Source organism: Bos indicus, chromosome 6 (assembly GCF_029378745.1).
Source record: "Bos indicus isolate NIAB-ARS_2022 breed Sahiwal x Tharparkar chromosome 6, NIAB-ARS_B.indTharparkar_mat_pri_1.0, whole genome shotgun sequence".
NCBI classification, from domain to species: domain Eukaryota; kingdom Metazoa; phylum Chordata; class Mammalia; order Artiodactyla; family Bovidae; genus Bos; species Bos indicus.
In genome coordinates, this window is record NC_091765.1 from 45508187 (window position 1) to 45569134 (window position 60948).

The 60948-nt window shown below is 38.9% G+C and overlaps 1 protein-coding gene across 1 annotated transcript; it reads left to right on the plus strand.

Moving 5' to 3' along the window:
• Positions 1-21570: 21570 nt before the first annotated feature.
• On the plus strand, positions 21571-57745 carry PI4K2B (phosphatidylinositol 4-kinase type 2 beta). Its single transcript, XM_070790734.1, has 11 exons — positions 21571-22156; positions 27467-27603; positions 37369-37505; positions 39239-39439; positions 40803-40934; positions 43109-43344; positions 45072-45156; positions 49374-49473; positions 52801-52934; positions 53495-53554; positions 55301-57745. Exons 1-11 carry the CDS (start codon positions 21741-21743, stop codon positions 55472-55474), a joined length of 1812 nt encoding a protein of 603 aa, XP_070646835.1. The 5' UTR covers positions 21571-21740; the 3' UTR covers positions 55475-57745.
• Positions 57746-60948: the final 3203 nt, after the last annotated feature.

The following is a 60948-nucleotide window of genomic DNA, read 5'->3' on the forward strand; positions in this document are numbered from 1 at the left end:
ATAAAAAATTATGCAGCCATTAAAAATTATGCCCAAGAAAGCTTATGATATAATGTTTAATGGGGTAAAACGGAATAGAAATTGCATTTACTTTAAGAATACAGCCATGAAAAACCAAAAAATTTAAACTTATGTCTGTAGAGGAAAAAGCCTGAGAGTGTTTGCATGTAAAAGAACACTAACAACGTCTGCCTCTAAAGAATGATTTGGCAAGGTGGTGGTAGGAGTTGGGGTGGGTGAGGGGTTAGGGAGAGGACAGCAACTTTCATTTTTTGCTTTACAAACCCTGTATTTTATTTTTATGATGAAGATGCATTTTATGACGAGATTTTAATTCATTAAAAACAACCAGAAGGGAATTTGTAAAATATTAACAATGGGTTGTCTTTGGATAATGGGATTTGGGAGATTTTGTTAAAGTCTTCTTTCACCTTTCTGTACTTTTTTAAGATTTCTATGATGAGCATATGTTCCTTTACACCAGAAAAAAAGATAAACATTTCAATGAGATGATGCATTTGAAAGCACTCTGTAATCTGTGAAGCAATTCAATTATAGAAGTGCTTTCATTACTACTGTAAAACATATTAAATGCTGTACATGCCATTTGTAAAGTCAGAGGGCAGATCCGCTAACCAGCTGCCCAAGCACTTAAGTCTGTGCAGCTGCCACCTTCCAGAGGTGGGAGGGAGGCTGGGCAAACCACCACTGCCCACTCAGAACAATTATAACGCTTTAGAGTTTCTCTGGCAAAACCGCAGGTGTTAAATTAGAAAAGCATTTCTTGGGGCTGTGGTTCTCAGCCCAGGAGGCACATTAGAATCACCTGAGTGAATTTTTTAATGCCCACCCCCAGAGATAAGAAATCTATTTTTTAGGGTGAGGCCCAGGTGTAGGTACTTTTAAGATGTTTCCCAGTTAATGCTAATAAGCAGAGAGAAGAGTGATGCCTTTGGGAGATACTGTAGATAAATTCTCCATGCAAGTGCTAGAATGGCTTTCTTGGTGTTTCAGGTAGTAAAGAATCTGCCTGCTATGCAGGGTTTTATCCCTGGGTCTGGACGTTTCCCCTGGAGAAGGGAATGGCTACCCACTCCAGTATTCTTTCTTGGAGAATTTTATGGACAGAGGAGCCTTGCAGGCTCCAGTCCATGGGATCACAAAGAGTCAGACACAACTGAGCAACTAACACACAACACACAAGTGCTGGAAAGAGTTCTAAAGCCACTCTGGGAATGATTAACTCTCTCACCAAAACACTAGAAAAATTTTGCTTTCTTCAAGCCAACCTGAGGTGTTTTATTTTTTTAAGTTAGAATTTTAATTACTATTTCTGTCTTTACAATTTACAAGGGTCATCATGGAAATAATCTTATTTGATAATCTCATTGAATTATGATAATACATATAAAGTACTAACAGGTGTAACTGAGACTGTTCTGGGAAGTAAGTGAGGCAAAAAAACATTGTTTACATTTTACCTGGGAGGGAATTGAGAGAGTTCAGAAATTTCCCAAGATCAATTAACAGCAGAGTTGAACCCAGGTACCTTTCCCAACTACAACATGTTGGTTTCAAGAATTGGCTCCTATCTTTAAGTTTCCAGTGAAATTTGTTGTTGTTTAGTCTGTTTAGTTGCTAAGTCATGTCAGACTCTTTGTGACCCATGGACTGTAGCCTGCCAGGCTCCTCTGTCCATGGGATATCCCAGGCAAGAATACTGGAGTGGGTTGCCATTTCCTTTTCCAGCTGATCTTCCAAATGCAGGGATCAAACTAGCATCTCCTGCATTGGCAGGCTGATTCTTTACCACTGAACCACCAGGGAAACCAGCCAATGACATGACACTAGAGTGTTCCTCCTTTCCCATTGCATCCCCAGGACCCGGAAAGCAAAGTAAAAATACAGCTGACTCTTGGTATCCTTGGGAGACTGGTTCCAAGACTCACACAGATACCAAAATCCAAGAATGCTCGAGTCCTTTTTATAAAATGATGCAATATTTGTTTTTAACCTAAGCATATCCTCCCAAATACTTTAGATCATCTCTAGATTACTTATAATGCCTAATACAATGTAAATGCTATATAAATAGTTGCCTTTGAGCAGCAAATTCAAATGTTTAGGGGAACTTCCTGGATTTCCCCCCCAAGCATTTTCAATCCACAGTTGGTTGAATCTAAGGATTCAAAGCCCACAAATTCAAAGGGTCACCTGTGTTATGTGAACATATTTTACATGAAATTGTGACACCAATAGCACTGCTGAGAGCAGGGCCTGGACACATGAGTAAGTGTGTGTTGAATGAAAGAATGAATGACTATATCCTCCAAGATAACATTGTCCCCATTTGTCTTAGTCCTTTCAGGCTGCTATAATAAAATGCCATAGACTGGCTGGCTTATAAACAACACGCATTTATTTCTCAGAGTTCTGGAGGCTGGGAGGTCTAAGATTAAGGCACTGATATATTCAGAGACTGGTGAAGTCTCCCTTTGTGGTTCGTAGATGGCAGTGTTCTCGATGTAACCTCACATGGCAGACAAGGTGAGGGGGCTCTTAGGGGTATCATTTGTAAGGGCACTGTTCCCATTTGTGAGGGCTCTACCCTCATGACCTAATCACCTTCCAAAGGCCCCACCTCCTAATTCTGTCATCTTGGTGGTTAAGATTTAACATATGTATGAAGGGAAGGTCATAAACATTCATGTATAGATAGAACCATTTTACAAAGGAGGTAACCAAGACTCCAAGAGAGAAGATAACATGCCTGAAGAAAGAGAATTATGCCAGACAGAACTGAAAGGAAAGAGAAATCAGAACAGCCAACCTTCTATTTTTACCCATGATACTAAACTACCGACTTTTATAGCATTTAGAGACCAAGCCCCAAGGATAAGTCCTTAGAGATAATTTATGTAGCAACTCTTCTCCAGATATTAAACAAAGATACTATAATAGGATGAATATTGAATAGGAGTTGGCAGCAGTGATTTGCTATTATAGTGTTTCATTGAAAACAATTCATTTTACTTAAGACTTACTTCCAAAATCCTTAGTCTGATTAATGACAACCTTCTGAAATGATTTAAAAAAAAATAAAAAAGATTTTGCTTCCTGAAAAATTCACATAATATAGTGTGTGACAGATCACCATAGTCATATATTTAGATCCACAATTACTAGGCACAAATAAAAGAGAGCTGGAGAGAAGACATCATACATGGTTTTAATCAGGAAAGACAAAGAGCTCTCCAATCAATGTCTTGCAAAATCATTAACCAAAGTCCTAAACTGAAGCTCAAATAATTGAAAAATGAAAATGATCCATCTACTCATGACAGGGAGATTGCAGTCTAATAAAAGAGTTGGATGCATATATGGATGAAAAGGATTGACACTACCATTTGGTAATTGGCTAAATAACCATCATAAATAAATGGAAGAAATAACCAAGTTAAAAGCAAAAGTCAGAATCTTCCCCATCATCTTTAAGAGGTCACAACACATTGATCTGGAATTTTGATGCTCAAATCATTGGTTATATGTAATGGAACTGACAATGGTAAAAGGCTTTACAGTTCATCCATCCATTATCATTCCTCCATCCATCATCTATCTGTCCATTCATTCATCCAGTCATCCATCCACTCATCGATCCATCCACTATGTTTAACAAACATGAAATTACCATTATTTGATCATTTTGACTTCAGAGAAAGGCAGCTTCATGTGGCTCAATAAAAAATATTCAGTGAATACTTATTTGAACATGCTAACCATGTTCAAGTCTTGGGGAGTAAGAGTTGGATAAGAAATACTCCCCATCACTTCTCGGCCTTTTGGCTAAGATCAAGAAATACTCCCCATCTCTGCAAATCTTCACTGGGAGAAACACACACCAGCTACCATTTACAAGAGAGTTGCAAAGTGCTATGGGATTATATTGATGACTGAATATGCATAGAAAGAACATACCACAAACTGTCAGTGGTTGGTGGGAATTTATAAAATTCTTTTTCCTTTTGTTTAGTTCTACATTAAAACTTTTCATTCAGTGAACATGCATTATTTTCATAATTAAAAGTTTGTTGAAAATGTACCATAAAAGTTGCAGAATTAATGGATATTAATAGGTATGTGTAAGGTAAAAGATTTAAAACTTAAAATAGGTTAAGTAACTTAGGGAAAATAATAAGTGAGAGATTGAATATACAAACAGAATTGTCAGACCATGTATAAAAACAGAGCTCTGACCCACAAACTGTAGAAAGCAGCCTGGGAAACCAATCTATTGATATTATTTATAGTAAGCAGACTGGAAAGCCAATCTTCTGTGTAAATCAGACCACTATCTCTATCAAATGGCCTAGGAAGCTACATTGATGCTTTTGAACTGTGGTGTTGGAGAAGACTCTTGAGAGTCCCTTGGACTGCAAGGAGATCCAACCAGTCCATCCTAAAGGAAATCAGTCCTGAATATGCATTGGAAGGACTGATGCTGAAGTCGAAACTCCAATACTTTGGCTACCTGATACAAAGAGCTGACTTATTTGACAAGACCCTGATGCTGGGAAAGATTGAGGGCAGGAGGAGAAGGGGACAACAGAGGATGAGATGGTTGGATGGCAAAGCATCACCGACACAATGGCCATGGGTTTGGGTGGACTCCAGGAGTTGGTGATGGACAAGGAGGCCTGGCTTGCTGCGATTCATGGGGTCGCAAAGAGTTGGACATGACTGAGTGACTGAACAGAAGCAGTTGCCCCCAGATCAGGCCAGGACTTGATTAACTGAACTTCCCTAATATTTGTCCTCACTTTGAACTTGGGACCAATCAGACACAGCCCGATATACACCCTTACCAATATACACCCTTACACCATATAGGATGTTGTATTTCTAGTTAGCCCACCTCCAGGCTTCTCCAAGCCCAACAGACTCCAATCAGCCCATACCTGAAGCTTTCTCCATGTTTTACTATAAAACTTTCCCACTCCTTTGCCTGCGGTTCAGTCTCTGCCAAAAGGCAAGTAATGGTGGGTTATTCCTTTGCTATACGAAACTCTAAATAAAAACATCTTGCCTGTTCTCATTTGGTTAGTCTTCATTTATTTCCACAGGAGACAAAGAGAAATGAACTTGGGAATGAGCACAGCACACAGAATGCAAATGACAAAGGCATATACATGTATGAGAAATAAGCATTATAGCAACTCTCCATACCCCACTGATCACAGTGTCTAGCTGGATTCTGATTAAGCTCCAAGAAGATGAAGTTGTTTTACTTCTTTGGTTTTCCTTCTCCACTCCCTCATTCAGCATGCTTTATCCCTAACTACTTAACCTGAAAAGGAAACTCTAGAGCCACCATATGCCTCTGCTTCTGTTTGACCTTTGAAGAAACAGTTCAAATCAGGAAGACCTTAGGAACCAGATTTTATCACATAGAATATCAACTCCATGAGGGAAGGAAATGTGTGTTCAGCCCATCTCCATGTGTCCAGCTAAATAACTGAAATAAACACGTGGATCCATCCAGGGTATAAACACAACTCAAATGACCAAGATCATGTTGAAGACCTGTTTTAGTTCCCTGAAGTTCTTAAACCAAAGCACACTCAGGTTCTATGGTCCAACATACCACATGTGGTCCAAATAGCCTAGTCACCCAGGAGCCGAAGATTGGGGTCATCACTCCCTGTAATGTGTCCTGTGTTGCTGAGTGCTTAGTTGGTTACAGCTGCATTTCTAACTCCGTCTTTGTTTTGTGTTCACTGGATAGTAAACATGAATCGCTATTAATAATAATTTTCCACTGCACGTCCAGAACAATCCATCCAGAGAAAATTGGAACTTCTTCTTTGCTGAGGTCCAGTCCCATCAATTTGATGCTCATTTTATAGAAAGGCCATTGAGCAAAATTAATGTACCCAAACAGATAGAGTTTGTCCTTGTAACGGATTCCGAGTATGACAGGAAACAAAAGGGCTGCCTTAATGGCCTCCTCTGGGAAATTTATTTTCAGAACATTGAGTTATTTTCTTCTACTTGACCAGATTAGATTAAAATCTTTATAAAAAAAAAAAAAAGGAAGGAAGAAAAATAAAACTTAGCTGTCTGTTTTCATAGAAATCACTTTGAGATCTAGCTTCATTTAAATTCACTTGTTATTGTCCAAGTCAAATAATGTTATAATCTTAGGGTTATTTTACTTTTTTCCATTTGACACTTTTTTTTCCCATTTTTTTTTTCATACTGTCCCCAGTATGTTTTACTCCCAGCCCCAATGTGAAAAAGAAAGTCTAGAGCCACCATATGCCAGAAATGAGGGAGACAGAGCCTCTTTAAAATACCACTATGCCTTGCCAGGAGATAACACTGTGGACTATTATCCAAAAACTCTGGTCATCCTTTTTCTCCTGTATTGGACGGATCAGTTTGGATACCTGCCTTTCGGTCACTGTGGGAAAAGAAGGCCTCCACCACAGCCTCTGAAATGTTCTTTTCCATGTGATCTGCCTGCCTCCTCATCTTCTCCATCACAAACCAATTAGACCAGTTGGAAAGCTCTACCCAAACAGGAAGGATAGTAAGAAAAGAAGCCAACCAGGGTACCTTGGTTAGAAATTAGATCTAGAAAATACGAAGAAAGAATCTGCTAGGTTCAAGAAGAGACTCTGAAAACATGCAAAAGAAAAGGCATGAGTAACCGCATGTTATTCACAAACAGCTGCCACAAGATCAGGAAGGCATGAAAAGATGGAAAGGTGTTAGTGGCTGATAGCAAGAGAAGAGCAAAAGAAACTCTTGCTGCTGAGGGGCAAGGGAAGAACCTAGTTCCTGATCAAGTTTCCTTCAAATTCAGCTGGACAGCATTATAACCCCAGATCACATTTTGGTTTATATTCTAAGTATCATGGGAGGCTACTGAATCTTTAAGCAGAAGAGGAACATAATTGGAAATGCAAGTTGGGAAGATCACGCTGGCTGCTCTACAGAAGGGATTTAGGGTAGAAGACCTGGAAAGAAAGGTATTGGGTTGCTTGCCTTTCTGTGGCTATGTCTGGTATGAAAGCTGCTGACAACAGCTGCAATCATCGTTGACTCATGAGAGTGGCAGCCTGAAAGTGAAGCCAACAAGCTAAGCATGAACGAGCTAAAGGATGGAAAGAACCTGGGTCTCTGGTGACAATGATGAGCCCCTGAGTGAACAAGTTCCCAAACACGCCCTCTTGTTGGCCTTCCTCCAAAGCACGATAATGAATTTCTTTTAAACCAGTTTGAGTAGAAGTAGAATCAATAGAGTGAGGAGTGGATGAATAAAAGGATGGATAGATTAAATCATTAGAAAAGTTCCATGCCGTACAGCTTCCCAGGTGGTTCAGTAGGTAAAGAATCTGCCTGCAATGCAGGAGACTTCCTGTAATGTGGAAGACCCGGGTTCTATCCCTAGGTCTGGAAAATCCCGTGGAGAAGGAAATGGCAACCCAGTGCAGTATTCTTGCTGGGAAATCCAATGGACAGAGGAGCCTGGTGGGTACAGTCCATGGGATTGCAAAGAGTTGGACACAACTGAGTGACTTAAACCACTGCCCCTGCCATGCCATACACCATGTTGACAATGAGTCTCTTAGTCTATTTGGGCTGCTATAAAAGAAATACCATATACTGGTGGCTTACAAACAATAGAACTTGACTGGAGGCTGGGATGTCCAAGACTGTGCCGCCAGCAGATTTAATTTCTGATGAAGGTCTGCTTCCTGATTAATAGATGCCCATCTTTTCACTATGTCCTCACTTGGTAGAAGTGGACAAGAATGCTCTTTGGGGTCAGGGTACTAAATCCATTCATGGGAGTTCAACTCTTACGACCTAATCTCCTCCAAAATACCATTATATTGGGGGTTAGATTTGATTGATGAATTTTGAGGGAACACAGTCTATGGAAGTTACTTAATAGCTTAATATGCCATTTGAAAATGTCTTGTGGACCAGGAATGATTGCAACTGTACTTTTGAGGTTCTTTTGCATCTCATTCATTTACCAACAGTACCAACTTGGTGATAGAAGTTAAAAATAGTATCAGCATGTAAGTTAGTTTGTTCACTTGTTTTTTAACCTATGTCAGTGTCCATAAGTCTAATTCTGGAAGCAGAATTGACTGAGCAGCCACTCTCCAGTGTTTCCTCAAAGCCAGAGGTTCCTTAAGCAAATAAAGGTTTCCCTCAGAGAAGCAGTCTTCAGAAGGGAGTGGCCAGAGGTTATTTTAGCATAGCTGGAGCGTCTTTGTGGGTGGCTCAGACAGGTCTGGATATGTTTACAAGCTTGTGCATCCTGTCCTCTGAATGTACCTGGATCCTTGCAGATGGGCCTGTCACACACCCTGTGATGAGGGGACCCTGTGAGGAAGATCAGAGCACATTCAAGATGCCCCAGAGAGTTAATGCAACCACATTCACCATATGGTGTCTCATAAGCAGATTTCCTTCAACAAGAGCTTTCATTGTGAGCTTTGAAATCATGGGCTTTTCATCCATGGAATAACATTAAGTCTGGTCACACATAGGAAGCAATTTTCCTTATCTTTTTTGTGACGTCCTCTTAGGTTTTCTCAGTGGCTTCCTTTTTTGATAGTCACAGATTCCAGGCAAGCTATACTAATAGGCACACTGAGGTTTTGGTGGGGGACCTCTCATCTGACAATGACAAGTGCAAATTACTGTGATGAGGTTTTAGTGTGGGTTGAATAGTGTCCCCTTTTTATAAAAAGAAAAAAATCCTACGTCCATTCAAAACCTCAAAATGTGACCTTATTTGGAGATACGGTCATTGCAAATGTAATTAGTTAAGAGCACGTCATACTGGATTAAGGTACTCCCTTAAATCTAATGACTGGTGTCCTTATAAAAAGAGAAGAGAACAAACAGAGATACATAGAGAGGAGCAGGCTACGTGACATTGGAGCAGAGATTAGAGTGATGTGTCCACAAGGCCAGGGGTTTCCAGGAGCTACCAGAAGCTGGGAGAAATAAGGATGATTTTCCCCAAGAGCCTTTGGAGAGAGCATGGCTGTGCCAACATCTTGATTTCAAACTTCTTGCCTCCTGAACTGTGAGAGAATAAATTCTGTTGTTTCACAGCACCCAGTTTTTGATGGTTTGTTAGGGAAGTTCTAGGAAACTAATACAGGTTTCAAAGATTGAGCCCCACTTGCAGGCCCACACTTGCTCGCCCTAGTTCTTCCTCTTTCCTAGGGGCTTAAGGATTGGACCAGTTTTCCTTTTCTTTCAACAACATCACCATCTGCTTATCTCCCCTCACCCAGACCCAGCAGCAGCGTGGTACCCGATTTCCCAGCTCCTCATTTTCTTGCTGACAAGCTAACAGTCCTTTCTCTGCTTTCACTGATTTTTCAGTAAGTACTGTGGACAGGCAACCACACAAGTAAGAATACCAGGGAAATTACAAGGTATATAAAACTTGTTAAAACCACAGTTCCTGAAGTCTGTCTTGTCCCTGGATTTATCTAGTGTCTGCAATTAGATTGGCACTTGGCTAGTTTTGCTTTCTGTCTATTGAAATAAAAATAAGACAAAAAATTGAATTATATACTTCTATACCTCTGCCAACAACACAAGAGAAGACTCTACACATGGATATCACCAGATGGTCAACACCAAAATCAGATTGATCATATTCTTTACAGCAAAGATGGAGAAGCTCTATACAGTCCACAAAAATAAGACCAGGAGCTGATTGTGGCTCAGATCATGAACTCCTTATTGCCAAATTCAGACTTAAATTGAAGAAAGTAGGGAAAACCACTAGACCAATCAGGTATGACCTAAATCAAATCCCTTATGATTATACAGTGGAAGTGAGAAATGGATTTAAGGGACTAGATCTGATAGATAGAGTGCCTGATGAACTATGGACAGAGGTTCATGACATTGTACAGGAGACAGGGATCAAGACCATCCCCATGGAAAAGAAATGCAAAAAAGCAAAATGGCTGTCTGAGGAGGCCTTACAAATAGCTGTGAAAAGAAGAGAAGCGAAAAGCAAAGGAGAAAAGGAAAGAAAGTGATCAATGCAAAGAAATAGAGGAAAACAATATGGGATAGAGATCCCTTTGAGAAAATTAGAGATACCAAGGGAATATTTCATGCAAAGATGGGCACAATAAATGACAGAAATAGTATGGACCTAACAGAAGCAGAAGATATTAAGAAGAGGTGGCAGGAATACACAGAAAAACTGTACCAAAAAGATCTTCACGACCAAGATAATCACTATGGTGTGATCACTCATCTAGAGCCAGACATCCTGGAATGTGAAGTCAAGTGGGCCTTAGAAAGTATCACTACGAACAAAGCTAGTGGAGGTGATGGAATTCCAGTTGAATTTCAAATCCTGAAAGATGATGCTGTGAAAGTGCTGCACTCAATGTGCCAACAAATTTGGAAAACTCAGCAGTGGCCACAGGACTGGAAAAGGTCAGTTTTCATTCCAATCCCAAAGAAAGGCAATACCAAAGAATGCTCAAACTACCACACAATTGCACTCATCTCACACGCTAGTAAAGTAATGCTCAAAATTCTCCAAGCCAGGCTTCAGCAATACGTGAACCGTGAACTTCCTGATGTTCAAGCTGGTTTTAGAAAAGGCAGAGGAACCAGAGATCAAATTGCCAACATCCGCTGGATCATGGAAAAAGCAAGAGAGTTCCAGAAAAACATCTATTTCTGCTTTATTGACTATGCCAAAGCCTTTGACTGTGTGGATCACAATAAACTGTGGAAAATTCTTCAAGAGATGGGACTACCAGACCACCTGACCTGCCTCTTGAGAAACCTATATGCAGGTCAGGAGGTAACAGTTAGAACTGGACATGGAACAACAGACTGGTTCCAAACAGGAAAAGGAGTATGTCAAGGCTGTATATTGTCACCCTGCTTATTTAATTTCTATGCAGAGTACATCATGAGAAACGCTGGGCTGGAAGAAGCACACGCTGGAATCAAGATTGCCGGGAGAAATATCAATAACCTCAGATATGCAGATGACACCATCCTTATGGCAGAAAGTAAAGAGGAACTAAAAAGCCTCTTGATGAAAGTGAAAGAGGAAAGTGAAAAAGTTGGCTTAAAGCTCAACATTCAGAAGACGAAGATCGTGGTATCTGGTCCCATCACTTCATGGGAAATAGATGGGGAAACAGTGGAAACAGTGTCAGACTTTATTTTTCTGGGCTCCAAAATCACTGCAGATGGTGACTGCAGCCATGAAATTAAAAGACAGTTTCTCCTTGGAAGAAAAGTTATGACCAACCTAGATAGCATATTGAAAAGCACAGACATTACTTTGCCAACAAAGGTCCGTCTAGTCAAGGCTATGGTTTTTCCAGTGGTCATGTATGGATGTGAGAGTTGGACTGTGAAGAAAACTGAGCACCGAAGAATTGATGCTTTTGAACTGTGGTATTGGAGAAGACTCTTGAGAGTCCCTTGGACTGCAAGGAGATCCAACCAGTCCATTCTCAAGGAGATCAGCCCTGGGATTTCTTTGGAGGGAATGATGCTAAAGCTGAAACTCCAGTAGTTTGCCCACCTCATGCGAAGAGTTGACTCATTGGAAAAGACTCTGATGCTGGGAGGGATTGGGGGCAGGAGGAGAAGGGGACGACAGAGGATGAGATGGCTGGATGGCATCACTGACTCGAAGGACATGAGTCTGAGTGAACTCCAGGAGTTGGTGATGGACAGGGAGGCCTGGTGTGCTGCGATTCATTGGGTCACAAAGAGTCAGATGTGACTCAGCGACTGAACTGAACTGATACAGTTATAAAAAATTTAAATATTTCGTAAAAATTATATTAAACTGCACAAACTGGCAGTACCAGTGTATTTTCATCAAGTGCCTATATTTGTAACCACTATCACAGTTTTGTACACCATGAACCCATTGCCATTCCCAACCAGGATTTTGAAAAAGAAAATCTGGCAATTCTTTGCTTAACTCTCTTCTGAGATGGCCTCTGAGGAACTGGGCTTCTGTCCTTCATCTCATTCTGGAGAATGGGGCTAACCAGCCCTTTTCCTCTTTTCTTGCTGAGGTGTTATTCTTTCCTTTGAGAGCTCTTTTTCTCATTTGGCAAGTGTTATTGTTGCATGGCCCTTGACTGACATCTGGGATTCTCACTGACAACCTGGTTTCCCACCATTCCTGATAAGAGTAACTCACTGTGCCTGAAATGTTTTTGCAAACATTATGGTTTACGCTGAACACATGCATTGTTTCTAGGGATCTGGAATTTTGATTGATGCTAGGCAGAGGATGCCTGCATGACCAGCCCCAATAAAAACCTCCAACACTGAGTCTCTGAGCTTTGCTGGTAGACAGCATTTCACACTTGTTGTCATAACTTGTAGTCTAGGGAGGTAAGAGTGTCCTGTGTGCGTCCACTGGGAGATGGCTCTTGGAAGTGAGTGCCTGGTTTCCTCTCAACTTCATCTCAGGTGCCTTTTCCCTTTGCTAATTCTGCTTTGTATCTTTTCACTATAATAAGTCATAGATATAAATATGACCACACGCTGAGTCCTGTGAGTCCTCCCACTGAATCATCAAACCTGGGATGCTCTTGGGGACCTCTCAACACAGGCTTTCTTGGTGATATTTGGGAAGCAAATATCAATATTATCAAAGAAAAGTTGAGGATTAATGGCTTTCATTACAGAATTTATTTACAGACTCCTTTAAATATAATTTTACTGATTAGTTCATTTGTTCATGAATTTATAAAACCTTTGTCAAGCACACATTATGTTCTAGTCACTTTCCTAGGAACTGGAGGAAGTGAGAGAGAAATACAGAGAGAACATCACCTCCTTTACTGCAGGGGACTTGCACTTTCACAGCACCTTTGAATAGAGAAATGATGAAACTTTAGTGGGAGGGGTGCCACTGGAGGAAGTCAGAGCAAGGATTTAGGGAGAATATAGGATAGAGACATGATGATCCCTATTTAGGGAAGTGGGGTTTTAGAGGTGAGGTAGATGATGGCTACGTGGAGAAGATGGTAGAGATACCCTGTCAGCAAGATTAAAGACAGGGTCAGGGAAGCCCGGTGTGCTACAGTCCATGGGGTCACAAAGAGTCAGACACAACTGAGCGACTAAACTGAAGATTAAAGACACAGAGACATGAAATAACTGGTCCTAGAAATAGGAAATCATTCAGGATGGCTGCAGCTGGGGTTGATATGAAGGGTTAGAGCCCAGTTGGGGAGGAATTACATGCCATGGTAAATTTTTAGGTTTGCTTCTGTTTTCATTTTTAAGTGAGCAATGAGGATGGCATTAGAAGCTAGTGACTGTCTTTAAACAAATGAATGGATAAAGGAGATGTGAGATATATATATAATGGAGTATTCAGCAACAAAAAAGAATGAAATAATGCCATTTGCAGCAACATGAATGGACCTAGAATTTATTATCTTAAGTGAAGTAAGTCAGAGAGGACAAATATCATATGATATCACTTATATATGGCATCTAAAAAAATGATGAAAATGAACTTATTTAAAAAACAGACTCACAGATACAGAAAACAAACTTATGGTTACCAAAGGGGGAAGGGAGAGGAGGGATAAATTAGGAGTTTGGGATTAACATACACACACCACTACATTTAAATAGATTATCAACAGGACCTACTGTATAGCACAAGGAATGATATTCAATATCTTATAATAACCTATAATGAAAAAGAATCTGAAAAAGAATATATATATATATGTATTGTATACTGAATAGGGTTTCCCTGGTGGCTTAGTGTAGAAAATCTGCCTGCCAATGCAGGAGATGCAGGTTCGATCCCTGGGTCGGGAAGTTCCCTTGGAGGAGAAAATGACAACCCACTCCAGTATTTTTGCTTGGGAAATCCCATGGACACAGGAGCCTGGAGAGCTACAGTCCAGGGGGTCACAGAGTCAGACACAACTGAATGACTAAACAGCAATAACAATATAAATGAATCACTTTGCTATACATCTGAAACTAACACAACATTGTAAATCAACTATACTTCATTAAAAGAAAAAAAAGATCTCCTGAAGAAAAAAAGAAGTTAGTGACAACGATCAGAACCGTGATTTAGAAAGAAACTTCTTTTGGTTTCCTAAGCCAAGAGAGGCTGTAGAATGGAATGACTGAAAGGGTGGAGCCAGACCATTAACTCTTCCACTTACATCTGGGTGACCTGGGACAAATCACTTTCACCTGTATATGCCTTAGTTTCCCCGTGTGTAAAGGGGATAATAAGAACCCTGCCACAATGGGTTGTTGTGAGGGTATATATGCTAATTAACTCAAAGCACGTGGAACAGCATCTGGCTCTCAATAAACTGTAGCTTTCATTATCACCGCATTAAAGCAGCATTTGTTTCAGAAGCATTTTATCTGCATGTAAGTTTTTGGGAACAGATTCTGCTTAAAGCAGCATCCAATATTAGTATGAGATAAATTTGGGAAATGACAGAAAACTGGGATTATGTTTTTCTTTCATATGTCTGTATTCAAATCACAACATATACATATAAATATTGAAGTGGAGCCGAATACAAAGATTGGAGGGCTCATCTAGAGGATCTTTGTGTTTCTTCAAGGCAATAATAGATTCCCCATGAAGTAAAAGTCCACTGCAGCTAGCTGAACAAAGCCAATATAGATGATCAAGCAGCTATTATCAGATTTACTCAAAGGCTAGTAGTGTTCTGTTTTCTGGGGTTACACATAGCATGTCAATTGAATCATAACCTTAAAATCAACCTAGTCTAATTAATACATTCACCTAGAACCAGTAGTCTGTTTTTTTTCCCTTATTGCTGTAAAAACCTTCTAGTGCACTAAAATCATTGTAATGTAACTTTTTAATTAAAAAACACACAAAAATTAGAACAGAGCCAGAAAATACACAGAAGAAGCTCCAGAATTTTCATATAGACAGGATTTAGAAGTAACTATTTGGAGCACTCATCTCAGATAGCCTAATAGCTATCATATCATAGTCCATTCTGTCTTTGAGTGTTTGACTATTGTATTATTTTCTTGTTACTGTTGGCATTTCTTGGATTCTTTGGCTTGTGGCCACATCTGTGTCTCATCTTCACATTTGCCTCTATGTGTGTCTTTTCCTCTTTTGTCTTAAACTTCCCTCTGCCTTTCTTTTATAAGGACATTTGTCATTAGATTTAGTGTCATCTGGGATGATACAATCCCCCAGTCCTTAACTTAGTTACATCTTCAAAAAATTTTTCCAAATAATATTTACAGGTTCCAGGGATTTGACATGGAAATATCTTTTGGGGAAAATCACCAACCAAACCATTACAACCACCTTTTATGCAGTAGCACCACTTGTTTATACTACTGTCCTTCTGTACTCTTCACCCTGCATTATTCTTTTTCATAACATTTGTCATCATTTCACATTGTAACTTTCTATTGGCTACTTTTTATTATTTGTCTCCCTCATGAGAATGGAAGCCTCATGAGAACAGAGGTGTGTTCTCTTTTCTTTCCCCAGCACTAGAATAGCACGTGATACAATTTATTTGTTAAGGGAATGGAGGAATAGAAACTTTCTTCAGTCTGTGTTTGCTTAGTAAGGATAGTTTTCTACTTAGGGGTGAAAATAAAGATCATTTGGGGCACCTGGGAGAGAGGAGGGTTGTTGATGGAGCCCAACCAATACCACTAGCAAAAAACAACAGCTAGATTGCTGAAAAACATGATCAGAAATTTCAGGTGGGATTTTACTCCAGCCAAGTCTCCTCCCTACCCCTGTATTCTTTTTCTTAGCCCTCTTTCCTGATTGGTCTTCCTCATATACTCTCATAGCAGCCTGTACTTCCTCCACAAAGCTCTTAGGATACTGTATTGCAACTGCCTATTTGTCTGTAAGTTCATCATAATTTCCATTAAGGCAGAAACCTTCAGATCTTTGCTGAGTTCTGTGACTTGTTCTAGCAAATTACAGAACCTAAGGAGGTGATGGGCCCCCCAAATATACAGCCAGTTGGTTATAACTGGAGGTGGCCTGAGGACCCCTGAAGGGTAGCTGACATCTGAAGTAAGGATGGTCTCATGGAGGACTGACCCTTTAACTTATAAGATCTGTGCTAACTCTGTGTGGTTAGTGGTAGAACTGAATTCCAGTTGGTGCTGGAAAAACGTATCCGGAATCTTTCAGTGGCTCCTTGTGCTGGGGTATAAAAAACCTGAGGCTCACAACAAAGATTGGATTTTGAAATACAGATGTTGGTAAAGCCTTGATTAATGAATGCCCCATGAAGTAGCAACTGTGCTTCATGTCTTCTCTTATTAAGGGAGCATTAAAGGTGATGGTGACATTGGACATGGTACATTTAGTCCTGTGTTAGGATGTTCTGAATACATGGGTATTGCACAGTTAGATTGCAAGAATGATGCCAAGTTTCATTTAAAGATCTTGCATCTTCAAAACACCAATACAGTATATTAACGCATATATATGGAATTTAGAAAGATGGTAATGCTGACCCTCTATGTGAGATAGCAAAAGAGACACAGATATAAAGAACAGACTTTTGGATTCTGTGGGAGAAAGCAAGGGTGGGATGATTTGAGAGAATAGCATTGAAACATGTATATTATCATATGTGAATATCATATGTGAAATAGATCGCCAGTCCAGATTCAATGCATGAGACAGGATGCTCAGGGCTAGTACACTAGGGTGACCCTGAGGGATGGCATGGGGAGGGAAGTGGGAGGGAGGGTCAGGATGGGGAACATATGTACACCCATGTGTACTGATTCATGTGAATGCATGGCAAAAACCACCACAGTATTGTAAAGTAATTAGCCTCCAATTAAAATTAAAAAATAAATAAAGATCTTGCATCTTCTAAACCGTGACTACTATCAAAGAATGGACTCCTAAGGAAATGTTTTGTGAGAACAAAGTTAAGAAATATCTGTGAGAAATACTAGAGGCAGCAGAGCCTCAGAATTTTAAAACTGAGATGCTGATAAAACAGGGATATACTTTACCATGTTTGTGTGCTTGTGCTAAGTTGCTTCAGTCATGTTTGACTCTTTGCAATCCTATGGGCTGTAGCCTGCCAGGCTCCTCTGTTCATGGGATTCTCCTGCAAGAATACTGGAGTGGGTTGCCATGCCCTCCTCCAGGGTCTACCATATTTGTTGTTGTTGTGAAAGTCACTCAGTCGTGTCTGACTCTTTTCAACCCCAAGGACTATACAGTCCATGGAATTCTCCAGGGCAGAATACTAGAGTGGGTAGCATTTCCCTTCCCAGGGGATCTTCTCAACCCAGGGATCAAACCCAGGGCTCCCGCATTGCAGGCGGATTCTTTACCAGCTGAGCCACAAGGGAAGACCAAGAATACTGGAGTGGGTAGCCTGTCCCTTCTCTAGTGGATCTTCCCCAACCAGGAATCGAACCAGGGTATCCTGCATTGCAGGCAGATTCTTTACCAACTGAGCTATCATGAATTGAAAAAATACTTGCTCTGGCTGACTGATTTGATAGTGGATATTGGCTTTACCAATTAACTTTTAAGTTAGACTTTTTTTTTTTTTAACATACATTGAATGAACCAAATCTGTAGTCCTAAAGTTTTGGCAAAAATATACTTAAAACTCATGATAAGATAAAAGCATTTTAACAAGTAATATTGTATTGCCAAAATTCTATAGATATGTTAATATTTTTATTTTCTCAACTCAGTTAAAAAAATAGCGTCTTGAAAGGGTTACAGAACAATTACTAATAACTGATAAGTCTTTTAAAAGCCTTTTTGGTATACTTGCCAGAAATTGAATAACCAAAAGAGTGAATTCAGTTCAGTTCAGTCGCTCAGTCGTGTCCAACTCTTTGCGTGAAAGAAAGTGAATAACTCAAACAAAAGAGGACCTAAATGAATTGCCTGATGATAGATAATAAAAAATTATTTTTGATGATAGAGCGCTATATGACTTTTAGCATATATCTTGAAAGATCAAAAATTTGAGTGACATTGCTATTTCAAAGCATTCACCATAATCATCTATTTATTTGAACATATTTTCTCAGTGTTCATATCTACAAATAGAATTGATGCTGAATCCTGTCTTATCTAGCAGTAACTAGTATTCCTCTACTAACATGTGCATGTGAGTTCAGTCACTTCAGTTGTGTCTGACTCTTTGTGACCCCATGGACTATAGCCTGCCAGGCTCCTTTGTCCATGGGATTATCTCGGTGGCAAGAATACTGGAGTGGGTTGCCATTTCCTCCTCTAGAGGATCTTTGCAACCCGGGGATTGAACGTGGGTCTCCTGAATTGTAGGCAGATTCTTTACCATCTGAGCCACCAGGAAAGCCCACTAACGTGAACTACAGACCAAAAAAAATAAATAGCACCAGCACCATTCACCTCACTAAAAGATACATTTCTGTAAAAATATGCCATAGGAAATTATATCAGAGTAAGCCTTTTATAGATAAAGTCATAAACTTTGGATAAAATATAAAAGCAATTATTTGAAGATGCTGAAAAGTAACCCAAAGCAGGCAGGTGGAATTTTAAGGGATGGCTACTGTTCAAAGAATTGAAATATAATGAGTGTGATTTTATGCTCATACATCTTTTTTATCTGAGGGCATTGCTCAGTCTGCATTGTGAAAAGCAGCTGAACTCAGAAAACTACAATATTAATGGCTTAAGGAATTAGAGAATGGAGCCTGGGGCTTCCAGAGCAACTGGAAATTGAAGATGAAATTCCTGAAAAGGAAAGAGTAGTAGAGGAAAAGAACTCCAAAGCTGACACACATACTCAGCCAAAATCCTTGGTTGACTCCTAAACTCTATGTACATAGGGTAAAAAATTAACTGCCTACTAGAATACATCAACATTTATCAGAGGAAGGATAGCAGCATCTAGAGGCTCTACAATATGCATATATATACATCTATAATATCTAGTACACAATAAAAAAATTAGCAAATATATAAGAAACAGGAAAGTTTGACTCATAGTTTAGAGAGAAGGTAGTCAATAGAAACTGACTCCAAGATGACTCAGATGTAAGAATTAGCAAAGACTTTTTAAAAATTATAGTTGGTTTACAAAGTTGTGTTATTTAGGTTCACAGCAAAGTGATTACATACATAAATATATATATATATATCCTTTTCAGATTATTTTCCATTATAGATTCTTATAAGGTATTGAATGTAACTCCCTGTCTTATACAGTAAGTCCTTATTACTTATTTTCTATTTAGTAGTTGTATATGTTAAACTCCCAATTTATCCCTCCCTCACATTTTCCCTTTGGCAACCATAAGCTTGTTTTCTATTTCTGTTCAGTTCAGTTCAGTCACTCAGTCGTGTCCAACTCTTTGCAACCCCATGAATTGCAGCACGCCAGGCCTCCCTGTCCATCACCAACTCCCGGAGTTCACTCAAACTCACGTCCATCGAGTCGGTGATGCCATCCAGCCATCTCATCCTCTGTCGTCCCCTTCTCCTCCTGCCCCCAATCCCTCCCAGCATCAGAGTCTTTTCCAATGAGTCAACTCTTCCCATGAGGTGGCCAAAGTACTAGAGTTTCAGCTTTAGCATCATTCCTTCCAAAGAACACCCAGGACCAATCTCCATTAGAATGGACTGGTTGGATCTCCTTGCAGTCCAAGGGACTCTCAAGAGTCTTCTCCAACACTACAGTTCAAAAGCATCAATTCTTTGGTGCTCAGCTTTCTTCACAGTCCAACTCTCACATCTGGTTTTATTCAGTTCAGTTCAGTTGCTCAGTCGTGTCCGACTCTTTGCGACCCCATGAATCGCAGTACGCCAGGCCTCCCTGTCCATCACCAACTCCCAGAGTTCACTCAGACTCATGTCCATCAAGTCAGTGATGCCATCCAGCCATCTCATCCTCTGTCATCTATTTCTATTTAATAAATAAGTTATTTGTATTATTTTTTTGATTCCACATATAAATGATATCATATGATAGTTCTCTTTCTCTGTCTGACTTACTCCACCTAGGATGATAAATTCTAGGTCCATCTATGGTGCTGTAAATGGCATTATTTCATTCTTTTTTATGGCTGAATAATACTCCACTCTGTGTGTGTGTGTGTGTGTGTGTGTGTATCTTCTTTAACCATTTCATCTGTCAGTGGACATTTAGGTTGCTTTCATGTTTTGGCTATTGTAAATAGTGCTGCTATGAACTTTAGGGTCCATGTATCTTTTTGAATTAGAGTGTTCTGTGGATACATGCCCTCTGTGGATACATGCCCAAGAGTGGGATTGCTAGATCATACTGAAACTCTATTTTTAGTTTCTTAAGGAATCTCTATATCGTTCTCCATGATGGCTAGCAAAGAGTTTTAAACAGTTATACATTAGGCGGGAGAAGAAGGGGACAACAGAGGGAAAGATGGTTGGATGGCATCACCGACTCAATGGACATGAGTTTGAACAAGCTCCAGGAGTTGGTGATGGACAGGGAAGCCTGGTGTGCTTCAGTCCATGGGATTGCAAAGAGTCGGAGACGACTGAGCAACTGAACTGAACTGATACACTGTACAAGGACATGAAAAAGTATATGGTCATAATAATGAGTTAGCAGAAAAACTCAGCAGAGATACAGAAACTCTAAAAAGAGAAGGGGGGAATGGAAATTCTAGAACTGAAAAGTAAAAATTTTGAAATAAAAAATTCACTGGGTGGGTCCAACAGCTAATTAGAAATGGCTGAAGGATTGGCAAACTTAAAAACAGATTAAGAGAAATTATTCCAGCTGAAAAACAGAGATAAAAACTATTGGAGAAAATGGACAGAGCTATACTAATCTTTAAGACGATACTGAAGAGCTTAAAGTACCTGTAATAAGAATCACAGAAAGGGAAGAGAGTGGAGTAGAAAATTTTTTGAAAAAATAATGGCTGAGATTTCCCCAAATTTGGTAGACTTACAAATCTGGTAAACTTACAAATTAAGAAACCGAACAAAACCCAAACAAGGTACATATATTAAAAAAAGAAAAAGGAAGAAAATTATTAAAAAGTCAATGAACTAGAGAACAGATAATCAATGGACCCATAAATGGCTTTTTGCAAAAAGCTAAAAATTTATATAAACTTCTAGCTAGATTAACCAGTGTTTAAAAAGAGAAAAATGCAAACTACAATATCAGGAATGTTTGGAAAAAATGACGAGGCCCTGGCTCTCCGGGACTTCTAGTGGGGGAAACATGTTAGTCATACAAAGAAATACACAGGTATACATTGTGGGAAACATGAGAGAATTCTGCAGGGGAGGGAGAGGCCGATTTGGGTTAGAGAGGGGCACCTCTGCAAAGGTAGATTAACATCCACCCCCGCGCTCCACAAGCAGTAACTTCAGCCCCGCCGGGCGTCTTCCCCAGTTTAGGGAGACAGGTGGCGGCCGGGCCCCGCATAACGCCCCCGCACTTCCGCGCAGGCGCGGGGGAGGCGCGAGGTGGGGCTCGGCCGGCGGGCGGGCGGGGCAACCGCCTGGCGGGCACAGAGCTGGACAGTGCACTGGCTAGGTTTCTTCCGTCTGACCCAGAGGCTCCGGTTCCCCGCGATGCCGAGACCAGACCCGAACGCCTCGCCTCTCTGAGTCGGTCTCAGCGCGGAAGGCACAGAGGGAAGCCATGGCGGAGGCCTCCGAGCCCGGGAGGCCAGAGTCCGCCGGCAGCGGGAGCCTGGAGGAGGACGAAGAGGACGAGGAGCGGGAGCCGCTGCTGCCGCGGATCGCCTGGGCCCAGCGGCGGAAGGTCGCTCCGGGGGGCGCTGTGAGGCTGGAGACTGCTGCCGGGGAGGAAGGTGCGGCCTCCCCTAGCCAGGCCAGCGACCGGGAACTGCCGCTTCTGCCCCGGGATGCGTCTTTCTCCTCCTCCCCGGGCTTGGGGCGCCAGCGGAGCTCGCCCACCAATCTGGACCGGAACCGCCCCGTGGGTTCAGGTGCGACCCGGCTCTTCCCTACTCCCGCGCCCTGCCAGAGTGCCCCTCTCCGCCGCGCTCAGCATTCAAGCCCCTCCTCGGGTCCCTGCCCCCGGCTTCTTTCTCGGTCGCCCGCTAGCCCTTGCCTAGTAGGAAAAACTGTTCTCCAGGGATCTCGTCCTGAGTACCGGCCGAGGGTTCAGCTATGTCACCTCGCCTTTTTCTCCCCCATCCCCGGTCCCCCGTTTACTCTCACCTTCTCCAGGGGCTATATAGGCTGCTTCTCCTGACACCCGAGGTGGTCATTAAACTCCGATCCTTGGGGCCGCCCCTAAGAGTGATCCTAAACTTTTGGAATCAGACAGGAAGTCTTAACACTGTAAAATGACCTAAGTTGTTTGCTCAAGTTTGGCTTTAAAGTTTTGGCTTAAGAACCCTGAACTACCAAGAAAGTTCGTGAATTTGCAAGGTGGATGACAGTCAAGAGATAGCAAGAATATCCGGTTGCCACTGGGACACGTTTCAAAAACTTTTAAAATATTGTTATTGTGACATTAGCCAGAGGGGGCAGAAGCAGTTGAACTTCTGTACCTGCTTTCTCTCTTGCAAAGTTTTCTTTCTCGAGACTTTCTTATTTTTATACAGAAAAAGGAAAAACCGTTTCACTATTAAGCAGACTGACAGCCTCAGATGAAAGAGAGGGTAATTGAAATGTTGAAAGGTAGTAAAATTTAGGCACGAAGCTGCAGGCATGGGTATTTGTTGGTAAATGGAACTTTTTGGCATAGATGGGTTGAATTAGACTAATTTAAAAAATAGAATAGACTTGTAAGCGTCCTAGGTAGCACTGGGACAGGCTTGTTTTGTAAAATGAGCCTGATAACACTTGATCGGTGGTGGTAAGGACGGTTTAAATGAGGTAATGTTTGCATTCTGCCTGGAATATTGCTCTGTACATGACAGCTTAAAGAAAAGACACAGAAAATGTAGTTTGCATTATGTTGCTGAAGTTTTTGTAGAGTAGGTAGATTTTACATATTCTGCTACTGGTACATTAATGGGGCTTCTGCACTTGATAGAGTAGGTTACTCTAGTTGTAATTATGGTCAAATGGTAGAGTAAATGAATCAAAGAGGCCCGAGGGAAGCAGACTTTAATGAAGAAAGCTTTAACAGACTGGTCTGACTTACAGGTCAGCTAGCTACCATTATAATGTTAACTTTTGGATGCATCGACAGTACAACATTTAACAGAACAATCAAACATGGATTTGGAACCAGATCACAAATGGATCCACATTCACCCAGCTACATTGATCATAATGCTATATATTACCTAGAAACCTGTCTGTGAAGTCACTGAGATTTGTGTGGCAAACTTGCCTTTTTCTACCCAAAGTTACTGTGTAGCTAGATTTTAAAAGATACTAAAACCTTGAAAATGTGTTTGTTCTATGAAGGTAAGGTTTTGCAAACAAGTGATATTAAAGCTGCTGCTGCTGTTAAGTCGCTTCAGTCATGTCCGACTCTGTATGACCCCATAGGCAGCAGCCTATCAGGCTCCCCTGTCCCTGGGATTCTCCAAGCAAGAACACTGGAGTGGGTTGCCATTTCCTTCTCCAAGGCATGAAAGTGAAAAGTAAAAGTGAAGTCGCTCAGTCATGTCCGACTCTTAGCGACCTCATGGACTGCAGCCTACCAGGCTCCTCTGTCTATGGAATTTTCCAGGCAAGAATGGGGTGCCATTGCCTTCTCCTGATATTAAAGCTAGAAAAAGTAAAAGCGAGGATAGAGTACAATATTGGAATACAAATGGATCATTAAAGAGAATTTTAACCTTTTTAAATGGCAATAACATTTATATCTCAATTGATGTTTTTCTGAGATCTTCAAGGCTTCCCTGGTGGCTCAGATGGTAAAGAATCTGCCTGCAATGCAGGAGACCTGGTTTCGATCCCTGGGTCAGGAAGATCCCCTGGAAAAGGGAATGGCTACCCACTCCAGTATTCTTGCCTGGAGAATTCCATGGACAGAGGAGCTTGGGGACTACAGTCCATGGGGTTGCAAAGAGTTGGACACGACTGAGCAGCTATCACTTTTTTTTTAATATTTCATTAATTCTTAGAATAGCACAGCAAGTTAGCTGGGTTAAGTCATCCTGGGTATGACTTATGATGGGAAATGAATGAAAACTTCAATGACTAGTAGTTGATAGAACTTCAGCTGTAACCCAAAGTCAAGGTCCAGAAAGTGGAAAAGCCAGACTGAACCTAGTTCTTTGCTATAGATCCCCAACTGTTATAAAATAATTGTTACCTTTATTTACTTATTACCAAGGTCTTATTTTTAATGGATTTTAAAATAGTTTTGAACTACAAAAGCTATTTTTAAAATTTCAAACCATTCTCCTAAAAAGTTTGATTAATTTAACTGATAAGTCATTATTTTTTGAATTCATTCATTTCCTTTGTTCTTTACCATCCAATTTCCATGAAGCCACCTCTCTAGTTCCAAGATATTCTTGTCTTTAGATTGATATTAGCATCATTTATCAAGCTTAACTATTCTGTGTATGTAAATAGGAGCTTTATGTACTTTAACCAGTGGAAGACTGGCCTAGCTCTGTTATCTTTACTTGAACAAGGCGTGTGGCAAAGTCTAGAACCAGCGTAAACATCAGGTTGTTGGAGCAGTGTCAAAGTAGAAGAATTAGTGGTATTCCTTTGCTAGTTGTCATTTTAATCAATGAGTTAGAGAGTAGTAAAGATAATAATAGTTAATACCCACAAAACAATACGTGCAGGGCAAGTGCATGTGTTTCATATAATTTATAACCAACCCTATGATATTAGCACTTTTTAAAAATTCTCATTTTAAAGAAGCACAGAGGTGAATCGAAGGTTCCAGTTGATATAAACCAGAAGCACTTAGCAGTTTTTGTTGGAGAGCCTAGTGATTAGAGAATGGTGTTAGAATTTACAAGCTACCAAAGTAAAAGAAAGTGAGTGTTTATAAGCCATTTAATGATTCATGGTGGCTTATAAATGTATGAACATAATAAAGTCATTTAAAAGTAGGGAAAATTATGAGAATGGGAAGTAAGAGTAATGAAATAAGATGGAGGCCAGAACAAGACTACACAAAATTAACATCACTTGATGCAGGCAGTGCATGAATTTGATTTTTAAGATTACTGACCTGGCAGCCTGAGAGAAACACAATCACTGTGCCCATAAAGTTAAAACAGACTAGTTATTTGAAACAAGACAAAACTGGCAAAGGATAAACTGTTAGGTATTCTCTTGGAGAAGAGACTATATGCTGAGTAATACCTTGGTAATAAAAGTGATGACTTTCATAAGAGTGTTTCATACAACTTCCCTGAAGTTCATTTCAGTGGAAGTAATTCTAGTGGGTGATGTTATCGGTATTGCTGGATCTAGATTCCAGATGCTGATAGTCTGGCTTAATTTAGAGGACGGTATTAGAAGAATAGATAATCTCATGGGTCTTGACAATCTTCCAAAACTGAGCTTTTGAAAAGTAGTGAGCATCAGTGTGTTGGAGAGTTTTCCTCAAACCACTAATTAGAATGCACTTGTTGCAGAGATCCAGCATTCAGTCAGCAAATGTTTCAGTGCCTTCGGGTGCCAGTGGAAATCCAGCCCTTAGGGAAACAGTGGTGACCAGATACCAAATGGATGTCCAGTCACCAGCCCTGTCCTCTTGGAACCTTATAACTTAATGGAGGAAACAGTCAATTAAAACAGACAGTTCTAACAGGATATATGTGCTTCATGGGGAAAGCTGACAGTTCCTTGGAGCCCTGCCCTGGGTATAGGGGCCAGGGAAGACTTCACAGAGGAAATAGCGTCCAGTTTGAGACTTGAATAACACTGGCACCCCCGAGGGTTCCAGTTTAGTTTGGATCATCAAACTTGTGAACCAGCTACTTTACATTTTAGAAGATATTCTGGCCAGTGGGTAAGATATATTCCCAGCCCTTAGGTGAGGAAGAGTTCATCTTGATTTACTTATTTAAAATGAGAACTTGATAAGTTGCTATGCATACCTATATAAAAGTAATTGTTAACAGGTTATGCAATGGGTTCTCTTAATCCATTTTCATTTCTACTTACCAAAGGATCACTTGTAGCCCTTAAGTGTGGTTAAGGGTTTGTTGATAAATACTTACATTATTGAAGGTCTGCCGTGTGTCAGGCACAGGTTTAAGCACTTGGTGTATATCACAGAACAGAACAAAGATTTCTGCCCTCCTGGGACCAAGATCATTTTGTTATAGCATTACAAGTAGTCAGATGGAGCTGAAGGATGGATAAAAATTAGCCATAGGAAAGAAACTTGGCATGTACATCAAAACAGCATGTGTGAAAGTTCAGAGGGTGGGCTGGACACCTTGTGAAAAGTGAGGAATTTGAATAGGACTGGAGCTTGTGAGTCCCAACGGGAGTATACAGAGGTAGAACTGACAGTCTCCTCAGAAAATCTGAATATTTTCTAATACAGAGACAAATCAAAGTTTCACAGTTTATTCCTTAGAAGGAGTAAAAGTAATATTAACTGAACAAAATTTAAAGAAAATATAGCTATTTAAGCCCCTCAGCTATTAACAATCAAACCAAACAATGACAGCAAACCTTCAAACCAAATATCCATAGCACATATATCTTGAAGTGGTATAACTTAAGAGTGTATTCTCCAAGTTAAACTCACGGCTAAATATACATTTAAGTAACTGAAAGTTGTAGGATGTAATTGTGAATTATGAAACAGAAAAATCTACTGAAAAATAATTATTTTGATTTTTAGAAAAGTTGTTATGTAATCATGTTGCTTTTTTCTCTTTTCTGGTAGTAATTAGACAGGACCAGTTGTCTTCCAAGTGCCTTTCTGGACTGTGATGGTATATCCAGACCATCTTCAAATAACGCCAGTTTTCATGTAGGGAGAGTTTCGTTTATCCAAAAGAATTGCTCAGGGAAGGGACAAGCTAAAGAGAAAGGGATTGAAAACCTGCTGGCTGACTGTATAGGAATGGTTCAGGTTTGGATTGAAGCTGAATTATTAAGTGTCCGGAGTTTGATCCTGGGCTCCATGAGAGTCACAAAGGCAGGTTCTATGATGAACTCATAAAGCTTAACCCATAAAGCAACCTGAAACCTGTAATAGTAATGTCAAAGTCTGCACATAGTTTCCAAAAGAACTGCTTTAGTACAGGATGGGAGAGACCAAAAGTGGTCCAAGAGTTTAGCCAGTTCAACGTGAATTAGTATGACAGGACTCCTAAACAACGATTGTAATACTAGAGTACTTCTTATTTTGGTATAGTGTCAAGACTGAGAGCTGTCTCTGTTCTCCGCAATGGGTTGCTCGATTCTGGAGACCATATTTTTAAAAGGCACATTGGAAAACTGAAGCATGAAGTCGGAGGGCAACTCGGATGCTGAAAAACCTGAGAACACTTCCATGTGGAAGGAGGCAGAGAATAGAGGAATCTTAGGGGAGCATGAAATGGTCTGCAGCTATGTGAAGGCCTCTCCCTGGGAAGAGAGGAGTAAGTAGACTTTTGTTTTGCTCCAGGTGGCAAGTCTAGTACCTTGGGTGAAGCTACAAGGAGACCTGTTTCTGAAAAAGAAAAGTTTTATATTTAGAAAAAAAAACAACACAAAAACTATCAACAACAAAAAAATGAGTATCTCTTTTTGGAAGTGTTTAAACATTGGCCCAGAGACCACCTGCTGGAGGTGTATTATAGAAAATATACCAGTACTGGGAGCAAAATTGAGATAAATAACTTTCCGACTTCTTTCTTGTTAAAAGCCTTGACCTAGAAGAAGTATCATTTGATTAATGTAGTAATTATTAGCATATTCTGCCATATAAGTAATACTTTATTCATTTAAGTGTTTATTAAGAACCCACTAAATGCTGATCCTTCTTCCAAGTGCTAGGACACACAGTGAATGAGAAAGACAAAGTTTCTCCCTTCATTCTTTTTTTTTAATATAAATTTATTTATTTTAATTGGAGGCTAATTACAATATTGTATTCGTTTTGCCATACATTGACATGAATCCACCATGGGTCTACATGTGTTCCCCATCCTGAACCCCCTTCCCACTTCCCTCCCCATACCATCCCTCTGGGTCATCCCAGTGCACTAGCCCCGAGCATCCTGTATCATGCATCGAATCTGGACTGGTGATTTATTTCACATATGATAATTTACATGTTTCAATGCCATTCTCCCAAATCATCCCACCCTCTCCCTCTCCCACAGAGTCCAAAAGACTCTTCTATACATCTGTGTCTCTTTTGTGTCTCATAAACAGGGTTATTGTTACCATCTTTCTAAATTCCATATATATGCATTAGTATACTGTATTGATGTTTTTCTTACTGGCTTACTTTACTCTGTATAATAGGCTCCAGTTTCATCCACCTCATTAGAACTGATTCAAATGTATTCTTTTTAATGGCTGAGTAATAATCCATTGTGTATATGTACCACAGCTTTCTTATCCCTTCAAATACTGATGGACATCTAGGTTGCTTCCATGTCCTGGCTATTATAAACAGTGCTGCGATGAACCTTGGGGTACACGTGTCTCTTTCAATTCTGGTTTCCTCACTGTGTATGCCCAGCTGTGGGATTGCTGGGTCATATGGCAGTTCTATTTCCAGATTTTTAAGGAATCGCCAGACTGTTCTCCATAGTGGCTGTACTAGTTTGCATTCCCACCAACAGTGTAAGAGGGTTCCCTTTTCTCCACACCCTCTTCAGCATTTATTGCTTGTAGACTTTTGGATAGCAGCCATTCTGACTGGCATGAAATGGTACCTCATTGTGGTTTTGATTTGTGTTTCTCTGATAATGAGTGATGTTGAGCATCTTCTCATGTGTTTGTTAGCCATCTGTATGTCTTCTCTGGAGAAATGTCTGTTTAGTTCTTTGGCCCATTTTTTGATTGGGTCATTTATTTTTCTGGAATTGAGCTGCAGGAGTTGCTTGTTTATTTTTGAGATTAATTCTTTGTCAGTTGCTTCATTTGCTATTATTTTCTCCCATTCTGAAGGCTGTCTTTTCACCTTGCTTATAGTTTCCTTTGTTGTGCAGAAGCTTTTAAGGTTAATTAGGTCCCATTTGTTTATTTTTGCTTTTATTTCCAATATTCTGGGAGGTGGGTCATAGAGGATCTTGCTGTGATTTATGTCAGAGTGTGTTTTGCCTATGTTCTTCTCTAGGAGTTTTATAGTTTCTGGCCTTACATTTAGATCTTTAATCCATTTTGAGTTTATTTTTGTGTATGGTGTTAGAAAGTGTTCTAGTTTCATTCTTTTACAAATGATTGACAGGTTTTCCCAGCACCACTTGTTAAAGAGATTGTCTTTTCTCCATTGTATATTCTTGCCTCCTTTGTCAAAGATAAGGTGTCCATAGGGCATGGATTTATCTCTGGGATTTCTATTTTGTTCCATTGATCTATATTTCTGTCTTTGTGCCAGTACCATACTGTCTTGATGACTGTGGGTTTGTAGGAGAGCCTGAAGTCAGGCAGGTTGATTCCTCCAGTTCCATTTTCTTTTCTCAAGATGCTTTGGCTATTTGACGTTTTTTGTATTTCCACACAAATTGTGAAATTATTTGTTCTAGCTCTGTGAAAAATATCATTGGTAGCTTGATAGGGATTGCATTGAATCTATAGATTGCTTTGGGTAGTCTACTCATTTTCACTATATTGATTCTTCTGACCCATGAACACAGTATATTTCTCCATATATTAGTGTCCTCTTTGATTTCTTTCACCAGTGTTTTATAGTTTTCTATATATAGGTCTTTAGTTTCTTTAGGTAGATACATTCCTAAGTATTTTATTCTTTTCGTTGCAGTGGTGAATGGAATTATTTCCTTAATTTCTCTTTCTGTTTTTTCATTGTTACTGTATAGGAATGCAAGGGATTTCTGTGTGTTGATTTTATATCCTGCAACTTTACTGTATTCACTGATTAGCTCTAGTAAATTTCTGGTGGCGTCTTTAGGGTTTTCTATGTAGAGGATCATGTCATCTGCAAACAGTGAGAGTTTTACTTCTTCTTTTCCAATTTGGATTCCTTTTATTTCTTTTTCTGCTCTGATTGCTGTGGCCAAAACTTCCAAAACTATGTTGAATAGTAGTGGTGAAAGTGGGCATCCTTGTCTTGCTCCTGACTTTAGGGGAAATGCTTTCAATTTTTCACCATTGAGGATAATGTTTGCTGTGGGTTTGTCATATATAGCTTTAATTATGTTGAGGTGTGTTCCTTCTATTTCTGCTTTCTGAAGGGTTTTTATCATAAATGGATGTTGAATTTTGTCAAAGGCTTTCTCTGCATCTATTGAGATAATCATATGGCTTTTATTTTTCAATTTGTTAATGTGGTGAATTACATTGATTGATTTGAAGATATTGAAGAATCCTTTCATTCCTGGGATAAAGCCCACTTGTTCATGATGTATGATCTTTTTAATGTGTTGTTGGATTCTGATTGCTAGAATTTTGTTAAGGATTTTTGCATCTATGTTCATCAGTGATATTGGCCTGTAGTTTTCTTTTTTTGTGGCATCTTTGTCAGGTTTTGGTATCATAGAATGAGTTTGGAAGTTTACCTCCCTCTGCAATTTTCTGGAAGAGTTTGAGTAGGATAGGTGTTAGCTCTTTTCTAAATTTTTGGTAGAATTCAGCTGTGAAGCTTTCTGGTCTTGGGCTTTTGTTTGCTGGAAGATTTCTGATTACAGTTTCAATTTCTGTGCATGTGATGGGTCTGTTAAGATTTTCTATTTCTTCCTGGTTCAGTTTTGGAAAGTTGTACTTTTCTAAGAATTTGTCCATTTCTTCCAAGTTGTCCATTTTATTGGCATATAATTGCTGAGAGTAGTCTCTTATGATCCTTTGTATTTCTGTGTTGTCTGTTGTGATCTCTCCATTTTCATTTCTAATTTTATTGATTTAACTTTTCTCCCTTTGTTTCTTGATGAGTCTGGCTACTGGTTTGTCAATTTTATTTATCCTCTCAAAGAACCAGCTTTTGGCTTTATTGATTTTTGCTATGGTCTCTTTTGTTTCTTTTGCATTTATTTCTGCCCTAATTTTTAAGATTTCTTTCCTTCTAACCCTGGGGTTCTTCATTTCTTCCTTTTCTAGTTGCTTTAGATGTAGAGTTAGGTTATTTATTTGACTTTTCTCTTGTTTCTTGAGGTATGCCCATATTGCTATGAACCTTCCCCTTAGCACTGCTTTTACAGTGTCCCACAGGTTTTGGGTTGTTGTGTTTTCATTTTCATTCGTTTCTATGCATATTTTGCTTTCTTTTTTGATTTCTTATGTGATTTGTTGGTTATTCAGCAGCATGTTGTTCAGCCTCCATATGTTGGAATTTTTAATAGTTTTTCTGCTGTAATTGAGATCTAATCTTACTGTATTGTGGTCAGAAAAGATGCTTGGAATGATTTCAATTTTTTTGAATTTACCAAGGCTAGATTTATGGCCCAGGATGTGATCTATCCTGGAGAAGGTTCCACGTGCACTTGAGAAAAAGATGAAATTCATTGTTCTGGGGTGAATGTCCTATAGATATCAATTAGGTCTAACTGGTCTATTGTATCATTTAAAGTTTGTGTTTCCTTGTTAATTTTCTGTTTAGTTGATCTATCCATAGGTGTGAGTGTGGTATTAAAGTCTTCCACGATTATTGTGTTACTGTTAATTTCCCCTTTCATACTTGTTAGCATTTGTCTTACATATTGCGGTGCTCCTATGTTGGGTGCATATATAATTGTTATATCTTCTTCTTGGATTGATCCTTTGATCATTATGTAGTGTCCTTCTTTGTCTCTTTTCACAGCCTTTGTTTTAAGTCTGTTTTATCTGATATGAGTATTGCTACTCCTGCTTTCTTTTGGTCTCTATTTACGTGGAATATCTTTTTCCAGCCCTTCACTTTCAGTCTGTATGTGTCCCTTGTTTCAAGGTGGGTCTCTTGTAGACAACATATATAGGGGTCTTGTTTTTGTATCCATTCAGCCAGTCTTTGTCTTTTGGTTTGGGCATTCAACCTATTTCAGTTCAGTTCAGTTCAGTCGTTCAGTCGTGTCTGACTCTCTGTGACCCCATGAATTGCAGCACGCCAGGCCTCCCTGTCCATCACAAACTCCCGGAGCTCACTCAAACTCACGTCCATCAAGTTGGTAATGCCATCCAGCCATCTCATCTTCTGTTGTCCCCTTTTCCTCCTGCCCCCAACCCCTCCCAGCATCAGGGTCTTTTCCAATGAGTCAACTCTTTGCATGAGGTGGCCAAAGTACTGGAGTTTCAGCTTTAGCATCATTCCTTCCAAAGAACACCCAGGGCTGATCTCCTTTAGAATGGACTGGTTGGATCTCCTTGTAGTCCAAGGGACTCTCAAGAGTCTTCTCCAACACCACAGTTCAAAAGCATCAATTCTTTGGTGCTCAGCCTTCTTCACAGTCCAACTCTGACATCCATACATGACCACTGGAAAAACCATAGCCTTGACTAGATGGACCTTTGTTGGCATTTAAGGTAATTATTGATAAGTATGATCCCGTTGCCATTTACTTTATTGTTTTGGGTTCAAGTTTATACACGCTTTTTGTTTCCTGTCTAGAGAAGATCCTTTAGCATTTGTTGGAGAGCTGGTTTGGTAGTGCTGAATTCTCTCAGCTTTTGCTTGTCTATAAAGCTTTTGATTTCTCATTCATATTTGAATGAGATCCTTGCTGGGTACAGTTATCTGGGCTGTAGGTTATTTTCTTTCATCACTTTAAGTATGTCCTGCCATTCCCTCCTGGCCTGAAGAGTTTCTGTTGAAAGATCAGTTGTTATCCTTATGGGAATCCCCTTGTGTTTTATTTGTTGTTTTTCCTTTGCTGCTTTTTATATTTGTTCTTTGTGTTTGATCTTCATTAATTTGATTAATATATGTCTTGGGGTGTTTTGCCTTGGGTTTATCCTGTTTGGGACTCTCTGGGTTTCTTGGACTTGGGTGATTATTTCCTTCCTCATTTTAGGGAAGTTTTCAACTATTATCTCCTCAAGTATTTTCTCATGGTCTTTCTTTTTGTCTTCTTCTTCTGGGACTCCTATGATTTGAATGTTGGGGCCTTTAACATTGTCCCAGAGGTCTCTGAGATTGTCCTCATTTCTTTTAATTCTTTTTTCTTTTTTCCTCTCTGTTTCCTTTATTTCTACCATTCTATCTTCTACCTCACTTATCCTATCTTCTGCCTCCCTTATTCTACTGTTGGTTCCCTCCAGAGTGTTTTTGATCTCATTTATTGCATTATTCATTATATATTGACTCTTTTTTATTTCTTCTAGGTCCTTGTTAAACCTTTCTTGCATCTTCTCAATCCTTGTCTCCAGGCTATTTATCTGTAACTCCATTTTGCTTTCAAGATTTTGGGTCATTTTCACTATCATTATTCGGAATTCTTTATCAGGTAGATTCCCTGTCTCTTCCTCTTTTGTTTGGTTTGGTGGCATTTATCCTGTTCCTTTACCTGCTGGGTATTTCTCTGCCTCTTCATCTTGTTTATATTGCTGTGTTTGGGGTGGCCTTTCTGTATTCTGGCAGTTTGTGGAGTTCTCTTTATTGTGGAGTTTCCTTGCAGTGGGTGGGGTTGGGCGGGTGGCTTGTCAAGGTTTCCTGGTTAGGGAAGCTTGTGTTGGTGTTCTGGTGGGTGGAGCTGGATTTCTCTCTGGAGTGCAATGCAGTGTCCAGTAATGAGTTATGAGATGTCAGTGGGTTTGGAGTGACTTTGGGCAGCCTGTATATCGAAGCTCAGGGCTATGTTCCTGTGTTGCTGAAGAATTTGTGTGGTATGTCTTGCTCTGGAACTTGTTGGCCCTTGGGTGGTGCTTGGTTTCAGTATAGGTATGGAGGCATTTGATGAGCTCCTATCGATTAATGTTCCCTGGAGTCAGGAATTCTCAGGTGTTCTCAGGATTTGGACTTAAGCCTCCTGCCTCTAGTTTTCAGTCTTATTCTTACAGTAGCCTCAAGACTTCTCCATCTCCTTTCGAAGACAATGGGCTGCTTTTCTGGGTGCCTGATGTCCTTTGCCGGCATTTAGAAGTTGTTTTGTGGAATTTACTCAGCGTTCAGATGTTCTTTTGATGAATTTGTGGGGGAGCAAGTGGTCTCCTTGTCCTATTCCTGCACCATCTTAGGACCACCTCCTAAGACCACGTCTTCATTCTTAAGAATTTTCATGGACTAGATCTGAAAATAGTATATCAATTTTATGAACATGACTAAATACGTGGATTATTTATTGTTTTAAGTAGGTTAAATATGCCCAAGGGCCCTTTTTGCAATATTTTTCTCAGCGTAAGCTTTTAAAAATTAGTAAATAATAGTTCTATGTCTGAATTAAGGCAAGTTTTAAATTAAGGAAAGTCTATAGTTTGAATTTTCATAAGATTTACATGTAATAACATTTATATGCCTTTCAAAGAAAAATGTGAGTATTTAACATCTACCATTTTAAATGATTAATTATTAATTCTGCAAATATTTATTGAGTGCCTCTTATGTTCCAGGAACTATAAAGAGTTGGGTATGTAGCAGTGAAAGAAATACTTGTCTTCTTGGAGCTCACAAAATAGCTAAGTTATATGATAGGTTAGGTGATAAGTGCTAAGCAGAAAAGTAAAGTGGAGGTTAGGAGATATTGGGTAGAGTCTTGGGGGCCAATATTAGAACTTAGATTTTTTTCTTTTGAATAAGATGGAGAATCACTGGGCTGCCCCATGAGTGAAAGTGCTGGGTCCTCACCACTAGACCGCCAGGCAATTAACTGACTTGGGTTTTAGAAGGATTCTGTAGCTTCCCTGTTGAGTATAGAGAGGAGATCCAATAAGAGACTCTTGTGACAATCTAGGCTAGAGTTGATAGTGATTTGAATCACATGGAAAGAATGGAGATTGTAAGAACTGGTTAGATTCTGGATGTTCATTTAAGGTGGAGCTACACAACCTGCTGATGGATTGGATGTGGGGGGTGAGAGAGTGAGGTCATGGATGATTCCAAAGCTTTTCACAAGAGCACCTAGAAGATTTGGGATTGCCAGTAATACAGGGAATACTGGGAGTGAGGCAGTCGAGAGAAAATGAATTGAGTTTGAGGCAGTAAAGTTTGAGCTGTCTGCTAAACATACAAGTGGAGAAGCTGGGTATAGTAGTCTGGGGTTCAGGGCAGAAGTCCAGGCTTGAGATATTAATCTGGAAGTCATCAGTGCTAATGAGGAAGAAGAGGACCATGAACTGAACCTGGGCTTTCCAAAGTTAAGCTGCTAGGGAGATGAGAATGAGCCCACAAGAGACTGAAAAAGAGGAGCCGATGAAATGGAAGGACAACCTGGAGAAATGGCATCTTGGCAGTCAAGTGAAGTCAAGTCAAGTTTTATGTGTTTGTGGAAATGATCCAATAGCAAGGGAAATACTGATTCTGGAAAAACTGCTGAAGACATGTCCTGAGGTAGGACTTCCCTGGTAGGGGTCAGATGGTAAAGAATCCACCTGCAATGTGGGAGACCTGGGTTCAATCCCTGGGTCAGAAAGATCCCCTGAAGGAGGGCATGGCAACCCACTCCAGTATTCTTGCCCAGAGAATCCTCGTGGACAGAGGAGCCTGGCAGGCTACAGTCCATGGGGTCACAAAGTCGGGCACAACTGAGCAACTAAGCACACAGTCAGAGAGATAGGACTAGTATACAAAGTGGAAGAGTCAACCTTAGATTTTGGGTCGTTTCTGTACAGTAATAAGCAGAAGGCAGAGAATGTGAAGGGGTAAATATGATGCTGAGGGCGGATGATCATTTTTCCTGTTTGCTTCTGTTTTCTTCTTCAAATAGGAAACTAGATCATCTGCTGAGATGAAAGAGTTTGTTGGGAATATGAAGAGAGGAGAGTGTATGAGATAGTTGTCCAGAAGAGTGGGAGAGTCTGTGTATCAGGGAAGTTGTCCTAGTTTGGGATGTTATGATAAAATACCCTAGCCTACGTGGCTTTTGAACAACAGACTTTATTGCTCAGTTCTGGAGGTTGGGAAGTCCAAAATCAGGGTGTCAGCATGATCAGGTTCTTGGCAAGGGCTCACTTCTTGGCTTGCAGATGGCAGCCTTCTCCCTGGGTCCTCACATGGCCTAACTCTGTTGTGGGATCCCCACCCTCATGGCCTCATCTAAGCCTAATTACTTCCCCCTAAGTCCCCCTCCATATATGATCACACTGGGGAATAAGGCCTCGATGTATTTCAGAGGAACACAAGCATTCAGTCTTTAACAGGAATGTAGTATGCTCCCCAGACAACATGAAGAGTCCAGCTGAGGTTTGTGGGTTTTTTTTTTTAAAGGGGAGACACCAGGCGTTGTGTTTGGCAAGTTCAGCTGTCCAGGCACAGGCATAGTCAGTAGACAGTTGGATGTAACCAGGATTGAGATTTTACAGGTAACTATGATGAGGAGTGGGAAGAAGAGAGTGATTTTAGTGATGATGAACCATAATTTATGCTAGCCAAGGAGGGACACAAAGCAGGTGAAGACCCTTGAACAGTATTTGGTAGATCAGTGCTTTAAAGGTTCTAGTGGGATGGAAGAATTTTTGTACTCAGGGAGCCAGAGGCAGTGAACTAGGAAAATAGAAGATGACTGAAATGCTAAGTGTGATGCGGTTGTAGGTATTGGTGATGATATATCTGAGGAATGACTGCTAGTGCAGGCTGAGGTTGGATGAAGAACAAAATCACTGGGAGGGAGGAGTTAAAGTTAACACACGGAATTTGTGTGATTTTTTTTCAGCATAGGAAATACTGTTTTCCTTGTGTCTTAACTTGATACTTAAAGTGGGGTTAAAAAAGAAAAAAAAAAAAAAAAAAAGACATCGAAGTACTCCATGGAAAAAAAAAATAAAAGTGTTTAGTCACTCAGTCGTGTCCAACTCTTTGTGACTCTATGGACTGTAGCCCTCTAGGCTCCTCTGTCCTGGCCGGAATACTGGAGTGGGTAGCCGTTCTCTTTTCCAGGGGATCTTCCCATCCCAAGGACTGAACCCGGGTCTCCCGCATTGCAGGTGGATTCTTTCCCGTCTGAGCCACCAGGGAAGTCTACATTTTTCTGTGCCTAAATGTAACCTAATCTAGTATTACAGGTCCATGTTGTGAGCTCATATGTTGTCAGCTATTCTCATAGCTGGTCTTTCTTCTTTTTTGGCATTCTGTAGTAATGTTTTTCTTAATGTAATAATTGTTGATTCTTCAGAAATGAACACATTTTTGGATGATCCAGAATTTGCCGATGTTATATTGAAAGCGGAGCAAGCAATAGAATTTGAAGTTTATCCAGAAAGAATCTCTCAAGGTTCAAGTGGAAGTTACTTTGTGAAGGATCCTAAGAGGGTGAGAATTTCATAGACGTACTATATATAACAGACCTTTTGGAAAACACTAATTTAAATGTGAAGTCATTGTGAGTTTCTGAAGATATTTTCCTAATAAATCTGGTTGCACCCTCTTTTCAGAAATAAAGGTCAGTTTATTTTTAACTAAAGCACTCTCTTGTTTAAAACTAGAGCTGTTTGTACAATTTCCGTTTTATTATTTTAATACTTGGCTTCAAGTATTTATTGAATACTCAACATTCAGCTGTGGATTTGTGGGGTTTATATTCACAAGTCCTTGTTGTTGTTTAGTTGCTAAGTCGTGTCTGACTCTGCGAGTCCATGGACTGCAGCACGCCAGGCTCATCTTTCCTCCACTATCTCCTGGAGTTTGCTCAAATTCATGTCCATTGAGTTGAGTGCTATCTAACCATCTCATCCTCTGCAGTAACTAAGCAGAGTTTTCTTTTACCCTCAGAATATTTTTTCCAGCATTATTATACCAGAGAAGGACCCTGGGCAGTTTGAAGTTTGAAGGCATTGGAATGTGACAAAATGAAATGAACCAAAGAATAATCCTTCGGCAGAAAAGAGAACCTGATATGGACTTTGTTCAACTCAGTTTAGAATTTTTCAAAAATCTGTATTATCATTTCTAAAAGCTTTCTGAATGATGCATAGCCAGCAGTTCTTTATTCAGGAGGAGAAACAGATTATAATTCTACCCAAATGTTTTTTCAAAGACTGAAGTTAAATTTTTTATAACAGTCTTTTTGAGATTTTTATATATATATATATGTAGGTAGTGTCAATGTCTCAATCTTTATTCCAAGCTTGATTTCTTGATTTGTTCTTGTTGACTTCTTTATTAGTGACTGAGACTTTACTGCATTATAAAACAATTATATACTTATAATAAGATTTTTTATTTCTTATCTAAGGATAATTCAGCTTCTAAATTTAATATGAATATATTTTATCAGACCAATAATAAAGACAGTTCTAACAGGATATATATGCTTGGTGGGGAAAGACTTTTAGACATCCATAAGCAGTTTTTTTAAGAGGAGAGAATTTATTCAAAATTGGTTCATAAAAAAAATTGAAAAAAGTAGGAGAATCTGGCAGCATAGATGTCACTATAGCCTATCATTTCCTTTGTATCTTAGAGATGGCTTTTTGTCATTGGATTTATTCATTTAACAAACGCTTGAATGCCTACTATATGCCAGGTACTGTTCTGAGTACTGGTAATACAGCCCTCACAGAGAAAGTCCCTGCCCTTTTAGAATGCACACCTACTGGGAAAGTAGATAATGAATAAGCATAAAATTTGAATATTTAATAGATATTGAATAATAACACTGTTTGACCTAGGTCACTGATTTTCAAACATTTTAAAATCAGCAAAAAAATAAATAAATAATAAAATCAGCAGAACTCTTTTTTAACTAGGGCATCCATTATGTAAAATGGGTGAAACCAGAGGATGGGGTCTCAGAGCCCTCTCCTCTCACCTTCTCTAGGGTTTCTCAGAGCACAGTTTGAAAACCACTATCTCAAAAGATTATTGATTTTAGATTGTTGAATAAGAATGCTTGTAAAACTGTGACTAGAATTAAAACTCTTAATTATTAAGGGTTATGCCCAAATCTGTGGTGGGAAGAGTAGAAAAAGACCAGAATGTATGTTATGGATTATCATCTCCCTATGTTAAAAGTCTAACAAAGTGTTTACTTTCTTCCTATATAGAAAATTATTGGTGTGTTTAAACCCAAATCAGAAGAGCCTTACGGTCACCTGAATCCGAAATGGACCAAATACGTTCACAAGGTCTGCTGCCCTTGCTGCTTTGGCAGGGGCTGCCTGCTTCCTAACCAGGGATACCTTTCCGAAGCTGGTGCCTACCTTGTGGATGAAAAGCTTCATCTGGGCATTGTACCAAAAACAAGGGTAAAGGAGACATTCTTTCTATCATGTACTTCTGGTATCAGATCAGATCAGTCGCTCAGTCGTGTCTGACTCTTTGCGACCCCATGAATCGCAGCATGCCAGGCCTCCCTGTCCAACACCAACTCCCGGAGTTCACTGAGACTCATGTCCATCAAGTCAGTGATGCCATCCAGCCATCTCATCCTCTGTCGTCCCCTTCTCCTCTTGCCCCCAATCCCTCCCAGCATCAGAGTCTTTTCCAATGAGTCAACTCTTCGCATGAGGTGGCCAAAGTACTGGAGTTTCAGCTTTAGCATCATTCCTTCCAAAGAAATCCCAGGGCTGATCTCCTTCAGAATGGACTGGTTGGATCTCCTTGCAGTCCAAGGGACTCTCAAGAGTCTTCTACAACACCACAGTTCAAAAGTATCAATTCTTCGGCGCTCAGCCTTCTTCACAGTCCAACTCTCACATCCATACATGACCACAGGAAAAACCATAGCCTTGACTAGACAAACCTTTGTTGGCAAAGTAATGTCTCTGCTTTTGAATATGCTATCTAGGTTGGTCATAACTTTCCTTCCAAGGAGTAAGCGTCTTTTAATTTCATGGCTGCAGTCACCATCTGTAGTGACTTATAGTATACAGAATCTAAAATCGTGGTTGGTAATCCAGAGTCACATATGACTAGTAAATTGATTCTGGTGTCAGTCAGTTGGTTCAGTCACTCAGTCGTGTCTGACTGTTTGTGACCCCATGGACTCCAGCATGCCAGGCCTCCCTGTGCATCACCGACTCCTGGAGCTTGCTCAAACTCATGTCCATCGAGTCAGTGATGCCATCCAACCATCTATCCTCTGTTGTTGCCTTCTTCTACTGCCTTCAATCTTTCCCAGCATCAGGATCTTTTCCAATGAGTGTAGACGCACAGAATATCCAAGGGAATATCTCTTTCTCACGTGAGCTGAGATGATGCTGACAAAAAGAAGAGAAAGAACCAGCATTTAGAAAGCTGAAAAAAATCAGTGATCTAGAAATTCTGTTGAAGATAGAGATAACTAACATACTCAGAAGATTCCTGTCTTTGTCTCTTTGGCCTTTATACATTTTTACTTAAATTTCTCTAAATCTTCCTTCCTAATTCTACATACTTCTTTCTTCCACTGGCCAATTTTAGGCTGCCTCTCTCAGAAAGAAATACATATGTGCCATTTAACTAACTTTGCAAAGTCTCTTAGCTTTTCTGTTTTAGATTCTCAGGGGCATTTAGTATAGCATTAAACTTCACTCATTTGTAGCATTAGTGTGAGTTCCATGGTGTATGTGAATAGACATACTACAATGCAAATTCTAATAGCCATTTCTCTAAACTGTACATTTCTAGGTGGTTTGGCTTGTCAGTGAGACATTTAACTACAGTGCAATTGACCGTGCAAAATCTAGAGGCAAAAAGTATGCTTTAGAAAAAGTGCCAAAAGTAGGTAGAAAATTTCATCGGATAGGACTTCCTCCTAAGGTAAGTTACTGTGATGAGCTTTGGGAAGGGTGGGGGCGCAACGGAGGGCGGGCAATTCATCATATATTGGGCTTCCCAGATGGCACAGTAAAGAATCTGCCTGCCAGTGCAGGAAGTCCAAGAGACACGGGTTCAATCCTTGGGTCAGGAAGATCCCCTGGAGAAGGAAATGGCAACCCACTCCAGTATTCTTGCCTGGAGAATCCCATGGACAGAGGAGCCTGGCAGACTACAGTCCATGGGGTCACAAAGAGTCAGACACAGCGAAGCACACACAAACTTCAACAAACTTCATCACATATCACCAGAGCTCTGTAGGCTCTGTGCTGTCGGCTGTGGATATATTAGTAAAAACGGTTTTGTCATCTTCAAGGGCTTGTAGTAACAAGCAGTCTCAACACAATATAATAAAGGTGTTAATGATGATTAAGTGCAGAGAGCTTAGAGTGAGTAGAGGAGGGATATTTAATCCAGTTTGGAGAGCTGGAGAATTTCCAAGAGGAGATTGCACCTAAGGCTTTATAAAGTTACAGCTGAAAGTATAGGCCTAGAATTAGACCCAGACTGTACTCCAAGCCTCTTCACCAGTTAGCTCTGAGACCTTGGGCGAGTCTCTTAAATTCCAAGCTCCAGTTTCTATAAATCGAGGATGACAGAAACTACTAGGGTTGTGAGAATAAAGTGATAAAGTTTATTTCAGGTGCTTGGTATAGTCCTTGGCACATAGTAAATGGTAGTAACCAGGTTTACTCACTACATATTAAATTTTGTTTTTTCCTTATCATAGGTTTTAAATAAACCTAAGGGATGATTAGCAACTAGCTCAGCAAGGGTAGTGAAGGTTATGGGAAGAGCATTCTAAAAAAAGCACTAGACTTATTATTATTTTTTTTAATATATTTAATCTGCAATTTTTTTGTCTTGTTGTTGCTATGCATTTATTTATATAAAAGAATTAGAGTAAGAACTACATGGTTAACTTGTCTTTATTATTGTACTCCAAGTAAGCAGGAAATTTTGAAAACATTGACAAGGCTTGTTACTCCTTGCATATGCTGAAATAATTTCCCTATTTATGACTACTAACACCTCATTATGAGTGCTTTAGAGAAAACATTTAGGAAATCATTAAAATTTCATGCCGGCAACAAGTCACATAAAGTGGTAAGAGATGTTTATTGTTGGCATCACCATCCAGCTTGTAGGATTTTAATTCCCCAACCGGGGATCGAACCCCCAGCCCCTCAGCGGTGAAAGCATGTAGTCCTAACCACTGGACTGCCAGGGAATTCCTGAGATAGATTTTCTTTGTAGTGATTTGCTTGTATTTATGAAGCCAGCTTCCCTGATGGCTCAGGCAGTAAAGAACCTGCCTGCAAGGCAGGAGGCCTGGGTTCGATCCCTCAGTAGGGAAGATGCCCTGGAGGAGGAGATGGCAACCCACTCCAGTATTCTTGCCTGGAGAATCCCATGGGCAAAGGAGGCCAGCTAGGTTACCATTATCTATGTGTTCTATGCTTTTAAATTTGTATTTCCTTCTTTAAAAAAATTGTTTAATGTTAACAGCTCGTAATTTTAGTGATACGAAACCTTATAATTATGACATATCTTCAAGGAAAGGACTTTTTTAAAAACCACTGTAGAGGTTATGATTAATTATTTAAAATTTATTATAGGATCTTTAAGCTGCATAGTCAAATAATTCATTCATTTTAAAAAATAAGGTTATTTTCTCTTGTAAAAAAGAATTTTAATGTATTTTTCCAGTAAGATAAAATTACATTATTATTAAATAGCCAAGAGAGGTACAGGTTTGCTCTTCATAATTGAATTCATTTTAATAAATATTTTTAGAAAATAGCATTCTCGTTGAGAATATTACCTTGGGTACATGTGTGTATTTTATTTTTCAATTATCCTAAAATAGCTTCTATGCTCCTTAAAAGTCTAGGATTGATCATTCTTTATTTGCTATGTATTCTTTATGTGATTATTTTAAATTAATGTATAAGAATAGTTTTCTTGATAAATGTGGCTTATGTAAATTAGTGTTAATTTCAGTTTTTCTTATTGTGTTTATATAAAGTATTTTATGACAGTACTGCTGAGAAATTTTAAAAGTAATTCCTTTGTTCTTGTATTTTCTTTTCTAACTATAATTCTTAAAATTATAGATTGGTTCCTTTCAGTTATTTGTTGAAGGTTACAAGGAGGCTGAATATTGGCTTAGGAAATTTGAAGCTGACCCTTTGCCTGAGAATATTAGAAAACAGTTTCAGTCACAGTTTGAAAGATTAGTTGTTTTGGATTACATCATCAGAAATACAGGTATTGAAGTTCTCTCATTTGTTTACTCACATCTTCTTAACTTTCAAACTGTATTCAACTCTTGTTTATCCAAGTCAAAGATGTAAAGTTTTGCTGCAGTAGTCTTAAGGCTACTTTTTGAAAAAGGCAAAGTCTTTTTTCTTTGCCTGCCTTGGAAAGCAGAAATGTAGTGCTGACTCTCCCAGGCAGAATTAACCTCATACTGGAGATTCTGACTCAGGGCGGACTCCTGCCCCAGTGATAGTGGTGAGTACCTGTCCCTCAGGTGGAGTTGCTTGGCAGCAGTACAAAGCCTGCTGGAAATTAGAGATGTTATCTGCATAATATGAATAATTAAAACTTGATTGTGTAAGTTGTTTTAGATGCTTATTTTGACATTAGATGACTGTTAGTACAGTCTGTAAATACAACACACTCTTAATTTTTTCTGTGCTGGCAGGGAGCAGTGACGTTGTTGATAACTTGAAGCAGTGATTCCCAAATGTGGTTCCCTGGTCTGTTTTAGGATCAGTGTTATGTGGGCCCAAATGCATCTTCTGGGAACCCATCCCAGTCTACTGAATGTAGATCCAGCAGTTAGTGTTTTAACAGGTCTTATGGGGCTTCCCTGGTAGCTCAGTCAGTGAAGAATCTGCCCGCAGTGCAGGAGACCCAGGTTCAGTCTGAGTCAGGAAGATCCCCTGGAGAAGGAAATGGCAACCCACTCCAGTATTCTTGCCTGGAAGATCCTATGGACAGAGGAGCCTGGCAGGCTACAGTTCATAGGGTCACAGAGAGTTGGACATGGCTGAAGTGACCAAAGTACCACCCACCAGGTAATTCTGATGTACTCTGAAGCTTGAAAACTCTAGTTCAGAATTTTTGCTCATTTATACTAGTTTCTGAAAAAACATTATATACCTTTTTACATTCACCTCTTGAAATCATGCGGTCTTAAATTAATGGTAAAATTAGTGTAGCGTCCAATGGAATATAGTACTCAATCACAAAAAAGAATGAAATATTGCCATTTGCAGCAATGTGATGGACCTAGAAAATGTTAGAGAAGTAAATCAGTCTGAGAAAGACAAAAATTATACGGTCAATTATATGTGGAATCTAAAGTAATACCAATGAATCTGCACACAAAACAGAAACAGACTTGCAGCCGTAGGAAAGAAACTTGCAGTTACCCAAGGGGAGAAGGAAGGAAGGAGGGGCAAATTAGGAGTATGGGATTAACAGGTACAAACTGCTATACGTAAATAAGCAACAAGGAGATGGTATAGCATAGGAAATTATATTCAATATCTTGTAATAACTATAATGGAAAATAATCTGATAAATTGTATATTTACCTGAATCACTTTGCTGTACACCTGAAACTAACACAATGTTGTATTCAATAAATCAACTCTATTCCAGTTTTTTAAAAAATTTGTGTCTAGAGTCCTCTTGTTGTGACATTAGGTAAGAGCCCATCCAGAAATTTGCTTGGAAACGGGGGTAGATAGTTCTTCTCCCTAAGGTGAAGAGAAATTATCCTTTCTAATAATGCTGACTTAAAAGTTCTTGACAGTAATTGTACCTACTTCACAGAGTTTTTGTAAGAATTTGATGAGTTAATACATGTTAAGCACTTAACAATGTCTGGCACAGAGTAAACAATAAATGTTAACTAACATTTATGAGTATTTTTAGTTTGTATGTATTAAATTGAAGCCTTTAATGTGTTAATATGCTACAGATAACAAATGAAGGTCTCAAAATCAAAGAGGTGACAAGATTTTTCTGCTTGATATTAAGCTATGATATCTATAAAAAATGAAGTAATAGATTTTTCATTTGTTTTGAAAGGGGAAATGATAACTGGTTAATCAGATGTGAAAAGCAGACACATGAAGATGAAATTACGGTGAGGGAATTTTAATATATATGCATATATAAACACACTATTAGTGTCTATTAAAAATTCCTTGAAGTTATTCTTCATCACTTCCTCATTTCCTTCACCTTGATCCTTGGTTTTTATCTCCTTTTTCTGTTTTTATCATCTTATTTCTTTCCTTTGCCTGCTTATGTTGCATTTTTTGTTCTGTTTTTGAAATCTCTGTGCAATTTTATTTTGTATGTTGTATTAATATAGAAGAATAACATCAGCTCAGTACTGATATTCTTTTTAGTGGAAAAGGTCAGTTTTCATTCCAGTCCCAAAGAAAGGCAATGCCAAAGAATGATCAAACTACCACACAGTTGCACTCATCTCACACGCTAGTAAAGTAATGCTCAAAATTCCCCAAGCCAGGCCTCAACAGTATATGAACTGTGAACTTCCATATGTTCAAGCTGGATTTAGAAAAGGCAGAGGAAGCAGCGATCAAATTGCCAACATCCACTGAATCATCAAAAAAGCAAGAGAGCTCCAGAAATACATCTACTTCTGCTTTATTGACTATGCCAAAGCCTTTGACTGTGTGGATCACAGCAAACTGTAGAAAATTCTGAAAGAGATGAGAATACCAGACCACCTGACCTGGCTCTTGAGAAATCTGTACGCAGGTCAGGAAGCAACAGATAGAACTGGACATGAAACAACAGACTGGTTCCAAATCGGGAAAGGAGTACGTCAAGGCTACATATTGTCACCCTGCTTATTTAACTTATATGCAGAGTGTATCATGAGAAACACTGGGCTGGAAGAAGCACAAGCTGGAATCAAGATTGCCGGGAGAAATATCAATAACCTCAGATATGCAGATGACACCACCTTTATGGCAGAAAATGAAGAAGAACTAAAGAGCTTCTTGATGAAAGTGAAAGAAGAGAGTGAAAAAGTTGGCTTAAAGCTCAACATGCAGAAAACTAAGATCATGGCATCCGGTCCCATCACTTCATGGCAAATAGATGGGGAAACAAGGGAAACAGTGTCAGACTTTATTTTGGGGGGCTCCAAAATCACTGCAGATAGTGACTGCAGCCATGAAATTAAAAGACACTTGCTCCTTGGAAGATAAGTTATGACCAACCTAAACAGCATATCTAGGTGGTGAGTATATGGTTAATTATATACTGTACATTTTTCATAATAAAGTCAAAGAGAAACATCAGTCTATCCTTGAGGGTCAACTGTATCATAGATGGCTAGAGAAATTGTAAATGAATGACATTAATATGGGTTACATATTAAATAATATCAAAATATTTACAAAAAAAAAAAAAGCAGAGACATTACTTTGCCAATAAAGGTCCATCTAGTCAAAGCTATGGTTTTTCCAGTAGTCATATATGGATGTGAGAGTTGGAGTATAAAGAAAGCTGAGCACTGAAGAATTGATGCTTTTGAACTGTGGTGTTGGAGAAGACTCTTGAGAGTCCCTTGGACTGCAAGGAGATCCAACCAGTCCATCCTAAAGGAGATCAGTCCTGGGTGTTCTTTGGAGGAACTGATGCTAAAGCTGAAACTCCAATACTTTGGCCACCTGATTTGCAGAGCTGACTCATTTGAAAAGACCCTGATGCTGAGAAAGATTGAAGTTGGGAGGAGAAGGGGACAACAGAGGATGAGATGGTTGGATGGCATCACCAACTCAGTGGACACGAGTTTGAGTAAACTCCGGGAGTTGGTGATGGACAGGGAGGCCTGGCGTGCTGCATGCAGTCCATGGGATTGCAGAGAGTCAGACACAACTGAATGACTGAACTGAACTGCACTGACTCTGATTATTTAAAGCTGTTACATCACTTTAAAAAGTTTGTAGTTTTCATAGTTCATCAAAGAATTTTGAAATTACATATTCAAAGTACTCAGCAATAAAGAAAGAACACCCTTGATACACGCAATAATGTGGATGAATCTCAATACCCTGCTGAGTGAAAGAAGCTAAACAAAAGGGAAGATACTGTCTGATTCCTTTTATATAAAGATCTAGAAAGTGTAAACTAATCCCTAGGGACAGAAAGCAGACGATGCTTGCCTGGGGTGGGATAGAGGGAGGGAGGAGACTACTAAAGGACACAGGGAAACATCTGGGTGGTTTCATATCTTTCAGTGCTTATCAACTTGTACACTTTAATGTGCAAAGTTTATTGTGTGTATATTATACCTCAATGAAGTTGTAAATAGAAAAAATAGAAATAAAAATAAATGACAGTTATAGCAGAAATGGGTTTAAAAATACATGTATAAAAATATACATGCTTATAATAGTTTCTAAATATATTTTATTGGTATATCTAAAGCAACTGGATTTTACTGAAAACCTTATTCTTTTGCTCTGAAGTATTTTGTGCATTCTCATTGAGATAAGATATTTGATATAAACTAACAGAAACAACTCTGGCATGTATCACCTGTACCTTCACTCTAATACTTTTAATTTAAAAATTATCTTTTTCACCTTTTTAAAATCTAGACCACTTAATAATGACAATGTCTATTTTTAGATAATAAGAAGTACTCTTCAACATGAAAACTTTCTTGCGTCTGAGGCTTGCATTTCCATTACAGGAGAATGAAGAAGTTAGAAATGGCCTACATTCTGTAATCAAGAGTATCTTGAGGTTCCTTCTACTGGACCTTATTACATTTAGCCATGGTCGTTGGAGAGTTTTATTTAGAAACATTTTGTATTTGAACTAATTATTTCTATGAGACCCTAGGAAAGACTTTATTTTAGTAAGGTAAATCATTATCTTAAACATACCAGTATTTTGCAAATGCCATACATTTACGCCCTGGTGGCTCAGTCAGGAAGGAATCAGCCTGCCAATGCCGGAGACCCAGGTTTGATCCCTGGGTAGGGAAGATCCCCTAGGGAAGGAAATGGCAACCCACTCCTGTATTCTTGTCTGGAGAATCCCATGGACAAAGGAACCTGGCAGGTTACAGTCCATGGGGGTCACAGAGTCAGACACAACTGAGAAACTAACACACACACATCCATTTAAGCAACACATCTAACAGTAAATTATCCAGAACTACACATTTTATTTATTTTTCTCCCCAACTTTATTGAGGTATTATTGACATGCATGCAGTTTTAAGGTGTATAATATGATGATTTGATATAAGTATATATTGTGAAATGACCATCACAGTATGGTTAGCTAACACCTCCGTCCCATCACATAATTAACATTTTTTGGTATACATGGTCATAACATTTATTTTCAAAAAATTTTTTAATTGGAGGGATGTTGCTTTACAATGTTGTGTTGGTTTCTGCAATGCAACAACGCAAATCAATCATAATTATATGTATATCCTTTCCCTCTTGAGCCTCGCTCCCCTCCCCTGCATCTCACCTCTAGGTCATTACAGAGCACCAGGCTGGACTTCCTGTGTTATATAGCAACTTTCCTCTAGTTTTCTATTTTACACATAATAGTGTATACATGTCAGTGCTACCTTCTCAGTTCATCCCGCCCTTTCCTTACCCAGCTGTGTCCATAAGTCCTTTCTCTACATCTGCATCTCCATTCCTCACTGCAAATGGGTTCATCAGTACCATTTTTCTAGATTTCATATATATGCGTTAATATATTTGTTTTTCTCTTTCTGACTTACCTCACTCTATACAAAACTACCATATAACCCAGCTGTCCCACTACTGGGCATATACCCTGAGAAAAACCACAATTCTAAAAGACACATGTTCCCCAGGGTTCATTGCAGCACTATTTAACAATAGCCAGGACATGGAAGCAACCTAGATGTCCATAAATAGGTGAGCCAATAAAGAAGATGTGGTGTGTGTAATACAATGGAATATTACTTGGCATAAAAAGGAACGGATTTGAGTCAGTTGCAGTGAGGTGGATGAACCTAGAGCCTGTTATACAGAACTACACATTCTGAAGTCTTAATAATGTCAAGCCTACTTCCCCAAAGATGAAAAGAATGAAACTATTACTGTATAACTTTGTAATAGCAAATTTAAAAAGTAGTGATTATGAAGTTTTTACTGGTTCTTAAGACCCTGTCTTCCCTTAAATGGTAAATTGGTACTTTTTGGTAACTTTATTTTTATAGACTCTTCAGATAAAATGTCTTTAAAGCTCAATAATTATTATACATTTTTCTTTTGGAAATATGCATGTAAATTGTTTTATCAATTATTTTCTCCCTTTTAGGATACAAAATGGACTGATGATAAAGAAACACTTATTAAAATAGCTGCAATTGATAACGGTCTAGCTTTTCCTTTTAAACATCCTGATGAGTGGAGAGCATGTGAGTATTTAGAAATTTTTATAGAATCTCTGCTGCTGCTAAGCTGCTAAGTCACTTCAGTCGTGTCCGACTCTGTGTGACCCCTTTTTCAGAATAGGATGGGAATGAAATTTATGCATATCAAAATAGCAGAGGAAAAGCTGGGTCTATTACAGTCATTCGGGCTCAGTTCTAGGCACTTGGGATGCAAAGATGTGTAACACACTCTGTGAGCCTTGCCATGGTTCATTCCTTATTTTTGAGTGACTATGTCTGATTTTGATTTCTTGGCTTGTGTTAGCCTTGTAAAATAAATTTGATAGCTTTCCAAATTTGAAATTTGTTAGTCATTCTTTGCTAACTTGATCTATGGCCAATTTAAAGGATTATTTTTGAGAAGAATGTGGTTGAGCACCAAGTCTGTCTTCTAATGAAAACTTGGTAGTCAAATCATATTCTTGACCCATTTTTTAACCGCTTAATCTGCTAATTTTTGAGAGACAGAGTTCACTGTGATTGCGATTTTGTCAATTTCTTTTTGTATTTCTATGCACTTTTTGCTTTGTATTTCACACTCAGAGTCCCAGTGTTTTATCTTGCTGGGGTGACTTGTTCTTTTTGTTAGTGTAAAATATATCCCTCTTTATCCCTCACAGTGTTTTTCGCATTTCTTATTTTGTCTGTTGTAATATTGCTATGCCTCATTTCTTTTTACTAGTATTTACCTGTATTATTCTATACTTTTATTTTCAAGTTCCATCATTTTGTTTTAAGTACATGACATAGAAATAGCTCCTAGCTGAAGATTTTTTGCCTAATCTGAGATCCTTTTAATAGCTACACTTAACTCTGTAATTTGTCTCAATAAACTCCTGATGTGTTTGAACTTTTCCTACCATCTTTTTTTTTCCTATTTACCATGAATTTCAATTTTTTTCTTTTTTTCCTTTCCTATCTTTGGTTGAACTGACTTAAGATGTCTTTGTTCTTTTTTTTTTTTACCTCTAATGGTTTGGAATCTATATATAAATTGCCTTTTAATGGTGTCAAGTTTAAGATGCCTGCAATACACCTGGAAAATTTTACCAAACACAAACACCAAAAAATAAGGATCTAGAACTTGAAAGAGTAATTGGTATTGAGGATGTAATTTTTTTAAACTGTTACTTTGGTAAGTGGAAGCCATGGCAGTGTTGCTATCACCTGGGAAAACCATAGTGAACAAATGCCATCACTAGGGCAATGTGAGATACATAGATACTCAATAAACATTTCATGAATGTTTGGTGGGGCTCCTCTGGTAGCTCAGCTGGTAAAGAATCTGCCTGCAATGCAGGAGACTCCAGTTTGATTCCTGGGTCAGGAAGATCTCCTAGAGAAGGGATAGGCTTCCCACTCCAGTATTCTTGGGCTTCCCTGGTAGCTCAGTCAGTAAAGAATCTGTCTGCAATGCGGGAGATCTGGATTCCTCCCTAGGTTGGAATACTGGTATTGAGGATGTCATTTTTAAACTGTCACCTTGGTAAGTGGAAGCCATGGTGGTGTTGCACCTGGGAAAATCATGGTGAACAAATGCCATCACTGGGGCAATGTGAGATATGTAGGTACTCAATAGACATTTCATGAATGTTTAGTAAGTGAAGGAGAGAAAAGACGAAGTGTAGAGTCTGGCAATGGTGGTGTTGAAACCGGGAAAAAAAAGCCAGCAAAAGAGAAATGGCTTAAAAGACAGAAGGTAAAGTTTGAGACAGTGGTAGCACCAAAAACCACATAGGGGAGCATTTCACAGAGGGAGACAATAGAGAACAGTGCTGCTTGCTGCAAAGACGCTCGAAGTAGCATGAGGACTGCACACGGACTTTTGGAAAGAGCCTTAGGAGATGACTGGTGGCCTTAGGGGAGAGTGTGAATGGTGATAGAAGAAGTTGAGGGGCAGGGATTGGAATTAGAGACAGGCAGAGAATCAGAGCTTTTCTTTTACATAATTGGTCAGGGGAAGGCTTTCTTTGGAATGGACTGTACTTTCCATAGTATTCAAAGAGATAGGTAAAGGAGAATTCAGAAGAAATGACTCTAAAGGCAAAGTTTTTTTCCTCGGGGCTTTCTGAGTGGTAAGAGCTAGAGATTCTCCTTGAATGAACTGTAGTTCTGTACGGGATCATACTGTCATAAACCTTACCTTTTCTTGTAAGAATCTGAATATGCACCCTTTATCTAGATTATCTCACTACTTTACGAATCTTTCTAGTCCTGACACTGTGTATATTTAATGGTCTTCTTGGGTGAGAACTAGAGTTAGCCCCAAATCATGAATCTTTGCTCTCTCAAAGTGGCTTACCTAATGACCTGAAAGTGAAAGTTGCTCAGTTGTGTCCGACTCTTTGCCACCCCATGGACTATACAGTCCATGGAATTCTCCAGGCCAGAAGAATACTAGAGTGGGTGTAGCCTTTCCCTCTTCCAGGAGATCTTCCCAACCCAGGGGTCAAACCCAGGTCTCCCTCATTGCAGGCAGATTCTTTACCAGCTGAGCCACAAGGGAAGCCCAAGAATACTGGAGTGGGTAGCCTATCCCTTCTCCAGCAGATCTTCCCAACCCAGGAATTGAATTGGGGTCTCCTGCATTGCAGGCGGATTCTTTACCAACTGAGCTATCAGGGAAGCCCACCTATTGACCTACAAGTGATTTAAAATTTTAAGCACAGACACATATACACATACCAATGAGTCATCAGTTCCTGACCATTTGTGGCTGAAACTGCAGGGAGACCTCAGCCATGATATCTGGGGTTGTGAACAAATTATAGGTACCGCTCAATTTCCAAACACAGCAGCCAGACATTCAGATATGATATAGGGCTGTTGGAGATATACTCATTATCAAAACTTACTATTTTCCTGTTTAAAACTCAGAAACCTAACCAGCTCAGGTAAATACCTTACTGTGCTTTACCATCTGAAAGTGAAAGTGTTAGTTGCTCAGTCCTGTCCAACTTTTTGCGACTGCATGGACTGGAGCCTGCCAGACTCCTCTGTCCATGGAATTCTCCAGGCAAGAATACTGGAGTAGGTTGCCATTCTCTTCTCCAGGGGGTCTTTTTGACCCAGGGATCAAATCTGGGTCTCCCGCATTGCAGGCAGATTCTTTACCTTCTGAGCCACCAAGGAAACCATCTGAATTAACCATCTAAACTTAGAAATTTGAATAACTTAAATGGCAAAGAATAAGTGATCCAATAACTTCTCCTGTCTTTTTTGTTAACCCAGGAATTATAGAGAAAAATACAGAATAAATGTGAGTCTAAATAAACCATTTCCCCTCACTGATAAGAATACTTTTTTTTTTAGATCCATTTCACTGGGCTTGGCTTCCTCAAGCAAAAGTTCCTTTTTCTGAAGAAATAAAAAACTTGGTTCTGCCATATATTTCAGACATGAACTTTGTGCAAGATTTATGTGAAGATCTTTGTGAACTTTTTAAGGTAAATAGATTTTTAGTTTTAACTATTTCAGAAAATGAAATAAATCTTAAAAGAGTTTTTCCTAATAGAGCTAATTTGCAGTTTACTGCTTCTGATATCACTGCTTGCAGTAGAACCTGACATAACAGAAAGGAGTTAGCATTTTTCTTTATAGGAGCATAAATTTGTGAAGTTAAACTTTGAGTATTCTTTGAAATGCGACTACATTATAATTCGGGAAGTTGTTTTCTTCAAAAGTTGAACTTTTACAAAATTACTCTGTGAATTTTAAGAAATGTTTGGTGATCTGTTATTATTTAATTCTCTTAAAAAGAGCCTAAAGCTGTTGGCTAGAAAGTCATTTTAAATACTTTCTGGAACAAGTTGGAGTGTAAGAGTATTTATTGTCATTCTAGAGGTACACAAAAATGCATCAAGTAAAAATAATCTTTTTGTGTAACTTTTTCTGTTAGGAATGCTTTGCAATGATCTCCTGTGCTAAGTTGAGTTCATTTGTTTTCAAGTGTTTTTTTCAAAGAGCTTGATTTTTATAATAATGTTTCCTTTTCTGTTTGTGATAGATGGACAGGAATTTTGACAAAGCCACTTTTGAAAAGCAGATGTCTGTGATGAGGGGTCAGGTAGGTTACTTTTTAAAGATCTTGTTCATTGAAAATAGCTCTCTCTGAAACAGTAGTCAACTTTTTTCCTCCATTGTGACGCAGAGACAACTCTCAGTACTGTCCTTTATTCTGAACCAAAATAGTTCAGATGATTAGAAATAAAGTTGATTTCATTACTCTTTTTTTCCCCATATTTCCATATTAGATTTTTTTTTTACTTTGTTGTGTATTATTTGGTTAGTCAGTTTACTGCTACTGCTAATTCTTGTCCTCACTTTAATAACTGTTTTCCTGAGTATTAGTATCTTTCTCCTTCTCAAATCCACTTGCTTGAATATTTCAATAGCAAGTTCTGTTCCCTGTGGATGATTTTCCTCAGAGAACATGTTTGGCTAGAGCAATCAGTAAATAGTCATGTCAACAAGGACGAGCACTACTTGGGACATAAAAGTACTAGTTGTAACTCAATCCTCTCATTCCTTTTCAGCTCCTTTAATTAGAAACACAGGGTATTAATTGCATCTTCTGGTATGAACCTGAAGGCTAGGCTGACCTACAGGTGACTCTGCTTCTTCTACTCTACTACTAGTATTTAGATTCCAAAAGAAAGACTTGAAATAAAAATAAACTATAGTGCGAACATGGTCATTCAGTGACTTACTAATTAATTTTTTCTTTCTAAAAGATGCATTTCATTTAAGGTAGCTGCTGCAGACCTGTGACCAAGAAGACAAGTCTATTTTTGCACTATTTATTATGCAACATTAACAAATGGATATAATTAAATAACTATTGTATTTATTCATCAATTGCTTATTGACAGAACCAGTGCCAGAAACTGTTCTAGTGATTGAGAGAAAGCAGTGAGTAAAACCAAGTTCCTTCTGTCCTGGAGCCCTTGCTCTGATGAGGCCCGGGGCTAGGAAAGAGGACAGGTTATTAGTTTGCATGCCTATTGGTGTACTGTTGTGCTTATACAGGGCTTTGTTGGAGTCATAAGTTTTAAATAGTAAGTGAAATGGTTGGAGAAGCAGGCTAGAGAGTCAGATTTTGGAGGGCCTTAGATTCCACATGGAAGGGCTTGGAGTAGTTGTTCATCATTTCTGCCTTTTTTTTTTCAAATAATGTGCAAAAATATATTTCAAGTAAATTAGTATTTCTGAGGTCCAGTGTTTCAGATAGGCACAGGCAGAATAGGAAATGAATGCTCTTCTTGAGATTGATCATGACCCTACTGCTATTTAATGTAAAATTCAAAAGTTTTAACTTAATAAACATTATTAGTCAAATTTTAAAAGAAATGCCTTCATACTAGGTCCTATTAATAATCCCAGTGAACATGCAATAAATTTGTTGAGTGAGTGGGTAAGGCAAGTATTTAGTAAAAACGAGACTATTTAGACCAGTGTCTGTTTAGGACCAGTGTCAATGGAACCATTGACCAGTATGTATGTGGAACCATTCACTTTATTCCATTTCTGATTCAATTCTTCTGCATGTAGATGCATTCTAGAATATTTCAGAGTTGTCGGTTGGCAAAAATTTTTTAATTCTAATCTTGTGCATTTGTTTGTATATATGGATGTGTATGTACAAGCATACATAACTCCACATATTTGTATTGATAGCAGGTACTCCTCATCACCGTCTCTGTTGGGCATAAATGGATGAAATAAAAGCTGTAGTTATGAATAGTTAAAATAATATCAGTGAACTGAGGCCTTTACCTTTTCTGAGCTGATGAAAACTTTCTTCCTTCCACAGATCTTAAACCTCACTCAGGCACTGAGAGACAGGAAGACTCCTGTCCAGCTGGTGCAGATGCCTTGTGTGGTTGTGGAGCGCAGTCAGGGTGGAGGGCAGGGTCGGATCATCCAGCTCAGCAATTCATTCACCCAGACTGTCCACTGCAGGAAGCCATTTTTTTCCTCCTGGTAGCAGCTGTGAGGGAAACAACTGTTTGGCCTTGTGTGGTTAAAACATACTGTCACATAAATCTGCTGGTAAGAGCTCCAGCTGCCAGAGCCTCAAATAATATAAGTTTCTAAAAGGCTATCTTTTGAATGTAATCAGAGTTTACAGTTTTTTGTCCAAATATTAAATTTCTATTTCAGGGAAGAAGTGATATATTTCTTATATCATATTTTTGTAGAAAAATTGTATTTTATGTTGTTGATGTTAGTTTAAGGTAATTTCATAGTTTACACATTCTAAAATGAGTATAATTACTCTTGAATTCCAAACAGAAAAATAAGGTGTTTGTTGACTTTGAATACAGTAACTTTTTATATACTTTTTAAACATTGACAAGAATGGTCATGTTAATTCTTCTTACATTATAAAAAGCTTTTGAGGATAAAAGTGCTCTTATGAGCTATAATAGAGTAGTTAATAAGAAATAGGTAAGAATAAAGCAATGTTGCCTTAATTTAAAAAGCTGCTATTTTAGAACTTGAATAAATACTCCTAACGTGACCATTATTAGGGACCAGAAAATTATATTTTGTATAAGTAACTGATAACCATTTTTTTTCATACTTCAGAATATTTTTGTCAATTATTTTGTTTACAGTGAGGAAAAAAAAATCTAATGATGTCTTCCACCTTTAAAAAGAAAAATGGAAACACTCAATTGAGACTTGAGGGAAATAATATGAAATGAAGATGGATCCCCAGTATTCTGAAATTCCAAAATAGCATTAAAAAAATCCCTTCTGTTTCTTGCATGGGATCAGTACTTAATCAGTTAGTACTTCCGAGTACTGGTTCAATTTAGTACTTCAATTAGTATTAATCTTCAGTGAAAAGTAAAACATAACTCAAACTGTATATTGGATGGCATTTTGAGGTCCTAGGACATAACCTCTTAAAAATAATAGTAGTTTTGTAGAGTACTTGAATTACTGATGTTATAATTACAGTCAACTCTAGAATATCAGCTCCAATTAAAGGGGAACATGACAGAGATAACCATAATATCATTTTTATTTTATTTTGAACACCAATTTGTCTGACATGCTGGGAATTTGTAGTACTTTTAACTCACTGAGTAGTTTAAATTGAGATGAGCTCCATATGAAGATTTGATCCCAGAGAAGCAAGCAGAAGCTTCTTTCTCTTCTTAGGCTCCAAACAAGTAACATCACCACTCAGACTAAACTGGGCAGTCTGTGGTCTTGGCCTTGTGTTTTTCAAGCTTTCTGTCCTGTAATCTTTTAAACTAAGTTATTTTTATGTAAAAAGTATTTCCTGAAGGTTGAATTAGAACAAAAGTCCTCCCTTCCTCTACATCTTTCTTTTGTTCTTTGTGGATGTGACGAGTAAGAATACTGCTGTCCTGGTGATGTCCATTGGAAACCTGTGTTCTCTTACCTTCTCCAGCCCTCCATGATCCTCGTATTGAGATAATGAAAAACTGACTGGAAATTCAAAACTCAAGCTACTATCTTTAAATAAACACCAGTAATTAAAATGTGCCTTTTGAAGATGTTTTCTTAATGAAATAAGTTTTTATGATCTGGATACTGCCCTCATAAGACAGTTTTTTCAGTATTTTGATAATTGCTATATTAATTTTTTTTTTCTGCTATGAGATTTACTTTTTATACCCATAAGTCTCTTGTTATAATACAGATTCCACTGGCAAGATAATTTTTATAACATAAACTTAGTAAGTTGCTACTACTAAAATTAAATAGTGTGAAAATATTTTTAAATGATCTGACCAGGTCAGAAAAATAAAGCTGAAATATTTAAGATAAGATTACAAGTCAGAATACATTGGTTGTATTTTGTAAATTTTCATAAACTTCGTTTTTTTTAAAATATCGTTAATTTTTTTCAGTGAGTATATTTGTAATGTTAAACCTATAGACTAAAGGTAATAAAACGGATTGATTTCTATATTTCTCCTGAAGTATGTATATTGAATATTTAGAATGTGAATATGTTTATGTTTATGAATGATGCCAAACCACCATTTTCTTACTTTATATGTTAGTACAATTTAATATGTTATCATTCCAAAAGACATTTAACTGGAATCTTTGTAATTAGAGGCATTTTTATTTTTATTTAAATGTAAGCTGCCTTATTCTCCAAATTTGTCAGCAAACATGGAGGCATGTTTTTTTTTAGTCTTGAAAATGACTTGATTCCCAAATTTTTTTTAAGTTTTGTACTAATGGAATTAAAACCTTATTAAAAACAGTGGTGACTAGTTCTTTGATTAGATTACATCTTAAATCGTTTTACAGATATACAAAGAGATGGGTACTGTTTATAGTTCACTTTCTTTCCCGAAATTGCTTGGGCAGCTGTACAGAGTTGAGGAAGAGGTTCTCGGTGTGGTTTTGTTTCCAGTCCTTTCTTGTGGTTAGTTTGGAGTCATGTGACGGAGTCCGGCCAAGGATGTTACGTGACCTCCATATCTGGCAATAAAACTCACTGCATCACACCAGTGGTCACCACTGACCAGTCTCCCATCTTCTCCTTTGGCTATAAACAAAGAATTTGCAAAGTGGAAGTACCCAGGGCATGTGAGTCACTGCTTGGAAACCTACCAGTAGAGCATGCCAACTGCACTGGACTGTGACATGTGCAAGAAATAAGGGCTTGAGTCACTAAGATTTTGCATTTATTTGTTAAAACTTACCATAGTCTGTCCTATCCTAGGTGTTACAGTATAAATAGAAAAATATAAAACATTTTAAAATTAAAAACCAATTACAAAAGGCTAGATGGCAGCCACAGTGAGTATTTAATGTCAGATCCTCATAGAGCAACTGAGATAGCAAAAGAAAAGTCACAGTGACACCATCTTCACTAAATTTAGGTGGAAGAATATCCCTCTGGACCCAAGAAACTAGTAGGATCAAATGGGAACAACAGCGTTGGAGGAGTGAGCAGAGAGAAAGGGAGCGGGTCTTGTGATGGTCTTAAGAGCTAAAGATCCCAGAACCTGCCCACATGTCCTCAGCCCCAGAAGGAGGAGCCCCAGTTGTCAGGCAGTATCAACTGTTGCATTCAAAAGCACAATCAGAATTGGAAGAGGGCTGTCAGCATTCAAGTGGCAGCTGTAAAAGGAGCCTGCAGGGAGGTAATGAGCATTCTCAGAAATACCTGGTGAGAGCACAGAGGCCTACCCTGAGAGAAACTACTAGGAACAAAACAGACATCAACAAGGAGAGGACCCTGGGGATAAAGGAGAGAAAGGCCCTGATACATTTGGAACAGGGGACCAGATAAGACAATTCAGACGGTACTAAGAAGGTACCTAAAAAGCCATGTCATCTGGGAATATACCTAGTGCCACTGTACAGTTAAATATGGTTAAAATAGTATGTTTTATATGATGTGGCTTTTACCACAATAAAAAAACAACAACAACAAAAAAAAACACCCCACATCATCTGGAAATTACCTGGTCCACTGGTTAGGACTTGGTGCTTTCATTCCCAGGACCTGGGCTCAATCCCTAGGTGGAACTAAGATCCCACAAGTTGTGAAGCACTGTCAAAAAGATAAAAAATAAAAATAATAATTTAAAAATGTTATTTAAAAAAAAAAAGTTATCTAATGATTTGTAGTAACTGCAGAAGAGGGAAGCCTAGAACCACAAAACCAGGAAATTCCAGGCCCACCTCACCACCTTCACTGAAATCTTCTGAAAATAAAGGAGCAAAGTATGACAAAGTTCATCCCATTTTAAATATGACCACATGGTAAGGCATGCTTTAAGAAGACAGGATAACATACCTACAGAAAATGAAGATATCCTAGAAACATTTACAAAGCAGAGGAAAACAGTAATATTTGTTAAAATGCTGAAGAAATTCAAGAAATGATAGAAGCCAAGAAAGAACAATACAACATCAGAATCAGAAAAGCTCAAATTAGATGGAAAAAAAAAGAGGTTGATTATCTACATTAAAATAAAGAAAAATTTGATGGGTAAGCAGTAGGAAATAAAATGTTGACAGAAATCAGAAGAAACATTAGAGTTGAAACCATGTGTAAGAAAAACACTAGAAGGAACCCAAGAGCAAACAGACAACATATCCATAGAAACTCTGCAGCAAACATACTTAGTGCTGGAAAACCTGAAGTTTCCTGTATTTGTTTTCTGTTGCTGCTGTAATAAATAGTCACAAACATTAGTGTCTTCAAACAACACAAACTCTTCCATATCTGACAGCTGTGCAGATGAGAAGGCTGATACAAGCGTCAAAGAGCTGTTTCTTTCTGGGGGCTCTAGGAAGGAATCTGCTTGTCCTTTCTTGTATCTCTGAACCTTAGATATTCCTTGGCTTGTAGCCCTCTTCCTCCATGTCCAAATCCAGCAACAGTGGGTTGAATGCTTTTCTCATCATATCATTCTGACACTGACCCTTCTGCTTCCTTCTTGCACTTTTAAGGACCCTTGTTATTACACTGGGCCCACCCAGCTGATCTAATCTCCCTGTCTTAAGGCTTGCTTACATCTCAGTTCCATCTTCAACTTTAATTCCCCTTGGCCGTGTAATATATTCACAAATTCTGGATGCTAGAACATGGGCATCTTTGGGGGCCAGAATTCTGACTTAAGTACTTTCTCTCTGAGATCAATAATATGACAAGGATGTCTGCTTTCACAATCTGTATTCAGTATCGTACTGGAGAGCTTAACCAGTGCAGTAAAGGCAGGGAAGAATTAAAAGGAATTAGGATTGGAAAGAAAATTGTCATTATTTACAGTTGTCATAATTATGCACATAGAAATTTTAAAAGAATCTACCAATAACTATATTAGAATTGATAAGTGAATTTTGGAACGTTTATATCCCAGCAACATCAGTTAGAAAATCTTCAAAGATACCAGTAGCAGCAAAACATACCAGGTTCCTAGGGATAAGTTCAACCAAAGACATATAAGCAAGCCCTCTACACCAGCTATTTAAAAAAAAAAATGAGAAACATTAGATTTAAATAAGTGGAGAGCAATGCCATGATTATGTATAAATAATATTAAGATGTTGATGCTCCCAAGTTTGTCTATACACAGTCAAAATGCCATCAGGGCTTTTTTTTTAATTTGACAAGCTAATTCTAAAAGGTGTATGGAAATGTTTTGGCTGAACTATGAGGTGGAGGACTTAAAGGCTACTTGGTCTCAGAACTTACAAAGCTACACAATCAAGACAGTGATAATTGGGATGAAGATAGACATGAAGGGCTTCCCAGGTGGTGCTAGAGGTAAAGAACCCTGCCAATGCAGGAAACTTAAAGAGAGACAGGCTCCGACCCTGGGTCAGGAAGATCCCCTGGAAGAGGGCATGGCAACCCACTCCAGTATTCTTGCCTGAAGAATCCCATGGAGAGAGGAGCCTGGTGGGCTACAGTCCATGAAGTCACAAAGAGCTGGACATGACTGA

What these genes read in the sequence shown, in the direction of transcription:
- PI4K2B (XM_070790734.1), top strand. Translation starts at nt 21,741, where the DNA reads ATGGCGGAGGCCTCCGAGCCCGGGAGGCCAGAGTCCGCCGGCAGCGGG. An exon ending in TGCCCCCGGCTTCTTTCTCG is followed by an intron (nt 22,157 to 27,466) that starts GTCGCCCGCTAG and finishes GGAAAACTGAAG; the next exon opens with CATGAAGTCGGAGGGCAACT. An exon ending in GCATTGTACCAAAAACAAGG is followed by an intron (nt 39,440 to 40,802) that starts GTAAAGGAGACA and finishes GTACATTTCTAG; the next exon opens with GTGGTTTGGCTTGTCAGTGA.